The 72,089-nt window shown below is 37.7% G+C and overlaps 4 protein-coding genes and 1 long non-coding RNA gene across 5 annotated transcripts in view; 3 read left to right on the top strand and 2 right to left on the bottom strand.

Moving 5' to 3' along the window:
• The window catches only part of LOC114819602 (uncharacterized), a 7,528-nt gene extending 4,373 nt beyond the window's left edge, over positions 1 to 3,155 (bottom strand). The window contains exons 1-5 of the mRNA XM_029088829.1: positions 2,699 to 3,155; positions 2,317 to 2,381; positions 1,724 to 1,807; positions 1,262 to 1,555; positions 355 to 494 (exon numbers count right to left, since the gene is read on the bottom strand). Of these exons, the coding sequence (XP_028944662.1) occupies positions 355 to 494; positions 1,262 to 1,555; positions 1,724 to 1,807; positions 2,317 to 2,381; positions 2,699 to 3,140 (1,025 nt within the window). The 5' untranslated portion in view covers positions 3,141 to 3,155. The remainder of the gene's footprint in view (positions 1 to 354; positions 495 to 1,261; positions 1,556 to 1,723; positions 1,808 to 2,316; positions 2,382 to 2,698) is intronic.
• A 17,024-nt stretch (positions 3,156 to 20,179) lies between these two features.
• On the top strand, positions 20,180 to 20,983 carry LOC108172669 (uncharacterized mitochondrial protein AtMg00810-like). The gene has a single exon (XM_017330521.2). It carries the CDS (start codon positions 20,180 to 20,182, stop codon positions 20,981 to 20,983), a length of 804 nt encoding a protein of 267 aa, XP_017186010.2.
• An 18,027-nt stretch (positions 20,984 to 39,010) lies between these two features.
• LOC139189508 (uncharacterized) lies at positions 39,011 to 41,925 on the top strand. Its single transcript, XM_070808469.1, has 5 exons — positions 39,011 to 40,761; positions 40,848 to 40,978; positions 41,046 to 41,121; positions 41,205 to 41,744; positions 41,921 to 41,925. The coding sequence occupies exons 1-5, from the start codon at positions 39,129 to 39,131 to the stop codon at positions 41,923 to 41,925; spliced, it is 2,385 nt and encodes a 794-aa protein (XP_070664570.1). The 5' UTR covers positions 39,011 to 39,128.
• Positions 41,926 to 42,863: 938 nt separating this feature from the next.
• LOC103407260 (uncharacterized) lies at positions 42,864 to 43,998 on the top strand. The gene is made up of 3 exons (XR_011573171.1): positions 42,864 to 43,044; positions 43,126 to 43,183; positions 43,655 to 43,998. It is a non-coding gene; the product is annotated as an uncharacterized lncRNA (long non-coding RNA).
• Positions 43,999 to 44,927: 929 nt separating this feature from the next.
• LOC103407743 (uncharacterized) lies at positions 44,928 to 51,191 on the bottom strand. Its single transcript, XM_070807894.1, has 11 exons — positions 50,616 to 51,191; positions 50,290 to 50,364; positions 49,872 to 49,925; positions 49,424 to 49,502; positions 49,198 to 49,325; positions 48,822 to 48,905; positions 48,273 to 48,356; positions 47,945 to 48,096; positions 47,197 to 47,347; positions 46,057 to 46,427; positions 44,928 to 45,632 (listed from the first exon to the last, which is right to left on the bottom strand). The coding sequence occupies exons 1-11, from the start codon at positions 51,177 to 51,179 to the stop codon at positions 45,470 to 45,472; spliced, it is 1,905 nt and encodes a 634-aa protein (XP_070663995.1). The 5' UTR covers positions 51,180 to 51,191; the 3' UTR covers positions 44,928 to 45,469.
• Positions 51,192 to 72,089: the final 20,898 nt, after the last annotated feature.

Here is a 72,089-nt window from a genome sequence, read left to right as displayed (position 1 = left end):
AAACATTTACCAGACTATAATGGTGAAAAGTGTATCAACATAACAAAAAGAGTGTATTTACCCCTAGGATAATGCTATCATGCATCACCTTAGCACTACAATCCTACACCTATAATCCTCACAACAGGTGTAACAAGACTATAAGAGAGAAATAGATATATTTACCATCCAATACTAGGTATATTATGTATCTAAAAAAACCAAGGTACCCTGAATGTATAAATTCATTAGGCTAACAGATACACATTACTATTTATCAGTTTTTACAAGAAAATAAAAACATTTACCAGAACCCTTTTCTCAAAATTTAGTAAGGTAACATACGTGAACAAAATTGACAAGAGTTTAGCTCACCCCAATGACCAAAATTCTGATGCTTGTATGATCCCTTTACGTGGAGATTCACACTTGTTAACTGCAAGAATGATGTACTTATCTGAGAAGTTTTTACGTAGCCAATCTGAAATTTCCTCATCTGCTGCAGTTAGACCTGCCTGTTTAGCATTGTCAATACTATATAAAGTTATAAACCGAGGCTCTATTCAAGTTCACAGTCTTCACCAAACTATGTTTTAGTTTAAAAACCTTCAAAAGTTCAATTCAAATACATAGTTGTATAAACTCAATCATTTGAAAAAAAATGGTTATCAATGGAAAACAGAGTTTTTATAACCTTCGGAATCATATTAATCAACCTCATGGATTTTTTTTAACAAATTCAAGTATTACTGGGAATATTCAATATTTATTTTGTAAGAAACACGAACTTTTTTCTTTTTTTTCCATCAAAAAATTGAATAACAGTATAAGTAGCACGTATGGGAAAATCTATCACAATCAGATCGACATAACTCTAGCAAAAACACATTGCATTCAAATCAAAAGTCCCACCAATCAAAATTGCTTTAAAAGAATATTTTTGAAAGTCTTTGACAAAGATTCCTAAAACCAAGCTGTAAATTTAATGATTTCCAAAAGTAAATTCACTTCCTCCACCTTATTATTGTAAACCTGTATGCAGATATTTTATACTATTTTACAATTTCTATGATCAATTTTGTTTAGTATTTCCAATATTAATCATAGTTGTTGACTTTGAAAGTTTTCTGAATACCAGCATCATATCCCAATGCTTGAATATGACTATCGTTAGAGGATTAAAAGAGTTTAAGCTCATACTCTTCTATAACACAAAGAAGCCGAAAGCTGGAAAACAAAGGCACATTGCAGTGGTCCTGCATGTATTTACCAAAAGCTGTACCTGGCCATCAACGAGGAATATAATGACAGATGATTCTTCAACAGCTGCAGTAGCTTGTTTCTCTATCATTGAGGGCATCCTAGCAACAGCTGCCTCCCGGGAGGCAAGTGGGATTCCATCCATACCAATGGTCGTTGAAATAGCTAATTCTTCCATGACATTTGCCTGGGACTTTGAAACTGTAAGAACACCACCAGTATCCACCACCATAAACTCATGGTCACCCCAAAAGGATCTACCATACAGGCGATCCCTAGTAACCCCAGGCTCATCCACTACAATTGCCTTGTTCCCCTGAAATACATAACATATATAGAAACAGGAAAAGGAAAGCAAAAAGGAAGTTAATTTACGAAGTAAAAACTCATATATGTTTACATCTGGAAGCCTGAAAATGTACTCCACAGTATTAGAAGTATTGATGGTAAATAGAAAACAAAAGGCCACATTCTTGTTACATACCGAGACAAGACGATTAAATAATGCTGATTTACCAACATTCGGCCTTCCAACAATTGCAACCCTTTGTAGAAGATGGTCAGGGATCTGCAATTGAAATATGAATGGTTTAGAGACTGAATTTTCTTCATTCCAACACAAAGAATCCCCAACTTACATCATTGGACATAATAGTCTGATTGTATCATAGAAATCAACCGTGCACTTAGAAAATAAAAAGGAAAGAAAATATAATAAAAGTTTTCCAGAAGCATAAGATACACAAAAATGGGGGCATATGCAAAGTCTACACACTCCAAAAAACTGTTCATGATACCTAGTTGCGGAAACCGATTTAATCAAAACTATGGCTGAAGTAATTTTGAGAAGACCCACCAATCTAGGGTCCTAGTTATAATCTTTCAACTACAGTGTATCCATTTTCAATTCCTAAGATAGCCTAAGGTCCTAAGTGGAAATTATAATGATAACCACCGTAATGAGAAGACGTTGAACTCATTTACAATAGCTTGGATATGCACCGGAGACCTTGGGACCAAACATGAACTCTCAGTAGTTTCATATAAATAGATAATATGCCATGATAAGATACTCACAGTTTTAACTGTACTTGTCAGCCTCCTTTGCTTTCGACTAACTTTTTCTTGGTCATCATTGTCATCTTCGTTGATGCAAGACACAGTAGAAACTTAGCCATCAATAATCCCAAAACAAAATGGGAAAATTCCACCAAACACAAAGTTACTTATTTTAACAAACATTTAAAGGAGTAAAAACCTGAAGGAAAATCTTTTCAAAATTTTTTTTGACACCCATTGAAAAGAAAGAGAAAGTTAATGCAACCTCATTTTTCCCTGCATTTTTTTACCTTTCGGAAAATTCAGCAGCTTTTAGAATAATTTGATCAAATTACGAATTGGGTTTTGCAATTACAATCAAATTATGAACTGGGTTTCCCGTTGACAAGAAGGAACACACCGATTCTGAGTTGGGTGGACAAAGAGGAAGAGAACTCTTCAACTACATAACGAGCGTCTTCTTCGAGGTCATCGACGTCGACCGTCAATAAATCGCCACCGCCGTCGGACTCATCCACGAGCTCCCCCTCTTCTTCTCCGTCGTCTTCTTCTTGTAGTTGGTCATCTGCTATGGAGGATATTTTGAATTCATTGGCGGAGAGGCGGCAAACGAAGCGAGGAAGGGAGTGAAGAGAAGCGTGGAGGGAAAGGGAATGAGTGCGGAGAATCGGAGAGAGAGATTTGGGGATTGCGAAAGGGGAAGAGAGGAGAGAGAGAGTTTTGGAGAGAGAGGGAGAAGAACTGGTAGTTCCTCTGTAGCACATGAGCTCCAGTGGAGCTGCCATTTTTTTTGTGTGAGTTTTCGGGGTTTGGCGGGTGAGGGGTTTATCCAGTTCCTCCATCTTGTTCGGGGGTTAATGCGTCTTTTAGAAAAGGGAATTTAAGGAAAAATTCCGAGGATTGTTCATTTAACGAAAAATCATATTTTTATGTTAAAATATTAATCATAATATTATTTATTTTATCTTTTATTTTATCTTTATCGTTAAAACTCACAGTTTTCAAGTTCTTTTCATTAGTTTTCCTTTTATAAAATGGTTAATCAAAATCATTTGAATTAAGAGTAATATACACTTTACTACCATCAAGTTTCGGATAAATCACACTTTACTATGCTTACTGTTTTTCATTCACTTTCACACCTAAATTTTATTTTTTTGTCACTTTGATGATCCTTTCATTAGTCTAACCGTTATCTTTTCTGTTAAATGATGACGTGATAAAATCTTAACTCACTAATTCATGCCACATAAGCTCACAAATTGAATAAAAAGAAACTAATAAAAAAGATTTCAAAACTTTGAATTTAAAAAAAAAATCATCTAATAACGTTGTATAATAATAAGAACAAAAGAAAAACAAAACACAAAAAAAACCTAACTAAGGGCGCGTGGAAGGAACTTCGGGCCAGGAAGACTTCTTCCACACTGCTGCTTAGTTTTGTTCTTGCTGGCATCTTCATATGGGAAATTGGATATTTGCCTTCTCTGATTTGTTGGCAGGTTGAGAGGACTTTGGAGTTCTCTTCATTAATAACAATACCACAAGCCAACTGGGAGGACTTCTGGACTTTTGATGGATATTTTTGTATTCAATTTGCATTATTTTTTTTATTTTGCAGATGGAGAAGGTGAGATTGTAGGTGGAGGAGAAGAGGAAGCCGTAGATGGGCGGATAATGGAAGAAAATTAAGTAATTGGTGTAGAAAATTAAGAGATTGAAGAGATTCAGAAAGATAAAAAGAAGAAAAAGGTGATCAGAATTGAAGAAAATTAAACGAAGAAAAGGTGCTTGGAAGGTGAGAAGGTGTCAAGAAAATTCAAAAAGAGAAGAGAGAAGAATGGTCGTTAGACTTCTTGAAAATAAATAATTGATTTGTAATATTTATTTATTTTGTCAATATACATGGTATATTGGGTAAAGTGAAAACTATGACACGTCATCAGTTAACGAAGGAGTTAACTAAAAGACTAACAAAAGTATGCAAGTGGCAAGAAAATCAAATTATAGGTGTGAAAGTAAGACAAAAAAATATAACGTAATAAAAGTGAGATTTTGACGAAACTTAAGGGTAATAATGTAAGAATCACCCTAAAATTAAATACCAAGGCAGAAAATGTATATGAACAGAGGCCCAATTACAAGTGAACCACATAACAAAACTATGGACCTCCAAAGCAGTACAAACAAAGAGCCCAACACGAGGTTTGGAGCCCAAAACAATAAAACACAAAGCGAAAAACCCTAGCATCTAACTGTTTCTGCGGCCATCGGAGAACACTTCGCTAGCATTCCTATGGCCCATCATATATGGTGATCTCACACAAAAACCTCTTCTTGAATGGGGACGACCTTGCTGACTTGTGATCAATTTACACGCAGTACAAAGAATCTGATACTCCTTGTACAGCGATTTGATATGAAAAAAGACCTGTTAATGGATCAAATTTTGACTCATATCTGATCCAAAAAATTAATAGGATATGGATTGTGACTTCCAACCCGATTATCCGAAAAAGATCTGAATTCGATAGTCCAATTGTAAATGGATCTGGATATGGATTGAGGATAATTTGATCCGATAATTATTTGACCTGACTTCGTATAACATATTATTTGTACTTTTGTTTAATGATAATTCAAGGCAGAAAAATCTGATTAAAAATGAGACTACTAATGATATTTCGACATATCAGATTTGATAATTGGGAACAGCTACCGAATTTGTTAATCCAATTATAAATGGATCTGGATAGATCAAGGATGATCTAGTCTGAATCCAAACTCGTTTAGAGGTCTAGTTCCAAAGCTGATAAAGTACCAATAAAACGTCTTCAATAATTGACGTGACAAATTGCCTTCTCATTTTGTCGTGTAAAAATCACTCTTGTGGAATAGACCAATTAAGTAGGTAAAATTCTATTTTATTATTGGGTAAATTACATTTTCATACCTCAGGTTTGTGGTCTATTTCAATTTCTTACAACATCTTCAAAACATTTCACTTTCATACCTTAAGTACTATTTTATTTCAAAATAATACATCCGTTACATTTTTCATTAATGGATCCGTTAAGTGTTGACGTGGTTGCCACATATATGCGACGTGCCTGCCAAATATGTGTCACATGGCAAAAAAAAAGTAATTTTTTAATTTTTTTTTTTAAAAACCTGAATTTTCTCAAAAAAAAAATAAATAAATAAAACCCCCAATGACCCACATCCCTGAAGAACCTAAGAACCTACAACAACAACAACAACAAGGAGAAGAAGAGGAAGAGGAAGAGGGAGGGAAAAAAAACCCAAATCTAGTTCCCCACCTGCAAGAAGAAGAGGAGAGAAAAAAAAAACTGCAACCCATTGTTCCCCACCTGCAAGAAGAAAAAGAAGACGAAGAGGGAGCAAAAAAAACCCAAACCCATTTCCCCACCTGCAAGAAGAAGAAGAGAAAAAAAAACAAACAAACTGCAACCCCCCCCCCCCCAGTTCCCCACCTGCAACAACAACAACAACAAGAGGAAGAGGAAGAAAAAAAAAACTGCAACCCAGTTCGTCCTCCACACCCCCCCCCCACGGGACCTCGCGACCCACCTCCCTTGCACAGAGACCACGAATCACACCTAATCTAGGGTGGTTTGTGGTAGATTCATCTTGGGGATTTTGAGTTTGAGATGATTTTTGGACTGGTTTTGTGGTAGATCCACCTAATCTTAGGTGGGATTTTTTAGGGTGGGTGATGGGGGATTTTTGGGAAGGGTGATAGGGGATGGGAGAGAGGCGTGGCTCGGGTGGGATTTTGGGGTGGGTGATGATGGATAGGAGAAGGGGGTGGGTCGGGGATGGGTTTATTTTTTTATTTTTTATTTTTTAATTTTTTTTTAAATTCAGGTTTTAAAAAAAAATTATAAATTATTTTTTTTGCCACGTGGCATATATGTGGCAGTCACGTCAGCACTTAACAGATTCATGGATGGAAAATGTAACGGATGTATTATTTTGAAATAAAATAGTACTTAATGTATAAAAGTGAAATATTTTGAAGATGTTGTAAGGAATTAAAATAGGCCCCAAACTTGAAGTATGAAAATGTAATTTACCCTTTACGATTTTCTTTCACCTTTGATATTTTCTTTTATCTTATTATGTTTCTCCAAGCTATTCACGTATTTGATAACTCATGTAATTCCTTTCTCCAAATTTTGCCAAATTGTTCTCCTCAGGAATGCTCACCTTGTGAGGTCCTATCATTTAAACCCTTAAATTAATCTGACAGTGAAATAATCAATAATCTGATATTATCCTTGTTACATCATAACAAAATAATAATTTTGAAAAAAAAAGGGTGTGAATGTCTCTATCCCCTTCATCCCCTCTATTCTCCTAGACTCCTACCCCATGGGCAGCGAGTGTCTCCTTCAGCCAAGCCCAGCACCTGGGCGACGCCTCTCTTCATTGAGTTCCCAACTCTCTGCAACTACCGTCATCATGCCCAAGAAGAAGACATAAACCACCTCCGTCGATTTGAACACTGTCGACGTGCTCAAGCCCAACCTCGCGGAGCAGCCCATGTGCCTTATGAGAGTGATCGGCAAGGAACAAACAGAGATGGGTCTTCAACGGTAGACGAGATAGTTAATTGCAGCATCGCAAAGAAATCAATGAAGGGTAATGGGTTTGAAAGTTGGGTTTTTTTATATGTACTGTATAAGGACGAAGATTTGGCGGCGACGGTGTTAGGACTTTTGATTGGGATTCGATATGGGAATGCTGATGATAGAATTGAAAGAGGAAGCCAGATGCGGCTGATTCACATCCCCAATGTTTGTTACAGTGTAACAGTTAGACCAAATCATAGTCTCTCCGAGTCTTCAGCAGTTTGTGATAGACTACAAGAGTTATCCATGCAGAGTTAAATTAGTTTCAAACTCTTTCAAATATTTGTTTACTGTATATTCAAAGTTGGGTTAAACTATGTTTACTACCCTCATGTTTCGTGGTTTTCAACATTTGGTACATCAAGTTTTTTTTCGTCCCAGAGTCATACCTAAAGTGTAAATTTTGGGACAATGTCATACATCCGTTAGTCAAACAATTAAGTTTTCCGTTAACTGATGACGTGATGCTCACGTGGACAATGACTGAGTACCACGTGTCATTAAAAATATTAAAAAAAAAAACCTTCTTCTTCCCTGCAACCCACACCCTCCCTAGCTTTTTTTTCCCTTTCTCTTCTTCTTCTTCCCAGATTCGATTTTTTTTCTTTTCTTTCGGGTTTCCTTTTTCCCATATTCGGTTTTTTCTTCTTCTTCTTCTTCTTCTTCTTCTTCCCAGATTCAGGTTTTTTTTCCTTCTTCTTCTTCCTCATTTTTCTTCTTCTTCTTCTTCATCTTCTTCCCAGATTCGTTTTTTTTTCTTTTCTTCTTCTTCTTCCAGGTTTCCTTCTTCCCAGATTCGATTTTTTTCTTCTTCTTCTTCTTCTTCTTCTTCTTCTTTCGGGTTTCCTTCTTCCCATATTCATTTTTTTTCTTCTTCTTCTTCTTCTTCTTCTTCCCAGATTCGGGTTTTTTTTCCTTCTTCTTCTTCCTCATTTTTCTTCTTCTTCATCTTCTTCCCAGATTTGTTTTATTTTATTTTCTTCTTCTTCTTCCAGGTTTCCTTCTTCCCGGATTCGGTTTTTTTTCTTTTTCCTCCTCCTTCTTATTCTTCTTCCCAAATTCGGGCTTTTTCTTCTTCGTCTTCTTCTTCTCAAATTCAGGTTTGTTTTTTTTTTCTTCTTCTTCTTCTTCCCAGATTCAGGTTTGTTTCTTCTTCTTCTTCTTCTTCTTCTTCTTCTTCTTCCTAGATTCGGTTTTTTTTTTCTCTCTCTTCTTCTTCATCTTCTTCCCATATTTGGTTTTTTTTTTCTTCTTCTTCTTCTTCTTCTTGTCGGGGAGGGGGAGTGGGTTTTTTTTATATTAATATTTTTAATGACACTTGGTGCCCAGTCATTGTCCACGTGGGCACCACGTCATCAGTTAACGGAAAACTTAATAGTTTGACTAACGGATATATGAGACTGTCCCAAAATTTACACTTTAGGTAAGACTCTGGGATGAAACAAACTTGATGTACTAAATGTTGAAAACCACGAAACATGAGGGTAGTAAATAGTCTTTTACCCTTCAAAGTTTAAATCTTTTATGTTGTAGTTTTGAATTTTGAATACCGTTGTAAATAGGGATTTCAATTCCCTGATGTAATATGGAATGTAATATAAATACATGCAGCCCATCATTGAAGGGGAAATGCAATTGAAGAAAACCTTAAGTATACTTCAATTTTACATGGTATAAGAGCCCTAGCAGTCTAACGACACAGATCCTGAATTTTTTTTTTCTATGGCTGATTCTAGCAACGGCGCTGCAACCACAAGAAAACCAACTCTATTCCCACCATGAACCCTTTCTCCTCCATGACTACAGTCGTCAACATTAAGCTAGATTGACCCAACTACCCTCTGTGGTTGGCTCAGATTCTACCAATCCTCAAGAGTCGTGACCTGATGGGTTATGTCGATGGGTCCATTGCTTGCCCTCCCAAACAGCTCACTGGAAGTACAAACACCAATCCTGCATACACAATATGGATGCAGCATGATCAAATGATACTAAGCTGGATTAATGGCTTTCTCACACCATCTGTCCTCTCGGTCGTGGCCAACAAGAGGACTTTGCACGCTACCTGGGAGGGTCTCGAGCAACGCTATGCCTCTACGTCCCAAAATCTCATCCTGTTTCTTCGTAATGAACTTTTGCAAACCAAGAAAGGTGATTTGTCGATTGCTGATTATTTAGATCATATGAATGCTATTTCTGATAACCTTGCCCTAGCTGGCAAACCTGTGGATGATGATGAACTTGTCCAGATTATCCTGAACAATCTGGGTCCTGCTTATGAGATGACAGTGAACGCTGCTCAGGCATGTGATACTCCAATCACATACCCCACACTTGAGACGCTCTTACTGACAACAAAAAGGAGAATGACTGAGCAAGCTGCTCCACTCATGGAGGCTGCGCTTGTGACTGCTTGTGTCACTACAAGAGGTTGTGGTGGACGACTTCGTGGAAATGGATGAGGAATGAATCCGTCCGCTCGTGGAGGTGCTTCTGGAAACCAGAAAGCTTTCAATCCCTGCAACAACAACTACAACAACAATGTCAATAACAATGTTAGACCCAACTTTGCTTGTAATGGTGAGAGGTTTAATGACTTTGGTGAAAGGCTTACGTGCCAAATTTGTGAAAAACAAGGCCATCCTGCCCTAGATTGCTACCAAAGGATGAATTCTGCGTATGAATGAAGGATTCCAGCCAAGAGGCTCACTAACATGGCCACGTCTTCAATCATACTAAACCGTCAGTCCAGATATTCAAAATTTGCTTAATCCAAAGGAGTATAACGGTAATGAGAATGTTGGTGGTGTAGGTAATGATTCTGGAATTCCTATATCTCATCATGGTTCAAATAAAATATGAACTAACTCTTGTTCATTTGATTTAAAAGATATCCTAAGATGCCCCACTACCTCTAATAACATTATCTCAGCCATGGTCTGAAATGCCGGTATTACCGGCGATATTTCGCCAATAATATCAATTTTGTGAGAGAGTGATATTTTCACACTTATCCACTGAATTTTTGTCAAAATATCGTGATATTTTAGGCTGGTGCGAATCGGAGAAGAACGCCGGAGCTTCTACAGCTCCGGCTGATTGTAAAAGAGCACCCTAGACTCTGATCCAAGTATCAAAATGAAATACAAGACAAGATGAATGTTTTTATAACTTTCGTTTACCGTGAAACGGTCGGAGGTGTTTGGAAAGTTCCTCGACACTCACGGCCTCGCCGGAGCTGGGTGTGCCTTCCCCCGGGTCAATCTCGTTCTAAAACCTTGTTAAAAAAATGACATAAAACTTAGTATATCTCAACCACACAGCATCCAAGATGAATTGAGATAACCCGGGGCTTACCTAACCGGAGAAGGATCAAGAGAACTCGCTGGAGAGTTCCTGGGTTCCACTGTCCTAGTTGCACCAAGAGAAAGGGAGAGAAAGACGAGGTTTAGATGGTGATGATGATGCCATTGACAGAGTACTACGAAGGGCGTAGAGGGCGCCAATGGGGATGACCGACTTGAGTTAGAGGTCACGGGAGATGGAGACAGCGCCGACGAGGCGAAAGACGCAGATGAGGAGGAAGGCGAAGGAGGAGCAGAATGCCATTTGGAGAAGGATTGAGAGACTGAGGTCTCTGTGCGTGTGTGTGGGAGAAGGGATAAGAGAGAAAGATCGAGAGATCTCTGTGTGTGTGGGGGGGAGAAGGGAGAAGGGAGAAAAGATAAGGATCCAGAGACTGAGGTCTGTGTGTGTGTGTGATCTCTGTGTGCGTGTGTTGTGCGTGTGTGATCTCTGTGTGCGTGTGCGGTGGCGTGTGAGAGTCTCTGACTCTGTGTGTGTGTGTGGTGGCGTGTGAAAAAAAAAGCATCCAAATAATTCAACTTTTACAACTTTTACAACTTTTACAACTTGTACAATTTTTGACAAGACAAAAAATAATGGCGTGTGTGTTTGTATCTGACAACTTTTACAACTTGAACAATTTTTGACATGACAAAAATAATGGTGGTTTCATCAAGATTCAAAACTGTGTGCCACGCGTGATATTCTTTCACATTCTCAGAGGTGGAGTATCAGATCATCACACATTTTTTTACCTTTCGAAAATTGAAAAACCTCTATTACACCTTTTCGTTTCTTTTTCTTCTCTTATCCCTTTCAAAGCCATTCCAGATCCATTCCAGAGCCATTTCAGAGCTTTAAATTGAATAAATGGATCTGCAGCTCGCGCAACTCCAAATTAAATGTTAAATACCTTCTTTCTCTCTCATTTATTCACATACGGCAAGCTGCAGAGGATCGTCGAGGTTTTGTTGCTACATATGACATCAAAAGTTCTGGATTTGTTACATTGATGTAATTATTATTTGGGTAAAAGACTATTTACTACCCTCATGTTTCGTGGTTTTCAACATTTAGTATATCAAGTTTTTTTCGTCGCAGATTCATACTTAAAGTGTAAATTTTGGGACAGTCTCATACATATATTAGTCAAACTATTAAATCTATCGTTAATTGTGATGTGGCGCCCATGTGGACAATGACTGGACGCCACGTGTCATCCACGTTTGTTTTTCTTTCTTCTTCCTTCTTCTTCCTCCGACTACAACTTTTTTTTTCTTCTTCTTCCTCCTTCTTCATTCTCCTTCCTCCTTCTTCCTTCCTCTTCTTCTTCTTCTTCTTCTTTCTCCGAATCTACCCAGATTCAGTTTTTTTTTTTTTTTCTTCTTCTTTCTTCTTCTTTCTCCTTCCTCCTTCTTTCTTCTTCTTCCTCCGACTGCAACTTTTTTTTTTCTTCCTTCTTCTTCTTCTTCTTCCTCCGAATCTGGGGAAGATGAAGGATTTTTTTTTTTTTGAGGAAGATGAAGAAGAGAAGGAAGAAGAAGGAAGAAGGAGAAGGATAAGAAGGGGAAGGAGGAAGAAGGAAAAAAAAAAGTTGCAGTTTGAGGAAGAACAAGAAGAAGGAAGGAAGAAGGAGGAAGAAGAAAAAAGAAAAAAAAAACAGAATCTGGGCAGATTCGAAGGAAGAAGAAAAGACGAAGAGGAAGGAAGAATGAGGAAGGAGAAGGAAGAAGGAGGAAGAAGAAGAAAAAAAAAAAAAAAAAAACTTCCCCAGATTCGGAGGAAGAAGAAGAAGAAGGAAGAAGGAGAAGAAGGGGAAGAAGGAGGAAGAAGAAAAAAAAAAGTTGCAATTGGAGGAAGAAAAAGAAGAAAAAAGAAGAAAAAAAAACAGAATCTGGGCAGATTCGGAGGAAGAAGAAGAAGAAGAAGAGGAAGGAAGAAGGAGGAATGAGAAGGAAGAATGAGGAAGAAGGAGGAAGAAGAAGAAAAAAAATGAAAAACTTCTCCAGATTCGGAGGAAGAAGAAGAAAAAGGAGAAGGAGAAGGAAGAAGAGGAAGAAGGGGAAGGAAGAAGGAGGAAGGAAGAAGAAGGAGGAAGGAAAAAAAAGTTGCAGTTAGAGGAAGAAGAAGAAGAAGAAGAAGGAAAAAAAACGTGGATGACACGTGGCGCCCAGTCATTGTTCACATGGGCGCCACATCACAATTAACGGCAGATTTAACAGTTTGACTAACGGATGTATGAGACTGTCCCAAAATTTACACTTTAGGTATGAATCTGAGACGAAGAAAACTTGATGTACTAAATGTTGAAAACCACGAAACATGAAGGTAGTAAACAGTCTTTTACCCTTATTATTTTATTGTTGCTCCACAAAGATTCTATTTGGCCTTTACACAAAGGGTTCCATATTTAAGGTAAGTTTACGAACTTATATTTATATTATTGTAATTTATACAACAACAACAAAATTTGTGTGGACCCGTGCATGTGATCTAAGAACCAAATAATAATTGCATGTTAATTTTTTGAAGTAATTAAGTAATGTTGTATAATTATTCCCTAAAATAATTTTAATACGTTTAATGTTATTTATTATTTTATTATCAAATTGGATTATTATTCATTAATATTAGGTTTTATTATTCCATATTATTTTTATAATTACTTAAATTCTTACAATCATTTTCTTTACTTCCTATTTAATACTTCCTATTTAATTCTTTTGTAGAATAACTTTACTTCCTATTTTCTTTACTTCCTGTTTAATATGTTTCTGTCACTACTATATTTTTTGGCCAAAAAATAATTGCCTAATTTCATGAAAAATAAATATAGGTATGTTTAAGATGTCCAGTGGAGTTCCTAAACGTGATCCAGCTTGGGAACATGGAGACCCAATAGACGGAAACAAACATGGCACAATTTGCAAATATTGTGGTCGGGTAATGAAGAGAGGCGGAGTGACACGGCTTAAGTACCATCTTAGTGGATTAGATCCAGGAAATAATGTCCAACGATGCGATAATGTCCCCCCAGAAGTGAAGGCATTCATCACCACATTATTAAAAAATAAAAAGCAGCATAAGGAAAAGATAACACATGGAATGGAAAATATTCAAGCTGGGCTACGAGGAGAAGTCAATGGCCAAGCGGTTGACAGTGATGATGATGACGATGAGGACGAATGTGATGATGACATGGGACCTGATGAACGATGTAGTTTCAAAGAAGCATTACGTGCCTCCAAACAGTCAACATGGGAAAGAGAACACCTTCATAAAATTCCTAATAAAGCACAAGGTTCTGGGACAAGTGATGGTGCATAAATGAGACGGGGAGCAAGTGTTAGAGAATCACAACTAACACCACTAATAGCCCCAAGTTTATATAAGTCATCCAAAGCACGTCAAAAGAGTGTTTGGAGTTATTTCACTTGACGTAATGTGAAAGAGGGTCTAATTAGCAAGTTCTTTATCTATGAAAATGTTCCTACTGAGAAGGCATCATCACATCATTTCAAAAATATGGTATTGGGATGTCAACAGGCCGATGTTGGAGTACAACCTCCCACTCCCTATGAGGTAAGAAACAAATATTTGAAAATGAAGTATAAAGACATTGGCGAGTATGTTAACAAGTTGAGGTCAAAGTGGGAAACTAATGGTTGCACAATCATGTGTGACGGATGGACTGGCCCGACCAGATGGTCTATCATAAACTTCATGGTATACTTCAAAGGAAAGACAATTTTTTTGAAGTCTGTTGATGCTTCAGACCATATAAAGAACTACAAGTATATTTACAAATTATTGAGGGATGTAATCATGGAGGTGGGAGAGCATAATGTTGTCCAAGTCGTGACCGACAAAGGTTCTGCATTTGTCAAAGCTGGAAAAAAGTTAATGAAGCATCATAATGTGTTTTGGACATCATGTGCAGCACATTGTATTGATCTCATGTTTAAGGCAATGGGGAAGAGAGAGAATATTGCTACTATCGTAAAAAGAGCTAGAACGATCACAAATTATATTTACAATTACGGTTGGTTGTTGGCAAAGATGCTTGAATTTTGCAAAGGAGAAATTATTCGTCCAGCTACCACTCGATTCGCCACCAACTATATTGCATTAGACAGCCTACTTAAGAAGAAAGCAGGGTTGAAGCAACTATTCACTAGTGACGATTAGGGGTGGATTTTTTTGCCAAATTGCCATACCAACCGAATTGCCAACCGTGCCATACCGATTTTGTGCCAAATTTTTTGTGCCAACGGTAATGGTACGGTATTGTACCGTACCGAAAGTTCGTGGTACGGTATTGGTAATGGATACTATTACCACGGTATTACCATACCGTACCGAAAATATAATATAATATATAATTTATATAAATTATATAATATATAATTATAATATAACACATATTTATAAATTATAATATATTTTCTTTGTTTGTTAAATGGTTTTCAACTTTAATTTTTCTTGCTACTAATATGTTTTCTTCGTTTGTAATATAGGCTTGACACAAACTCAATCTTCTACAAGTTCAATGCCTCCTCCAAAAGCTTCGACATCTTAAACTTGAAGAATTGATCAATGAATTTTACCTTTTGAAGTTTAGTTTCAATTTTCCTTTGGTTTGAAACTTTAACTTCTATTTGGATTGTTAACTTCTATTTGTTTTGGTTTGTAACTTCTATTTGGATTGTAAACTTAATTTTCATTTTGATGCATAATTTGAATTATTGTGTGTGTGAATTATGAATGATGAATAATAGATGAATTTAGGCTACAATTTAAATTACTGCTTTATGTTTCCATTCTTTGTTTTAGGCTTATAATTTTCAAGTAATTCATCAACATTTCATGCGGCTATAAATCCATTTGAAGGTGGAAATCTAAAATCCATTTGGGCACTTGTTATGAGAATTTTCTTCCGTCTATACATTTGGTTTATATATCTTTGTCTTATTACAGAGGCACAAAATATGAAATGTTGAACAAAGCAAAAACATATTTTGTCTCAAAATAAAGTGGCAATTACCATTGCCATACTATGCCTACCGAACATTTGGCAATACCGAACTTCGGTATACCGAAAGTTTCGTATGGTAATGGTAATAGATTTTACCAAACCGAAAATTTGGTACGGTAATTGGTACGAGGGTTTCGGTACGGTAACCGTACCGAACTCACCCCTAGTGACGATTGGGCCAACCACAATTTAAGCCGCTCAAATGCAGGTCGTATGGTGGAAAGTATAGTGCTTGATCATGCTTTTTGGACTCAATCAGAACATGTATGCCAAGTGTTTGAACCTCTTTACAAAGTTTTACGGATCATTGACATAGAAGTGTATCCTACTATGGGGGCAATATATAAGTTGAGGCATGTAGTGAAGGATGACTTGGAAAGAAAACATGGTGCAAGGTGAGTCATAAAGATAATTAATGACCGATGGTATAAAACATTATACCACGATTTGCATGCAGCAAGTATAAATTATGTCATAATTTGCAATTCATTTTTTTAGTTGCATAAGTATTATTTCTCTTATTAGAGTATGTGTTTCTTTGAACAACATATTATTTGAATCCTTGATACCAATACAGACCCAGTGTTGGAGATGATGGTACCCTTATACGTGTTGTACATAATGTATACTCTAAATTAAACCCTGCATCACCAGAAGTTGGCCAATTTGGAAATGAGGTACACAATTACTTAAATTATAATAATTACATTGTTGGATTAAACTAACACGATTTATTGAATTCAGCTAACATGGTTTAAAAATGCAAGAAGAACCCTTGGAGAACCACATCAGCTGCTGCTCGAACAAAAATGTCTCCTAGTGAGTGTACGCATATTTTACTATCAGTTTATAATAGAATTTGTTGGAGTTATTAGGCTTATCGACATTGTTTTTCATTGTAGCTGAATGGTGGATCATGTATGAGACTGATGCACCAACTGTGAGAAAGTTAGCAATCAAAGTATTCTCACAAACAGTTTCCTCATCTACTTGTGAAAGAAATTGGAGTACATTTGCAGTCATACACACAAAGCAAAGAAATAGGTTGGCTCATATTAGGTTGGAAATATTAGTTTATTGCTACCACAACATGAAGCTTCAAATTCAAGATAAGGAAGCAGAAATAGATCATGTCGACCATGGTGACCCATTAGATGTGTTTGATATTGTTGCTGAAGATGATGATACAGAGGGTAACCAATTTTATCAATGGATTAGACCTCTTTATTTAGATGATGATAAAGGCAACCCAGCTCCCAGAGTTGCTGAATAAGCACGTGATGAAGGGATAAATGTAGAAAAAGTATTAGAGGAGGTGGGATCTAGCAGCACTGACTCTTTGGAAGAACTTTTGAACCCAAGACCAAAAAAAACACTGGAATTCCACCTTCTTCCAATCCTACACAACCACAAGATCATGCTGATACTAATGATAGATCTAGTACAAGATTAGGAGACTCACCTACCACCGGAGGTGGGAACGATGAAGGATATAGTGTAGTTGGAGGTAGTGGTGGATATGGAAACTATGTTGGACCACCTCCCGGATTTATGAGCCCCTTCACTGGTGAGGCAAACTTCACGCATGCAACACAGGATGAGGACCATGGCAGTAGGCGGGTAGGACCAGGAATTGGTGCCATAGGGAAGGACTATACTAGTAGAGAAAAAGGTAAGGGGACTTTGTCAAGTCAAGAAGATGACTCGTTATGTATAACTTCGGACTCTGTTGAAGTGGGAAGTAGTAACTATGGTTATACTCATAACCAACCATTTCCCTACCCTTCATATCCCATTCTTATTGGGATGGAATCGAGCGACTTATGGAAAGAATCTGAGACTCAATCTTCAAATGATTTTGCTTATGGACAACGTCAACCAATCTCGGATCCATATGGGTGGAATGTTAACAATTACATGCAAAACTATTTTGGTGATTTATCATTTGATGACTACTCTTCACAATACACTTACTCTACACATAGAGATGATGAAGATAGTGAAAAATTTGAACCTCATAGGAACTCTATGTGGTACTAAGTCACTGATGTATCTTACCATGCAATGTATAAAGTGTAAAATATTGTACTAATTCATTATATATAAATGATTATGGTGTGTTTAAACTTCTTTCATTAATTACTACATATTTTATATACTCACAATGTTTGCCAGCTCGCTATATAATCAACTTAAATCAGTTAAATCCATCATGCAATGCATTTCCTACCAATTTTTTTGTGATAAACCAATAGATAATTGACTAAATAAACATCCTGCAAAGTTTCAATAAAAATTTCCAAGTTTTTCTTACAATTTCTATGGTTTTTATTCAATTTTTATCGATATCGATAATATCCCGATATTTCCATCGAAATTTCCTTGTTTTTGGACTACCGATATTTTCGATATCATCGATATTTTATACCTTGATCTCAGTGCATAGGTTCACCTTAGACAACCATTGTTATATACTTATCTTTCCTTATTTTCTTGTCAAGGACCTCAAAACCCGGAAGACACTTTTCCACAGGAGATATGAGAATGGCTTATACCCATTTTCAGGTGGTGGTGGACAGTTCAATTACCCTATTTCAATGTGTGTAGGCATTCGAGTCTCGGCCCAGAAATGGCATTCACGCCTTGGTCATCCATCGTCTTCTATTGTCAAGTTTTTAATTTCAAATAAGAGAGTACCAACTCTTGGTGCTTCAAATGTAACGTTATGTCAGTCATGTCCACTAGGAAAGAGTACTAAATTACCATTTAGTATCTCAGAGTTAGTCTCTCAATTTCCTTTGCAAATTTTGCATTTAGATGTTTGGTGGTCTCCAGTTAATTCAATTGAAGGTTTTTGTTATTACGTGTTGTTTGTGGATGATTATTCTAGATATTCTTGGATTTTTCCAATGAAAAACAAATTTGAAGTATTTGAAATATTTGTGAAATTCAAGGCACAAGTTGAAAATATGTTTAACAGTTCAATCAAAACTCTTCAATGTGATGAAGGAGGTGAGTATAAGAGTCATGTTTTTCAAAACTACCTTAAAACTCACAATATTTCCCAAAGATTTTCATGCCTAAAACACCCTGAATAAAATGGTATTGAGGAAAGAAAACATCGTCACATTGTTGAGACTAGTATTGTCATGCTTTCTCATGCAGATATTCTAAATAAATACTGGGTTGATGCGTGCTTAACAACAACCTACTTAATCAATAGGTTGCCAAGTCATATTTTGTCTCATAAGTCACCATATGAAAAGTTGTTTCATAAAATTCCAAAATATGAGACTCTAAAAGTGTTTGGTTGCAAATGTTATCCTTGGTTAATGCCTTATGCACAACATAAACTCCAACAAAAGTCCAAACCCATGTGTGTTTTTAGGTTACTCACTGAATCATCAAGGGTATAAATGCTTGGACTTGTCCATGAGATGAATCTACTTGTCTCGCCATGTCCTATTCGATGAAGGCACTTTTCCATTTAAGGCACTCACAACTTCACTGGACAACGTTGAACACATAGGTAGTACTACTTCACCTGCATTATTATTTACTTTTCCAATATTATCTCTATCTCATCATGCTAATACGCTACCTATTAGCCAGCCACTAGAGTCCCTAACCCAACCAAATTCTATCTCACCTAATATTCCTAATCTCACTTCAAATCATCAAACCACAGACACCACCTTACATGTTTCTTCAAACACGCCAACCATCGTGCCTTTAGGTATTGTTTGGTACGTGGGATGGGATGGAACAAAGTGGGATGATGTGTTTTGTCCCACGTTTGGTGCGCCTAAAATGAGTGGAACGCGCTGTTCCACGGGACGAATTTTCGTTTCGCCTCACCCCCTAGAATGACTAGTTCCACATTCGTGGAATACAAAATTATATCCTCTCCGTCTCCTTCTTCTTCCTCATTGTTTCCATATGAGGGCATCTTTGCTCCCTCTCCGTTCCGTCTCGTCCTGTCCCGTCGCGTTTTATCCCATTCCGTTCTGTCCCGTCCCGTCTGCATATCATACAATACCTCTTAGGTCAACCCCTCCTTCAAATGAGCAAGAGGCAGTACCATATGTTGATAATACCGATGTTCCTTCCTCACACCAACAGTCAGTGCAACCACAAAGAATGACCACTCACTCTCAGTTCGGCATTCAAAAACGTAACCCTAAATATGTTGTGCATGTTAACGTTGATCATTTTCCAGTTGAACCAATATGTTTTAGTCAAGCAATCAAGCAACAGGAGTGGAGACATGCCATGGTTTAAGAGTTCAACGCATTGCAGCGCTGTGGTACGTGGAAACTTGTTCTGTATCATCCACGTATGAATTTGTTACCAAACAAATGGGTGTTCAAGATTAAAAAAATAAGCAGATGGCTTGGTTGAAAGGCATAAGGCGAGGCTCGTTGCAAATGGGTTCCATTAGAAGCCTAGAATTGATTATACTGAAACATTCAGCCATGTGGTGAAGCACAGCACCATCAGACTTGTTCTTAGCCTCGCTGTTTCGAAAAAATGGCACATCAGACAACTAGATGTACAAAATGCAGTTTTGCATGGTTTCTTGAATGAAGAAGTGTATATGTGACAACCTGCTGGTTTTGTTGATATGCAGTATCCTGATTATGTTTGCAAATTGCAACGGAGCATATACGGCTTAAAACAAGCACCCTGAGCTTGGTTTCATCGTTTCTCAGAATTTTTTATTCAATTAGGGTTTCAAGCATCTACTTGTGATTACAACTCATTTGTTTATAATCACAGAGGTATATACTTGATTCTTTTGATATATGTGGATGATATATTGTTGACAGAAAATAGTCCAACACAAATGGCTCGCCTAGTCAAGAAGTTGGGGACTTTATTTTCAATGAAAGATTTGGGCCCTCTTAATTATTTCCTGGGAATTAAAGTCAAATATGTTGGTGCTCAAATGCATTTGAATCAAGCAAAGTATGCACATGACTTATTGAAACACACCAAATTCTTGGATGATAAACCTATTTCAACCCCAGTTCCTTGTGGCCAGAAGTTAAGTGCTTATGATGGTGAGCCGCATGACAATCCAGTTTTGTATAGAAGTGTTGTTGGTGCATTGCAATACCTTACGATCACGAGACATGATCTTTGTCACGCAGTAAACCAGGTATGTCAATTCATGCATTCTTCGAAATATACACATTGGATGGTGATCAAGAGGATTCTTTGTTATGTAAAGGCTACTTACAACCATGGTCTTTTGTATAAACCTGGCATTGCACATCTCACGAGATTTTCTGATGCTGATTATGCTGGGGATTGTGACACACGGCATTCAATTGGTGGTTTTTGCATTTATTTAGGCTCTAATCTTGTTTCCTGGAGCTCTAAGAAACAAAAAACAATGTCTACATCGAGTTCAGAAGCTGAATATAGGCAGCTAGCATACACAACTGCTGAACTATCTTGGCTCAGGTCTCTTTTCTGTGATCTACATTTATATCTTGAAAGTCCCACAATCTGGTGTGACAATATCTCGTCCATTGCACTCGCTTCAAACTCTGTGTTTCATTCAAGAACAAAGCATTTGAAGATAGATTATCATTATGTTCGTGATAAGGTGGTTCGTGGGGAGTTACTGGTGAACTACATTTGATCTCAAGATCAAATTGCTGATTTATTTACAAAATGACTGTCTTCTTCACAGTTCAAACTTCTTGTCTCCAAGCTTCCAGTCGTTCCTTTGCCTATTAGCTTGCGGGGGGATGTTAGACCAAGTCATAGTCTCTCTGAGTCTTCAATAGTTTGTGATAGACTACAAGAGTTATCCATGCAAAGTTAGATTAGTTTCAAACTCTTTCAAATATTTGTTTACTGTATATTCAAAGTTTAAATCTTTTCTGTTGTAGTTATGAATTTTGAATACCCTTGTAAATAGGGATTTCAATTCCCTGATGTAATCTGGAATGCAATATAAATACATGCAGCCCATCATTGAAAGGGCAATGCAATTGAAGAAAACCTTGAGTATACTTCAGTTTTACAGTAACAGGGTTGGATAGCCCGACGAAGACGACAGCCCACTGCGAATCTCCTCAGTAACACCCATCGATTCCGTTTCGCCGTTGCTATCTTCTTCACCATTATTGCAAGCAATGGAAATTTCTCCTGTCAAGGCACATTTCAACGATACATTGGCATTGACAATTCCAACCAACGTGCAAGGTTTTGTTTTTCCTCTAAGAAACGCTGGAACCACCAAAAGTGTAGTCCCCTTTCCACTTGCAGGCCAACACATAAGTGATTCCATCAACCTTAAGGAGTATGGAGATTACAGGAGCTTCATCTCAAAGATTATACGCCTCTATATGCTTCCCTCAACGCATACGAACACCACAAAGCATAGACATAAGGTATTGACATCCTTGGTTATCAATTTTTCAAAATGGAAGGACAAATGGTGCTAGATTTTGAAATTTATTCTACCATATTATACTAATGTTATTCTGATCATATCTGAAGACTTCTTGACTGGTAAATGTGGATGGGTTAATTAGTATCTTGTGGGAAAATTTGTGGAAAAAGATTGTTATGCATTTGTGTGGTTATCAATTTTTCAATAGGTACAAATACAAGAAAAGTTCAACAAAAAAACAAAGATTTGTCAAATTTTTTTTCTTCCCTTTTCTTATCTGATTCAGTACCAAACACAGTATAAATATTATAGTCATTAGTCTGATACTGCACCAAACGCCAAACTAATTTAGTCAGTACTATTTGGTGGCTATTTATCCTATCCAACATAAATAGTCAGTACAGTTTGAGCTACCAAATGGGGCCTAAAACACAAAATGAATAGTTTGCAGGGTTTATTTACATGTTTTATCCGTTTGTAACCCATCGAAATCTCTCTTCGTCGTGTCAAACGGACCTCGAAAAATTTGTATCGTGTGGTTCGGGTTCCAATTCCTCAGGTCTTGTGGAAGATGTTTGGTCTTCTTTGTCATTCAACATACTCAAGTAACTTTGCTACATTATAATTTACAAACGGATACCTGTGAGTAATCTAATTATATACAAATGGCTCATTGCCTTGTTTTCGTCCTCTTATTCTCTTCCATTGTACCTACAAATCACACCCCCTTCTCCTAGACTCGGTGGTCTAAAAAAATGTAGTCACCAACCGATCTTAATCCAACAATGAAGGAGAAAGTACAACAACAAAAGTTAAATAACCAATCACCGTTGGATTAAGATCAAACGTGGGTGACCACCATTTCGGGCCAAAACATGGCCTATGTGACACACCTCGACCTGGAACGTCCACTAGGACTCCGAATCGAGCTGTGCTGGCTGACACCTGGAAGGTGACGAAGCCATAAGGTGTGGTGGTGTGGAAAAAAGTGAATAAATTTAAACATAAGAGTGCCTAAATACCAGAGTGCGCTGGTAAACAGGAATGAACCCACTTCACACGTGACATTAGAGCATAAGTAAGTACAGTAGAGTGGATAAGGATTATACCCTCATAAGTAGCCACCTATCCTGAGATTTGCCAAGAATCCTCGTCGATATGAACTTTCAACAATTAAAACCTGGAGGGGAACAAAACAGAAAGTGTGAGTGGGCAAAATCAAAGCTTTTCAAAAACCATTTCAATTATCAAAGGTAATAACCCCTTACCGTAAAATCTGTATACTTCCTAGAAAATAGCATGCATGTTTGTATCTCAAAACCATATTTGAAATAACAATTCCACAAATATACCATGTCAAATCTCAGTAAGAAATAAGTAAGTCGGGTGGAATAAACCAATATGAAATAGTATGCCTGCCGGAGTCACCTAAAGTGACCTGTACGGCTGAGACCATAGCTCATCAATCAAATCCTGCACACGAGTCGGAACCACTTCATATGGTCAGTACGACAGACTAGGTGTAAATAAATACGCACAAGTGCTACGATCACGTGAAGGCTGTGCAAAGTAGCGCAAGTCACTTATGAGTCGGATCCACCTAATGTGGTATGTACGACAGGCTGACACCTGCCTTGGATCCAAGGTGAGCATGTGGTGTGGGAGGTGAATGATCACGTGAAGGCTAGACCCTGTCCTTGGGCGGAGCACTAACACCAGGGTGTAGGATAATAAGCTATGAATACATCTTAACACAATTATACTCACTACCATCACTACCATCAATATACTCACCTGAAGCTTACATGAGCGTTCACAGCGTCAAGCAACAATATATATAACCATACTAATGCATAATCGAACATAGAGAGCATTTGACATGGCATTTCAAAATATAAAACCATTTAATTAAGTTTTATGGGGAAAATACCAAGTGTGTGTGTGTGTGTGTATATATATATATATATACTGAAAACCAAAAGCCCACTCACTGGTATATAGCTAGGTCGTAGTCCCCGAGTCTTGCCTGGCTATGCTCGTCCTGTCTCACCTATATGTGAAACAACTAATTTAACGTTAATTCGATAACACATATACAAAACCTAGGATCAATTTCTCATACGTCGCTCAATTGGGGTATTTGAATATACCATTGTGGCCTACTCAACCCCACGAGCATCCTTATATTTTAGAATAATTTTTGGACTTAATCTAGTTTAAGTGTAAAACCCAACTTAAAACTAAATGGATTTCCAGGTGTCGGCCAGCACAGCTTGATTTGGAGTCCTAGTGGACGTTCCGGGTCGGGGTGTGTCATTATGGCCTTTGCCTAGCCTAATGGCCAAAAGGCTGAGAAATGGCCTAGTGGGTCCCTTTTTTTTGGCCCATCCCTCCATTGGAGTTGGATTTTGTCTCATTTCGGGCCAAAACATGGTCTGATCCATTAGAGATGACCTAACAGAAGTATGAAAGTGGCAAGAAAATTAAACTCTAGGTATGAAAGTGAGACGAAAAAAAGAAAATGTAAATAAAGTGCAATTTTGACAAAACTTAAGGATAGTTAAATTGGGGATTACTCTGAAATTTATTGCTAGCACAAAAAGTGTACATAAACAGAGCCCTAATTACAGGTGAAAATTGAAACACAGAACAAAACTATGGATCTCCAAAGTAGCACAAACAAACAACCTAACACAAGGTTTGGAGCTCAAAACAAAAAAGCACAAAGCAAAAACCCTAACAAGCAACACCATTTACCCCGCACGAACCCGCACGTCGCTAACATCCCTCTTATTGAGGTTGTTGAGGAATTTGATATGAATGGGATAAATTCTTCGGTATTCTGACTGGATCATGTATCCCTACGTGTCCAGAGACAAAAACCACCCTCTACCCTACCCTCACTGATTTTGCTAGGTTCACTTGATCCTATTTTGTGTCCCACTCCCTCTCATACCATACTCATGACCCACCACATTTGGTGCCTCACACAAAAACCTCTCCTTGAATGAGCATGACCTTGCTGACTTGTGATCAATTTGCATGTAGTACGACTGCACGAGGAATCTGATACTCCTTGTACTAATCATCTACGATACAATGTATAATGATTTTACATGGAAAAAGACTTGTTAATGGATCATATTTTGACCTGGATCTAATCCAAATTAATAGGATATGGATCGTAACTTCTAATCCAATTTTCCAAAAAGGATCCGAATTCGATAATCAATTGTAAATAGATCCGAATATGGATTGAGGCTAATTCGTTCAGATAATAATCTAATCCGATTTAATAAAAAAATATTATTTATACTTTTGTTTAATGGTAATTTAAGTTTATTTTCTTATTACTTAACATGTGAAACTTTTAATTTAAAATTGAAAAATATAATAAAAAATGAGATTTCTAATGGTATTTCGACAAGCTGGATTCAATGATCTGAATAGGTACTGAATCTGTTAAACTGATTATAAATGAATTCAGATTTAGATCAAGGATGACCCGATCGAATCCGACCCTTTCACAAATATAGTTCCAGAGCTAGTAAAGTACCAATAAAACTGTAGACATCGAAATTTCGGTAAATAAATGTTGATCGATAAATCAAAATTTCAATGCTCATGTATTACATAAATTTTACACGTAGCGTGTGACTCGACGAAAAATTGAAATGAGTTGGAAAAGTCATCAAACAGGATACGTGTCAACACCTGGCAGAAACGACTTATTTCATCTGGGATATTATATTCAAAATTAGGCCTTGGAAAATTATATAAATACAAGCCAATTTCATTCATTTTGGGGAGGAACCAAAATCATTAGGCAAAATTCTTGAAGCTCTGAAGCTCTAAAACTCCGAAGCTCTCAAGCATCCAGGTTCCTGAAGAATCAAGAAAACTCTCTTCGTTCTTCGTTCATTGTTCATCCTAAGATCAGGCCCAAACGGCCCTTTGGATCAACAATCATCCACCAATTCAAGATCAAGCCCCGACGGCCCTTGAAGAAAGTGTTATTCGTTATTCGTTCATCGTTCTTCCAAGATCAAGCCCCGACGGCCCTTGGATCAACAACATCAACAAATCCACACATCCAACTGTTCTTCAAGATCAAGCCCAAAAGCCCTTGAAGATCCGTTCATCACTGTTCTTCAAGATCAAGCCCAAAAGCCCTTGAAAATTCGTTCATCACCATTATTCAAGATCAAGCCTCAACGGCCCTTGAAGAAACACTCATCCTCAAGATCAAGCCCCAACGGCTACTTGAAGATTCGCTCAAATCCACCTTCAAAGATCAAGCCCACGGCCCTTGAAGAAACTTCCAACAGTTCATCCAAAATCAAGCCTCGACGGCCCTTAGATCAACGAAACATCCACAAATCAACACCTTAAGGAGATCGAATCATAGGATCAAATTTGAGAGAGATTGTAACCCAAAATCATCAAATACAAATATTTGTTTGTGCACGTTGTTCTTGTCTCTTTCGTTTCAGGAATTTTCCGTGTTCACAAAAACATCTTCAATAGTGTAAGCAAACGATATCGACAAACTTGTACAGTAATAGTTGATGTGACAAATTACCTACTCAATTATCTTGTGAAAAAAATTTCTCTAATGGAATAAACAAACCAAACAGGTAAAATTTTATTTTTATTGTTTTCCTTCACCTATGATATTTGCTTTTATCATCTTAAGGAAAACTAATGAAAATAGCTTCAAAACTTTGAATTTTAACCAAAAGTCATGTACTAACTTTATTTAACGGTTAGGACCACATATTTAAATATCGATATTATCGGCGAAATATCGCCGATAATATCGATTTTTCCGGTCGGCGATATTTTAACTGGTTTCCGTGGGGTTTTCGGCCAAATATCGCGATATTTGGAAATTATCGGCGAAATATCCATGGACGGTGGAATCGGAATCCGAGGCGACGTCGGAGAAGAACGCCGGAGACGGTGGGGCGATTCCCGGGCCGGTTTCGTCCCAAAAACCTTGCAAAAACACGAATCTTAACATTAATTTCACAAATATACATCAGATTTCACAAATATACAAACGATTCAAGGCAGGGTGAAGTCGGAGAGATTAGGGTTTAGGGTTTCATGGAATCTCACCTGACGAAGCGGAATACGAACGATCCTTGCTCCGCGGCGCACCTCTGACTTCGCCTGAGCCACGATCAACGGCGATCTCTGTGTGTGTGTGTGTTTGGGAGAAGAGAGATCGGAGATCTCTCTTTGTATGTGGGTGTTTGGGAGAAGAGAGATCGGAGAAGGGAGAAGAGAGATCGGAGAATGGAGATGAGAGATCGAGAGATCTCTGTGTGCATGTGTGTGTTTGGCAGAAGAGAGATCGGAGATCTCTGTGAGTCCGATCTCTGTGTGTGCGTGTGTTGGACTTGGATCCGATGTCAACCTGTGGAGCTCTCTGTGTGAGTGTGTGTGTGGGAGAAGAGAAGGGAGAAGAGAGATGGAGAAGGATGATCGAGAGAGAGAGAGACTGAGGAGCTCTCTGTGTGTGTGTGTGTTTGGAAGAAGAGAAGGGAGAAGAGAGAACGAGAAGGATCGAGAGAGAGAGACTGAGGTGTGGTCTGCGTGCGTGCGTTGTGTGTGCGTGCGATGTGTTTTTGACAGTGATGATGTGTGTGGGTTCCTCCTGTCAGGAGGATAAACTCACTCAATATTTTTACAATTATTTAGACAATTTCATGCAGCTTTTACAATTATCAATTGTATTCTTTTCAGACCATGAATGGTGGTCATTTGTGTGTGTGTGTGTGGGTTCCTCCTGTCAGGAGGACACATGACTCACTCCATATTCTCGACAACACGAACAATTATTTGGACAATTTCATGCATCTTTTACCATTATCATCAGTAGTCTTTTGAAAAGACTCTTTTCAAACCGGTGGTTTCATTCAAAACCGTGTGCCAATATTGTTTTAAAAGGTGGAGTTTCAGAGTTATTGTGTGAACTCGTTCAAAGTTGTCATTGTGAAAAAATTTCAAGAGGTGGAGTATCAGTATCAGAGGAGCATTTTCGATTATTTTATTTCCCTTACCCCTTTCAAAGTCATTCCAGATCCAGAGCTTAAACACAAAGGGTTCCATATTTAAAGTAAGTTTACAAACTTATATTTATATTCTTATAATTTATACAACAACAAAAAAATTTGTGTGAACTCGTATGTAAATTTTTTAAGTAATTAATACTTGCATGTTAGTTTTTGTAAGTAATTAAGTAATGTTAACAATTGCATGTTAATTTTTTTTAAGTAATTATTACTTGCATGTTAGTTTTTGTAAGTAATTAAGTATTGTTAACAATTACATGTTAATTTTTTTTAAGTAATTAATACTTGCATGTTAGTTTTTGTAAGTAATTAAGTAATGTTAATACTTGCATGTTAGTTTTTGTAAGTAATTAAGTAATGTTAACAATTGCATGTTAATTTTTTTTAAGTAATTATTACTTGCATGTTATGTCACAGCCCGTCCTGGAATTTTAATTCCGAGGACGTGAAAAGACGAAAATGCCCTTAAACGGGATTAAGGTGCGTAATTTTGGTATTGGTTTTACCTAAAATTCCTAAGTTATTGTTAATTAAACTTAAACTTGGACTAATAATTTTGTGTTTGGACTTTAGGTAGGGTCCTACACCCTAAATCCCTCCCCATTTCCCGTTTGTTGTCTCTCTCTCATCTCCTCAGTCACTCTCTCTCTCTTCCTCAGCTCTTCCTCAGAAACTCTCACTCTCTCTCTTCTTCTCGAACGCACGGGCAACCACCAAAACCACCTAAAACCTATACCAACGTCCAAGTTAAGACTACCATTGCAACCCTGAGGACTCCACGATCACGTAGACACCATTTTCAGGTAAGTTTTGCTTCGGAAAACCCTAGTTTTTAAGGTCCCGTGTTTATATACTGTTCATGATCTTTTAAATGGTTACGATTTAGGCTAAAACAAGATCACAGCGAGCTTAGTGAGGTCCCAAGGAAGCTCGGAGTGCTTCGTTGGAAGTTTTTGGACGTAAGAACACGGAGATCGACAAGTTCAAAGTTTGGCCGGAGCTTTCGATGCGTTTTCCGGCGAATCCCCGGCGAGTTAGGAGTCGAGATAGGTATCAATCTCTTCGTCTCGTCAAGTACTACAACTTTCCTTTTTGTTTCACTCAATTTCGTTGAGTATTGAAGAAGTTATACTCATTTGAAAAATACCCAGTTTCCGGCGACCTCCGAGGCTTTCGAGGAAGTTTCCGGCCAAACCACGGCGAACTAGGTGTTGTGCAAGGTACCATTCTCTTTGTATCTTCAAGGGCTACAACTTTAGTTTTTGAATCACTTGATTTCGTTGAGAAATGACAAAGTTATGGCAATTTGAAAAACTGCCCAGAAAACGGCCGCCGGAAAAACCAGTCCGGCGACCCAAGGAAGAAGAAGGTGCTACAGTAAAAATAAAAAATAAAAATAAAATTATTTTAAAAATATGTCGACGTCCGTGACGTCGAGTAGATCACTGTGGTATATTCATATACCTAAATTGAACACCGTATGAGAAAGTTATTGAAGATTGTTGGTTAGGTGTTCAAATAACGTTTTATAGTTTTCACATTTAGGTGAAAATGTGAATTGATGATCCGACCGTTGGATCGTCACCAAACTTTGATACGTTGTAATACGTAATATTTGAGGATTTTGGAACTTACGGATTGGGAATCCGAGTTACGGATCTTCCGGAATTGGAATTGTAAGTCCATAATATAAAATGTTAACCGTCACTTAGTTTTGGAAATTGACGGAGATCCGACCGTTGGATGGTAATGAAATTTTAGGATGTTATCCTAGAGATATATTGTGGACCTCTGGAAGTTATGGATTTAAAATCTGAGTGGCAGATCTTCCGGATCGAACTACGTAGTGACGTATTTTATATAAGTTATATATTCTATCGATATGAATTCTGAGGTTGGATTTGATTACTATTCTAGGCGGCGATCGTCGTGACGCCTTGATGTGTGGTGCTAGGGAGTTGTTGGACGAACTCCAGGTGAGTGGGCAGTTTTGTTTTCCGTATATATATATATATACTTAACGTTTTCCCAGAAATTGAAAATGCATGAAATTATGTTTAAAATGAAATGCATATGAGTTATGTGGAAAAACGGGAAGTGAAATACCATGCATAGAATTGATATGAAAAGTATATAGAAATGTGAGTTGAAATGCCATGCATGAATTAATATATGATGCATATGTATGAATTGGTGCGGTGGACGCACAGGTAAGAATTGATTTATGATGCATATGTATGAAATGGTGCGGTGGACGCACAGATGAGTATTTAATTACTGTTATGATGATGATGATATATATTGAGCTCAAATCCTGCACCATGGTTTAGTGCTTATAGTATTCACCGCATCGCACGCTCGCCTTGGATCCAAGTAGATGCTAGTCGTACAGTCCACACGGAGTGGGTACGACAGACCAGTCGCGAGAGTGTTAGTGAGATTCCGACTGGTGGGTGACCTTAGATTATGTGCACAGATGATTTATGAGAAGCACTAGAGCGTAACTTGTGTGCAGAAGGCCGGACGGGTCACAGAGGTGACTCTGGTAGAGTGATAATGATAGATTTTGAGCTCTAGGTTCAACCGTATAGGGCTATTAGAGGGCCTACGGTTGATTACTTTCTTGCACCTGATATGATTATGTTGATGCATTCATACCTTATTACTGTTGAGATGATGTGGCATGGCATAATTAATATGAGAAATGTTGAGATGACATGGCATGGCATGATTGATAAAGAGATAATGTTGAGATAGTAAAAATGAAGTTTTGAGAATATATATGTATATTTATATTTTACATTTCTGGGAAAGTATACAGGTTTTACGGAGAGGGGTTACAACGTTTTGAGAAATGTTTGGATTTGGAAAAGAATTGTTTTACTGACCCACTCAATTTTGGTTTTGCGCCCCTCCAGGTTCAGGAATCACAAAGGTGTGGTGACTACGAGGAATTCGACGGTGTTCTGACAGATTGGACAAAATTAGGACTCACCTTCGGGTGTATCAATTTAAATTGTATCTTAAAGCTTCCGTACTGTGCAAATGGTTACGTCACTCTCACGTGACGGCCAGCATGCCCTCCTTCGGGATGGGGTTTGTCAGTTGGTATCAGAGCATGGTTGCAATCTTGGACATCTTGAGAAGTTTCTAGTGAATTCTGTCAGAACTACACCGCCTCGTAGCAAACCACGTAGTTAGAGGAACTTAGTCTCCCTGATTTAGCGGGTTAGGGGAAACTATTCTTATGGTGATTCAGTATATTAGAAAAATGGACATTTTAAGACGGGTTATGAGTTGAATTTGAATCACTTAAGAGAAATGATGAACCTGAGGGAACAAAGTGACGGATTAACCAATTGGAAAAGATGTTTCGGAATATGCAAGTCAAAGGAATCTTCCTTCTGACAAGGGGTCGAGACGACTACCTGGTTTTGGTTATGAATTTGTATCCTGGTGGAAACAGGAGTATGAATTGTTGTCACCAGAGGAATCAGTCGATTGAGAATTGTTTAAGGACTTGTTTAAAGGAAAAGTTTATCCCTCCGGCATTTATCGATGGTAGTAAACAAGAGTTTACAAATATGAGACAAGGAAGGTGATGATCGAGGGATATTATAGAAAGTTTTCAGACTAGCCTCGTTCCATCCAGATATTGTTGTTAATTTGGTGGAGGTGTTATGTTGTTTTAAGCTGGGTGACAAAAGGGAAGTGGTATTTTGGGTGACCACTATCCATTGTAGTTCTTATCAGGAGTATGCTAGATGTTGTTGAATCTTGAGGACTCTGAGAACATGAGCAACGAGAATAAAGAAGAATAAGAAATGAATGGGAATTAAAAGAAGACGATAAAGTTAATGATTCGTCATATCAAGGATATAGAAAGATTTAGAGCTTCGAAAGAAGTGAAGCTAGAGTTAATTCTTCTAGCTGAGGTTTTAATGTCGCTGGTCAGAATAAAAGTGATGGATATACTGGTAATCCTAGATATTTGAGACAAGGTGTCTCGAGTAAAGGAAATGTACCTTGTGCTGCAGGTACAAAAATTAACACTTTGGGAAGTGTGAAATTAATGAATGTGTTTATGTGAACAGAGGGGACACAGAATTGTGAATCGTCCCTAGAATCAGTTGTACTCAATAATTTTCCATGATATCATAGTGTCAATTCAGAAGAGTTATAAACTTAGTAGTTTGGTCGGATTGACTGTGAGTACAGAGAGATTTGATGAGTTATATGTTCAGCCGTACAGGCCACGAGAAGTGGATTCGATTGACACATGCGAAATTTGTGAGTTATAGGCTCGGCCGTACCGACCACGCGGAGTGGATCCGGCCGACGTATTATTGAGATAAGAGTTGAATCAACCGTATTGGTCATTCTAGTTGACTTCGGCTGATATATTTCTTATTATGTATGTTATTACCTAGAGAGTAGTAAATAAATGTAGTTGAGACGAGTGTATGTATTTTGCATTGAGTGACAAAATAGTAATGTTATATCTTTGTGAGTGGTTGCCTACTTATCGAGACAACGATGATTTATCAGTATTGCGGGCTGCAGACCGTAATATTAATAACTCATTCGTGGATTCGTTAAGTAAGTAAACCGGTAGATTATTTTGTACTTATTCAGAATGCTTAGTAGTAATAGAGTATGTATTGTGTCGGTTAAATTATTTCCATTAGATTGGTTGGTTATAATTGTGACAAGACGGAATGTTAAGGGAAACCAGTACTTTCCATCGATCTGGATGACCAGAGATTACTTTTGTAAGTATGCAAAGTGGATTGAGTTCAGCCATTATTTATGCTGTGAGAGCAAAGAGATTGTTTTCGAAAGGCTGTCAAAAATACTTAGCTCATGTGGTGCTAAATGATGTTGTTTGGAGTAGTGTGAATAATGTCGAAAGAGTTAGACTTTTCTTGATGTCTTCCCTGAAAGTATACTTGGATTGCCTTCAGGCAGAGATATGAGGTTCACTATTGATTTGTTGCCAGGTATAAATTTATATTGGAGATTGGTTCATGATGAGTTAAGGGAATTGGAAATTCAGTTGAGGGAATTGGTTGATAAAAGTTTTATTCAACCTAGTACAACACTTTTGAGGAGCCCAGTTTGTTGGTGAGGAAGAAAATGGATCTTGAGACTGTTCATTGATTATAGACAATGGAGTCGGGTAACGATTGAGAACCGTTATCCATGGTGATGTACTGATGTTTATTTAACCAGCTCAGAAGTAATTGCGAAGATTCAAAGATTGAATTGAGATCTGGTTACTACCAATTGAATATTATAAGTGACGTTGATCATAAGATGGTTTCTGGACTTGTTATGGTCCTTATAAAGTTTGGTGATGCTATGTGGATACTCATGCGGTTTTATGAGTTGATGGATGAAGTATTCCAATAATGCCTTGATAATTGATATCATTTTCATTGAAGATATTCTGGCATATTCTGAGCCAGAGCAGAGCATGTAAACGTATTAAGTCGGTAGAACAAAGATTGGAAGAATGTCGATTGTATGCTAAGTTTAGCAAATGCGAATGTTGGATGAATCAAGCAGCATTTCTGGGATATGTTATATATTCTTAAGGTATTCAAGTGAATCCTTAAAAGGTAACAGAAATTAAAATTTGGAACAACCACGAGTCGTAATTGAGATTTGGAATTTCTTAGCTTACCAGGCTATCTTGGATGGTTGTGAAAGATTTTTCAGTCGTTGCTTTGTCATTGACGAGACTGTTGAGAAAAGAGGTTAGGTATGAGTGGGAAGGAATTGTAAGCAAAGGATTTAACAACTGAAGTATTTCCTCACTCATGCACGTATTTTGGTATTCCCAGAGAATAGTGGTAATCATAAATTTTTAGTGATGTTTCTTGAATGGTATTGGAGGCATGTTGATGCAAATGTTAGGGTGATCGTAAAGTTTGTTCTAGCTGAAGCACTTGGTGAGAAGACTACAGTAAGATTAATGTCTGGCACGTTTGCCAAGAGTATCATCTTGTGGATTGAAAACCAACGGAAGAAAAATTAAGAATGGAAGATCGAGAAGAAGTTATACTTGTTAAATTTCAAGTTAGGCCTGTTTGGTAAGGTCGTACTCAAAACTTAAATGTTTGACGAGGAAATTTAAGAATTAACCCAGGGTAGAGAAAGAAGGGAAAAATAATGAGTACATGATTCGTGAATCAAATGATATGTGAATACAAGCAAACGAAAAGTATGTGCCTAATGCTTCTGGGTAGAGGAAGATTCGATCACGAAAGAGTTTTAGTAGACCCTGAGACTATGGATGAGTCTCCTCAAAATATTCAGGTGAGTAAGTTAACCTGAAAGTAGCCAGGAATGGCAAAAGAGATTAACAGATGGATATGCCACTAATCAAGTGTATAAGACAGATGATTTTATATTTTCGAAGTTTTCACCTTAGGAAAGTATGATTCGGTCTGGAAAGGAAGGCAAGTTAAATCCTAAGTACATCGGACTTTAAGTGATCATCGAGAGGTTGGTGAAGTTGCTTACAAATTTGAATGGCTTCCAGAGTTGTCGTAAGTGCATGATGTGTTTCATGATTCGATATTTTGGAAAATTCACCACGAACAGAAATGGCGAGAATTGGAAAGGAGACAAGATAAGTCTTAAACACATCAGACCGTTTTGATCATTAAAAGAATCAATGAAGTTGCATATAAGTTTGTGATGCCTTCAAAATTGGCTAAGGTGCATAATGCATTATATTTCGATGCGTTGTCACTAGGTGGCAGATTCGTCACATGGGATTCTGGTGCAACTATTTAGAATTCAATTGGATTCGACTTGATAAGGAACCAAGGACTACTTTGGATTGGGAAAAGAAGGTCCTGAGAATTAAGACAGAGTAAGTGGTAAAAGCTTTGTGAAGGAAATCATTCAGTAGAAAATTATGTGGGAGAAAGAGAAACGGATGAGAGAGATTTACCCGAAGCTATTGTTGGAGTATGGTTGATTTAGTTGATTGCTGGAATTTCGGGGACGAAATTCTATAAGGAGGGAAGATTGTCACAGCCCGTCCTGGAATTTTAATTCCGAGGACGTGAAAAGACGAAAATGCCCTTAAACGGGATTAAGGTGCGTAATTTTGGTATTGGTTTTACCTAAAATTCCTAAGTTATTGTTAATTAAACTTAAACTTGGACTAATAATTTTGTGTTTGGACTTTAGGTAGGGTCCTACACCCTAAATCCCTCCCCATTTCCCGTTTGTTGTCTCTCTCTCATCTCCTCAGTCACTCTCTCTCTCTTCCTCAGCTCTTCCTCAGAAACTCTCACTCTCTCTCTTCTTCTCGAACGCACGGGCAACCACCAAAACCACCTAAAACCTATACCAACGTCCAAGTTAAGACTACCATTGCAACCCTGAGGACTCCACGATCACGTAGACACCATTTTCAGGTAAGTTTTGCTTCGGAAAACCCTAGTTTTTAAGGTCCCGTGTTTATATACTGTTCATGATCTTTTAAATGGTTACGATTTAGGCTAAAACAAGATCACAGCGAGCTTAGTGAGGTCCCAAGGAAGCTCGGAGTGCTTCGTTGGAAGTTTTTGGACGTAAGAACACGGAGATCGACAAGTTCAAAGTTTGGCCGGAGCTTTCGATGCGTTTTCCGGCGAATCCCCGGCGAGTTAGGAGTCGAGATAGGTATCAATCTCTTCGTCTCGTCAAGTACTACAACTTTCCTTTTTGTTTCACTCAATTTCGTTGAGTATTGAAGAAGTTATACTCATTTGAAAAATACCCAGTTTCCGGCGACCTCCGAGGCTTTCGAGGAAGTTTCCGGCCAAACCACGGCGAACTAGGTGTTGTGCAAGGTACCATTCTCTTTGTATCTTCAAGGGCTACAACTTTAGTTTTTGAATCACTTGATTTCGTTGAGAAATGACAAAGTTATGGCAATTTGAAAAACTGCCCAGAAAACGGCCGCCGGAAAAACCAGTCCGGCGACCCAAGGAAGAAGAAGGTGCTACAGTAAAAATAAAAAATAAAAATAAAATTATTTTAAAAATATGTCGACGTCCGTGACGTCGAGTAGATCACTGTGGTATATTCATATACCTAAATTGAACACCGTATGAGAAAGTTATTGAAGATTGTTGGTTAGGTGTTCAAATAACGTTTTATAGTTTTCACATTTAGGTGAAAATGTGAATTGATGATCCGACCGTTGGATCGTCACCAAACTTTGATACGTTGTAATACGTAATATTTGAGGATTTTGGAACTTACGGATTGGGAATCCGAGTTACGGATCTTCCGGAATTGGAATTGTAAGTCCATAATATAAAATGTTAACCGTCACTTAGTTTTGGAAATTGACGGAGATCCGACCGTTGGATGGTAATGAAATTTTAGGATGTTATCCTAGAGATATATTGTGGACCTCTGGAAGTTATGGATTTAAAATCTGAGTGGCAGATCTTCCGGATCGAACTACGTAGTGACGTATTTTATATAAGTTATATATTCTATCGATATGAATTCTGAGGTTGGATTTGATTACTATTCTAGGCGGCGATCGTCGTGACGCCTTGATGTGTGGTGCTAGGGAGTTGTTGGACGAACTCCAGGTGAGTGGGCAGTTTTGTTTTCCGTATATATATATATATACTTAACGTTTTCCCAGAAATTGAAAATGCATGAAATTATGTTTAAAATGAAATGCATATGAGTTATGTGGAAAAACGGGAAGTGAAATACCATGCATAGAATTGATATGAAAAGTATATAGAAATGTGAGTTGAAATGCCATGCATGAATTAATATATGATGCATATGTATGAATTGGTGCGGTGGACGCACAGGTAAGAATTGATTTATGATGCATATGTATGAAATGGTGCGGTGGACGCACAGATGAGTATTTAATTACTGTTATGATGATGATGATATATATTGAGCTCAAATCCTGCACCATGGTTTAGTGCTTATAGTATTCACCGCATCGCACGCTCGCCTTGGATCCAAGTAGATGCTAGTCGTACAGTCCACGCGGAGTGGGTACGACAGACCAGTCGCGAGAGTGTTAGTGAGATTCCGACTGGTGGGTGACCTTAGATTATGTGCACAGATGATTTATGAGAAGCACTAGAGCGTAACTTGTGTGCAGAAGGCCGGACGGGTCACAGAGGTGACTTCGGTAGAGTGATAATGATAGATTTTGAGCTCTAGGTTCAACCGTATAGGGCTATTAGAGGGCCTACGGTTGATTACTTTCTTGCACCTGATATGATTATGTTGATGCATTCATACCTTATTACTGTTGAGATGATGTGGCATGGCATAATTAATATGAGAAATGTTGAGATGACATGGCATGGCATGATTGATAAAGAGATAATGTTGAGATAGTAAAAATGAAGTTTTGAGAATATATATGTATATTTATATTTTACATTTCTGGGAAAGTATACAGGTTTTACGGAGAGGGGTTACAACGTTTTGAGAAATGTTTGGATTTGGAAAAGAATTGTTTTACTGACCCACTCAATTTTGGTTTTGCGCCCCTCCAGGTTCAGGAATCACAAAGGTGTGGTGACTACGAGGAATTCGACGGTGTTCTGACAGATTGGACAAAATTAGGACTCACCTTCGGGTGTATCAATTTAAATTGTATCTTAAAGCTTCCGTACTGTGCAAATGGTTACGTCACTCTCACGTGACGGCCAGCATGCCCTCCTTCGGGATGGGGTTTGTCATGTTAGTTTTTGTAAGTAATTAAGTATTGTTAACAATTACATGTTAATTTTTTTTAAGTAATTAATACTTGCATGTTAGTTTTTGTAAGTAATTAAGTAATGTTAATACTTGCATGTTAGTTTTTGTAAGTAATTAAGTAATGTTAACAATTGCATGTTAATTTTTTTTAAGTAATTATTACTTGCATGTTAGTTTTTGTAAGTAATTAAGTATTGTTAACAATTACATGTTAATTTTTTTTAAGTAATTAAGTAATGTTGTATAATTATTCCCTAGGATAATTTTAATATGTTTAATGTTATTTATTATTTTATTTCCCTTACCATTTTCAAAGCCATTCCATATCCATTCCAAAGCTTGAACACAAAGGGTTCCATATTTAAGGTAAGTTATTTATATTATTGTAATTTATACAACAACAAATAAATTTGTGTGGACTCGTATGTTAATTTTTTTAAGTAATTAATACTTGCATGTTAATTTTTGTAAGTAGTTAAGTAATGTTAACAATTACTTGTTAATTTTTTGTAAGTAATTAAGTAACGTTGTATAATTATTCCCTACGATAATTTTAAAATGTTTAATGTTATTTATTATTTTATTAATATTAGGTTTTATTATCAAATAGGATTATTAATATTGGATTATTCATTAAATTGAATTATTATTAAAGTGGATTATTATTAAATTGGATTATTATCAAAAAGGAATATTATTCTTCACTATGTTTTATATTAGGATTATTTTCATGAAACATAATTATCATCATTTATAGTAGGATTATTTATATTAGGATTATTATCAAAAAGGAATATTATTCATCATTTATATTAGGATTATTTTTTTATCAAATTGGATTATTCTTCATTAATATTAGGTTTTTTTATTATCAAATTGGATTATTATTCATTAAATTAGATTATTATAAAATTGAATTATTATTCATTAAATTGGATTATTCATTAAATTGGCTTATTATCAAATTGGACTATTCATTAAAGCCCACTTAATGTAGTCTCCAAACTTGACCTTAGGCCCAAATCTCAAACATAACCACACTTGGGTTGGGTTAGGTTGAACCAAAAGGTCCAAAACTTAGGGAAAAAAAACGAATTATTCATTTTTATTCATTAATATTAGGTTTTTTTTATTATCAAATTGGATTATTGATTAAATTGGATTATTATTAAAGTGGATTATTATTAAATTGGATTATTATCAAAAAGGAATATTATTCTTCACTATGTTTTATATTAGGATTATTTTCATGAAACATAATTATCATCATTTATAGTAGGATTATTTATATTAGGATTATTATCAAAAAGGAATATTATTCATCATTTATATTAGGATTATTTTTTTATCAAATTGGATTATTATTCATTAATATTAGGTTTTTTTATTCCATATTAATTTTTTAATTACTTAAATTTTTACAATCATTTTCTTTACTTCATATTGTATTCTTCTGTAGAATAACTTTATTATTTAGGTTCTGTAGAATAACTTTATTATTTAATTCTTTTGTCTAATTTTCATGAAAAATAAATGTAGGTACGTTTAAGATGTCTAGTGGAGCTAGTAAACGTGATCCAGCTTGGGAACATGGCGACCCAATAGACGGAAACAAACATGGCACAATTTGCAAATATTGTGGTCGGGTAATGAAGAGTGGTGGAGTGACACGACTTAAGTACCATCTTAGTGGATTAGATCCAGCAAAAAATGTCCAACGATGCGATAATGTCCCCCCAGAAGTGAAGGCATTCATCAGCACATTATTAAAAAATAAAAAACAGCAGAAGGAAAAGATGACACAAGGAATGGAAAATATTCGAGCTGGGCTACGGGGAGAAGTCTATGGCCAAGCGGTTGACAGTGATGATGATGACAATGAGGACGAATGTGATGATGACATGGGACCTGAAGAACGACGCAGTTTGAAACAAGCATTACGTGCCTCCAAACAGTCAGCATGGGAAAGAGAACACCTTCATAAAATTCCTAATAGGGGACAAGGTTCCGGGACAAGTGGTGGTGCACAAATGAGACGGGGAGGCAGTCTTAGAGAATCACAACCAACACCACCAATAGCCCCAAGTTTATATAAGTCATCCAACGCACGTCAAAAGAGTGTTTGGAGTTATTTCAAGGGAGGTAATGTGAAGGAGGGAATGGGGCGTCTAATTAGCAAGTTCTTTATCTATGAAAATGTCCCTGCTGCGAAGGCTTCATCACATCATTTCAAAAATATGGTAGTGGGATGTCAACAGGCCGGTGTTGGAGTACAACCTCCCACTCCCTATGAGATAAGAAACAAATATTTGGATATGGAGTATAAAGACATTGACGAGTATGTTAACAAGTTGAGGTCAAAGTGGGAAACTAATGGTTGCACAATCATGTGTGACGGATGGACCGGCCCGACCAGATTATCTATCATCAACTTCATGGTATACTCCAAGGGCAAGACAATTTTTTTGAAGTCTGTTGATGCTTCAGACCATATAAAGAATTACAAGTATATTTACAAATTATTGAGGGATGTAATCATGGAGGTGGGAGAGCATAATGTTGTCCAAGTCGTGACCGACAACGGTTCTGCATTTGTCAAAGCTGGAAAAAAGTTAATGAAGCATCATAATGTGTTTTGGACATCATGTGCAGCACATTGTATTGATCTTATGTTTGAGGCAATGGGGAAGAGAGAGAATGTTGCTGCTGTGGTCAAAAGAGCCAGAACGATCATTAATTATATTTACAATCACGGTTGGTTGTTGGCAAAGATGCGTGAATTTTGCAGAGGAGAAATTATTCGTCCAGCTACCACTCGATTCGCCACCAACTATATTGCATTAAACAACCTACTCAAGAAGAAAGCAGGGTTGAAGCAACTATTCACTAGTGACGATTGGGCCAACCACAATTTCAGCCGCTCAAATACAGGTCGTATGGTGGAAAGTATAGTGCTTGATCATGCTTTTTGGAGTCAAACAGAACATGTGTGTCAAGTGTTTGAACCTCTTTACAAAGTTTTACACATCGTTGACACAGAAGTGTATCCTACTATGGGGGCTGTATATGAGTTGATGCGTGTAGTGAAGGATGAATTGGAAAGAAAACATGGTGCAAGGTGGGTCGTAAAAATAATTGAAGACCGATGGTATAAAACATTATACCACGATTTGCATGCAGCAGGTATAAATTATGTCATAATTTGCAATTCATTTCTTTAGTTGCATAAGTATTATTTATCTTATTAGAGTATGTGTTTCTTTGAACAGCATATTATTTGAATCCCCGATACCAATACAGACCCGGTGTTGGAGATGATGGTAACCTTATACGTGCTGTACATAATGTATACAATAAATTAGACCCTGCATCACCAGCAGTTGGCCAATTTGGAAATGAGGTACACAATTACTTAAATTATAATAATTACTTTGTTGGATTAAACTAACACAATTTATTGTATTCAGCTAACATGGTTTAAAGATGCAAGAAGAACATTTGGAGAACCAACATCAGTTGCTGCTCGAACAAATATGTCTCCTAGTGAGTATAAACATATTTCACTATAAGTTTATAATAGAATTTGTTGGAGTTATTAGGCTTATCAACATTATTTTTCATTGTAGCTGAATGGTGGATCATGTATGGGACCGATGCACCAACTGTGAGAAAGTTAGCAATAAAAGTATTATCACAAACGGCTTCCTCATCTGCTTGTGAAAGAAATTGGAGCACATTTGCACTCATCCACACAAAGCAAAGAAATAAGTTGGCTCATAGTAGCTTGGAAAAATTAGTTTATTGCTACTACAACATGAAGCTTCAAATTCGAGATAAGGAAGCAGAAATCGATCATGTCGACCGTGGTGACCCACTAGATGTGTTTGATATTGTTGGTGAAGATGATGATACGGAGGGTAACCAACTTTTTCAATGGATTAGACCTCTTCATTTAGATGATGATGAAGGCAACCCAGCTCCCAGAGTTGCTGAAGAAGCACGTAATGAAGGGATAAATGTAGAAAGAGTATTAGAGGATGAGGTGGGATCTAGCAGCGCTGACTCTTTCGAAGAACTTTTGCAGCCAAGACCAAGCAACACTGGAATTCCACCTTTTTCCAATCCTACACAACCACAACATCGTGCTGATACTAATGATAGCTCTAGTACAAGATCAGGAGACTCACCTACCACCGGAGGTGGGAATGATGAAGGACATAGTGGAGCTAGAGGTAGTGGAGCTGGAGGTAGTGGTGGTGGATATGGAAACTATTATGGACCACCACCTCCCGGATATATGAGCCCCTTCACTGGTGAGGCAAACTTCACACATGCAACCCAGGATGATGACCATGGCAGTAGGCGGGCAGGACCAGGAATTGGTGCCATAGGGAAGGACTATACTCGCAGAGAAAGAGGCAAAAAGATTTTGTCAAGTCAAGAAGATGACTCGTTATCTAGAACTTCAGACTCTGTTGGATTGGGAAGTAGTAACTATGGTTATCCTCATAACCAACCATTTCCCTACCCTTCATATCCCATTCCTGTTGGGATGGAATCGAGCGACTCATGGAATCAATCCCAGCCTCAATCTTCAAATGATTTTTCTTATGGACAACCTCAACCAATCTCGGATCCATATGGGTGGCATATTAACAATTACATGCAAAACTATTTTGGGGATTTATCATTTGATAACTACTCTTCACAATACACTCATTCTACACATAGAGATGATGAAGATAGTGACAAATTTGAACCTCATAGGAACTCTATGTGGTTCTAAAGTGTAAAATATTGTACTAATTCATTATATATAAATGATTATGGTGTGTTTAGACTTCTTTCATTAATTACTACATATTTTCTACACTCATAATGTTTGTCAGATCGCTATATAATCAACTTGATAATGTTAAATCCATCATGCAATGCATTTCCTTCCAATTTTTTGTGATAAACTAATAGATAATTGACTAAATAAACATCCTACAAAGTTTCAATAAAAATTTCCAAGTTTTTCTTACAATTTCCGTGGTTTCCATGTAATTTTTATCGATATCGATATTTTACCGATATTTCCATCGATATTTCCGTGTTTTCGGACTACCGATATTTCCGATATCACCGATATTTTCTTCCTTGGTTAGGACAACACCCAATACCAAACCAGCCTAATAAAATTGGCCCAAGCAAAATAAAATTATCGATCTTCCGAATTTACCCCTAACGTCAAGTCTTGGCCCGTTTATTTGGTCTATTTCCTTTATATCTTCTTCTCTGCCAAACTCTGAAATTGGCGGAACAATATCTTCTTCTCCGTCCAAATACCAAATCCTACCTCAATCATCCTTCAACCAACCAGAGCCACCTCAAGATGCTCAAACCGCAAACAAACCTTCACCAAATTTGCAACCCCAAAACTTAAGCTGGAGCATCTCCATCCCTTTCTCCGATATCGCAAAGGTAAGCATCTTCCATCCTTCATCTTTGTTCTAAGAATTGGAAGTTGCTGTGTAGGACCTTGATTTTAGGCCATGGCTTCAGATTGGATGAACAAACAAACGACGGTGATCTCGAGGTTTGCAAATTCATGAATGATAAGGTAAACAGAAAAACTTCATCCCTTCCTTCCTTTGTCTGTGCTGTAGCTTCGGATTCACTTTTGACTCTGTCATGTAATCTCTGTGATGTTTGTGGCTGAGAGAATAAATGCAAAATTATCCATGCTTCTAATGAATTGTTTGTGGTCTCTGTGTATTTGTGCATCCATGTATTTTTATTTTATTTTTGGATAAATGGGGGATTGTATTTTATTTATTTATTTGTTTTTTATGAATTGGGAGTGCATGATTTCTCTTTTCTTCTTACGATGATTTTTTTTATGGTGTGAAGGCTTGATGGGTCTACCAAATCCAATCAAAACTTGAGGGATGATTTTCAAAAACAATAAATAAAAAATACAATACTCTCTATGATTTCTTTTTACAAATTTCGGTGAGATGTGGGTTTTTATCTCAAGTTTCAATCCATTGAAGTTGAAATTGATTGCGAAGTTGTCAAATGCATATTTCAGGCCGTTAGACTCCAACATGCTCATCAACAACATCACGACGGTGATATGCTTGGATGATTACCATTCCCTAGACAGGGCAGGGAGGAAGAAGAAAGGAGTGACAAAGTCAGATCCAAGAGCTAACGACTTCGATCTAACACTAGACCCAATAGCCTACCTGTTTTCAGTTTCATAAATAGTCAATTTTTGCGTACCCGTTTTTTCAGTTTCGTAAATGGTTAGTTTCAGAAATAGCGTATCTGTTTTTAGGTTCATAAATAGTGTACTCATGTTGAGTTTTATAAATAGTTAGTTTCATAAATAGTGTACCCGTGTTGAGTTTTATAAATAGTCAGTTTCATAAATAGTATACCCGTGTTGTCAGTTTCGTAAATAGTATACCCGTGTTGTCAGTTTCGTAAATAGTGTACCCGTATTGTCAGTTTCATAAATAGTGTACCTGTGTTGAGTTTCATAAATAGTTAGTTCCAGAAATAGTTTAGTACTTGTGTTTAGCTAACTAGATTAAAGCATTTGTGATTTTTGCATGCCTTTTTTCTTCTTCGGCATTCGTTATTTTCTTTCTCTTTTACTTTAGGGAGTTTTAATGAAAAGCACCTGGTACTGTTCACTTTAACGAAAAACCCCATTTGTACACTACAAAGTCAATCATAGTACTATTTACTTTACTCTTTATTTTGTTCTTATCATTAAAACTCAAAATTTTCAAGTCATTTTCATTAGTTTTCCTTTTACTTTTGTTTATACCATATTTAAGGCCTCGTATTTAGATCTCGTATAAATACTCGGGGGACTCAAATGTAATTATGTAATAAAAGAAGAGGCAAATATGTAATAAGTGAGGAGCCCTTATTCTATAAAATGACTCATCACCCTCACAATTAGGGGAGGCCAACTCTTAGGCCTAAAACCCTCTCACATCCCCTCTCATATTACAGAGGCTCTCCCTCACTTCTCAGAGAAATACAATATATCAGTGTGGACGTAACCCAAACATTGGGATGAACCACGATACATCTTGTGTTTATTACTTTCTTGCAGATTCACGGTCGGATTTACGTTGTTCCAAGACCTCCGGTTTTGTACATCAACATTTGGCGCCGTTTGTGGAAAACGACATGAAAAGCTATGTCGGTTCTCTTTTATTTTTTCATCTCACCACACTCCACCGTGAATCTGCAAATTAAATTTTTTCAATCTAAAAATTAAATTTTTTTCTCTAGCATTCTATACTTTCATTCTTTTTAAATTTATTCAATCTAAAAGTTAGAAATAAAACCGCAAAAGTCGTTTTCTAATTAAAATAGAGAAAACCAAACCATTTTCTGCTCCATATAAACGTGACTGTTACAAGTGTGCATTTGTCATGTCGCACTAATTCACAAAAAAAGATATCGAGCTAGAATGCCACACCAACAATCAACTAGCATTGCTTACCATTCCCTGTCAAAGCACCTAACCTTTCTCTCTCCTCTCTTTCTAGGTGAGTATGAGGACAGACAGGAATAGTGGGGCAGCAGATCTTTGGAAGCTCCACCCTTACTTTTTTAATTATAATTTCAAATGTTGTTAAACAATTGCACCACACCCACTGCACAGTTGCATCGCGGACACACTCGGCAAAGCGGCCTGCCTTTCTTTCAAGTGGAAGCGGGAATGTGAGAACGGAGAGCCTGATTGCGGGAGATCCATAACATACTGCAAACTCAAATCCTTCACTCTTGCCATCCATCCCTCCAGAGGGTCCCAATTTCCATTCCGTGTAGTTTACTTTCATCCTCATCTGAAATCTTCCAGTCCCAATTTTCATACCCTTTATTTTACATTCCTCCGAATAGGATGAGCATGAAATCGAAACAGATTCGAAATTTCCTTTATTTCCATTCCATACGCTTCATCTGAAACTGCCCAGCTCCTGCATGACACCTCTTGGTCTTGGGTTTGAAAGTTGGTGTGCTTCTGCTGCTCTGTTGTTGCCCTTGAATGTCATTAACAAAACCATTACAAACTTATAACGGAATTGGCTGACGGAATGGGATTACAATTTAAAGATTACAAGTTTCAATTCAGAAAATTCAAGCAGCTTTGATCAAGTAATCAGGATTCAATATATAAACACGAAAGAAAACGAAGATGCCACCCTTGGCAAAGGACTCACATTAGAGACTGCTTGAAAATAATTGCTGCACCAGGGGCCAAAACTCCTTATGACCGATGCAAACTCTGCTAAACAAATTTTACCACTAATACTCCTAATATATGAACAGAGGATCATCGCAAGACCGAAGCACTACATTGAACAGTCATTTATAAAAATGCTAGAATATGTGCAACTACTTCTCTATAAGTTCCGCAGCCAATTTACAAGGAATCAGGTTTTTGCTTCTCATTGAGATACCTACATTGGTTGTTTAGTAGCAGCAATTCCAGGATTTTTCAGTCCTCCACAAAGTTCCACGCCATCTACCTCACCAGACTCTGTTAAAAGACTCTCTGGCTTTACTTTTATCTTAACTGGTTTACCGAGAAGTGATTTATCTTCCATTCTTGCATTTTCATGGGCTCTTGCACACACTGGAAAACCTTGATCATCCCAAGACTCCAAAATTACACCGGAGCCCAAGCAGGTTCTTCCTTGGTAAAAGGCCGCAAACTGCCCAGCTGCCAGGCCTTGATCATCTTGAGATAAGTGGACAACTGCGACATCTTCATGACCATCTTCACCAGGTTCCATTATAAAGCTGCACTTACAAAAGGCAGGCCCATGCCTAACCTGAAAGGTTTAAAACATTTCAGCTTCTTCTGACTTGGATTCTAAACAGTAAACATTAACCACAAACCATACAACACGATTCAAAGCTTTCCTTGTACGACCCTTCCTTGCGAAACTTGTCGACATCCAAAAACACACATAACAATTGGTCTACATCTAACTAACACAACTTGATTTAAGACTTTATGTGATGGATGGTGGTACAATAAGTTGTAAGCGCTTCCAGGTGCAAGTTCTGACTTTGATACGGAGTACAAGACAGAGAAGACAACTAAAACTAGTGGTAAGTTTTCTATGCCACAGTCAAGAGTCATTACTTATGAGACTGCCACTAACATAAAACTGTCTTGTTTTCAAAACTCAAAAGAAAAGACAAGATCAACTAAAAAGCAAAGAACAAAAACAAAATGAAACAAAACAAAATCGTGTAAAAATTTTAGGCTAGAAACATCTACTTGATACATTCATTTGTATAGATAATTTTTTCCCCTTTTGTTTTGAATCATGCTGTATGGTTTGTAGTTAGTGTTTACATTCATTTGTACAGATAATTTCTTGTTGTAGTAGCAGTGGACCCACAACGTGGCCACTATGCATGTTGTGCATTAATTGATAATATTGAGAGTATGAGTTCAAGATTTATAAGGAAATTATGGATAAAAGTCATTTTAGAGTTAGACCAATATTTACTCAACAAACAGTCGTCGGGAAAACAATAGCATTGCATTCTGAAAACTAATATAAGGAAAAACCTATAACATCCTTGTACCTTGCACTCTAGCTGACTGATCTGGTTTGGGGACAAACCATTTAGCCATTTCAAGGAGCCTGCACGAAACAGGCGCCTTCTTTTGTCAACTGAAAAGTAATTTCTTGACACAAAAACGACATTGTTTTTTATATCCTTCTCGACAACATACCTACAAAAGAAGATACAGCAGACAGTAAAGCTGAAACCCCGTTTGAAGTGGTACAAGGAGACCCAAACATAAGCTCATACACTGATTCTCAATAAACAGGGATACAGATAATGTGCACATATGTCTCAACCTTTCCTTACATGGTTGAGTTTCTACAGTTGAAAAATGCAAGGAAAAATATTTGGTATCATACAAACATGCTTCAATATCATAATGTAGTCTCATGTTTTCAACCAAAAATTGCACGCCTTTGCTTGCAATGAATTTTACCTTTCAAAAGTATTCATGCTACAAAGGCACAATCACATTTTGTAGGAATATCCGACATGATTTTAGTAGCTACTAGCTACGTCAAGGGAAATAATGATATAGAAGTCATTATCATCCTATATATCATACACAGTGGAATACTGATGTTCAATTTAGAACCATATAGCAATTTAAAACTACTGGGTAATATAACAAAGTTAAGTCTGTTAAACACTGTAATATTGCAATTATAGATTCCCAAATGACCAGTTTTAGGATTAAAACGATAACACAGGTACCACCAGAAAACCTTAGAAGTGGTCCAACAATTACAACAAGACAGCATACCAGGGTCCTCCAGGGAGGTGTAGACCTTGTCGTTGACCAATTGTGTAGAACCAAAACCCCCGATGATTTCCTAGGAAATCTCCTGACTCAGCTTCCAATATGACACCTTCCTTCTCCCCTATGTGTCTCGCTATAAATTCACTGAACTTGATCTATTATTAAAAAAAAAAAAAAAAAAAAAAAAAAAAAGGGCTGAGTGAACGATGTTAGGAATTTTAAAATGTCCACTCTACCATACAAATTTTGGCGTCTATATAGTTGTGCCATTCAAAGGGTGAAATTATTTTCTGCAAACGGGTAGGAATGTTGGGAGCTCCACAAAACATACCTTCCCTAGAAAGCATATTCCTTGTGAATCCTTTCTGTCTTTGTTAGGCAGATCAAACTTTGTTGCAAGTTTGCGAACTTCATCCTATAGAAATATTCATAGAAAAGGAATCGACATAAAGAATTACATGCAAGAGTGAAGACTGAAGAGTCTACAGAGTGGAAAGAAGTAACAAAAAATGAATTAAAAGGATTACAAACATAAAGAAAGAATACAATGAAGGAAAGACTACAAATTACAAAATAAAAGATAACATATTTTCACAAATTCACAACAATAATGCTATTTTTGTAGCAATGAGAAACTGTGGAAAAGTTTGTTATGGACAAGTTAACAATTCACTTCATTTCAACATGTATTATATAAGATTATTAGAGAATTTAATACAGTAACGGTGAGCCTTTTCAAATTTTTGTAGACAATACATGATTTACTCCCCAGCTGAAATTTGTGATTCAAGAAATATTATGTGCACATTTTAGAATTAGCTAAGAGAAGTATCCAATGAAGTATTGCATAGCATTCAAACTATAGCACCCACCCACTAACCTTTGACAGACAACCAAGTGGGAATATTAATCTCCTAAGCTGGGCCTGAGAAAGATTTGAAAGGAAGTATGTTTGATCCTTCACCTACAAATTCAGAAGTTTGATATTATTTAGAAGGAAAAATCAGCATAAAAAAAATATAGCAGGAAATGAGATGCAATCCCGTGATGTTTCAAGGCTTATCATAACAGAGAGACATATAAATGATGATGTATGATGACAGCAAAACTTACATATAGGTCTACATAGCAAAAAACCCTATTTGAATCAAATGAAATAATCTCAAACTTAACAAGTTTAACAAGCCAATATTGATAATCCAAAATGACAAAAAGATGAAAATATAAGTTGTCAATGGTGTATCATATATAGGTACCATATCTTGTGAGAGTTCTAGAACAGAATCTTTGTCCGTTTGACTTGCAGGTGGGTGGACAACATTCGCGTAATGCCCAGATGCCACATAGTCAAACTTCATACTGCTGATGGCGTCCATGAATGCACCTGAAAAGTAACATAAACTTGAACAAACAAAAAACCTAAAAGTCGGATTCTGCATCACAAGAGTCAGAACTAAATCTTAAATTCAACTCATTGCATACCAAACTTTATTCTTGTATTGCAAAGAATATCGGGGTTAGGAGTTCTGCCACATTGATACTCTTCAATAATGTAGGAAACCTGAAACATGATGGGAAGAAAAACTTCAAAAGTTTCTTCCGGTTACCCAATGAGAAGGCAGCTGATAATGAAGACTGGCCAGAAAAATAATTATCCATTTAAAGCTTTTTTGTTGTTTTTGTGACATGGCAATAATCTAAACTACAGGAGGGTAAATCAAACTTGGGTGCAAGGGTTGAGAACACTCTGTTGACCAACTGGCCTAACCCACATATGCTATTATAAAGTTTTAAAACTGACATTGATAATAGAATATTAAACAGTTGTGAGATATAATCATCAAGGATATAACTACTAAAAGGCTACATACAGATGTGACTACAATTGGAACATAACCTACAATTGAAGCACAGGGAAAGTAATGAATACCACATTCTTCCAATATTCATCCGTCAAATGCACAACTTCTAGTGGGACATCAACCTGTAAACAGATGTCATTAGTTTCAGTTGTTAAGAGCCACCGCTTGCATAGCCTATACCAAGAAAACCATGATAAACTTCTTCTATCACAAACAATAGCAAGAGGTTTCTGCCAAAAACGTGTACATATGGGATTTTTTATTGATAAATGTAAGGCAGATGGATGAAAAATGAGGATAGAGAAATGTAAAGATCAAATGTGAACACTCATGTCTGTGTTTATAACTCATAGCACCCCACAAAATGTGAACACTCAGCGTGAAGCCTCATTTGGAAACATAAGATTAAAGATCAAACCACTTTCGCCCCACTATATGTTGATAGTTTAGAAAAAAAAAAGAAGATTGCAAGTGAAATAAAGTGACCTGATTGCAGATAGCTTTTGCATACTTCAAGTCTTCTTCCCATGGGCACTCTGACCAATAGTTCTCAAAGTCTTCCTACACAAAACCACACATCAGAAGCAGCTCAGCTTTTTTTTTTTTTTTTTATAATTTTTTTTATTTATATTCTCAAAATAATCAAAATTTTAACAAAGTAGCAGATTCAGCTGAATCAGAACACCCGAAATACGAAATGAATCCAATCAATAACCCAACAAGTTCACATTTTTATCTGTTGCTACACTACCCAATAGAAAATATTTCCCAATTCTTCTAAAACTGTCAAAATGGGATTCATTCAAACATACTTGGAACCAAATTTTGAGGTAGAAGGCGGTGCAGGAGTGACCGGCGGCATGGAGGAGGCGGAGGGCGACACTGCTATCGACGCCACCGCTAAGCAAGACGGCGACTTTAAGGCTCTGATGGGGCATAGAACAGGACAAGTAAGGGCCTACATCTCCATTGAAGCTGTTTGGAGCGCGCGGAGTTTGGGGGACCGAGAAGCAGTTGACGGAGCGGGCGGAGAGAGAGAAGGGTCTGAGGAAGAGGAGAGTTGTCGGGGTTGGAGAGCGAGGAAAAGGCCAGATATAGGGTTTGAGAGCGAGAGTGTGGGAGGTGATGTGGGGGAATAGAGAGGCTGCCATGGCCATTGGTATTAATCTCGCCATTGGTTTCGTAGCATACACATTATACAGTAAACGACAGCGTTTCGGAAGGTGGAGGTTGGGGGAAAAGTGCTGATTTGAAATTGGGGTTTTTGGTTTTGGAGGGGAGGAGGAAATGGCGGTAACAGTGGATGACGAGGAGGAGCTTCCAGATAAGACGGTGCGAAGCAATTGCCGTACAGCCATAGCAGCTGCGTTTCTCATTTCTTCTGTTATTGATGGGCTTAAAGACGATTTCTGAGTTTATTGGGCCAAGGTTAGGAACATTTGGGCTGTATAGGTGCGTTTGTTGTACTAGACTATTTCGGATTGGATTAGCTTTAAAGACTAACATGGACTGGTTTAGATTAGACTAAATTAGACTGGCTTATTGAAGCACTTGGTATAGGGTCAGACTAAGAAACAAGATAATGAAAATATTATTGTCACCAGTTTGATGTTTGCTTGGACTGAGATTAAATTATTGTTCTATTTTAAATTCTTTTTTATTAAAGATATTATCAAAATTAATAATATTGGATGAAAGTGAGACTCAATAAAAAATACAAAAACCAAATTTCTTGCCAACGAAAGAAACATACATGTTTCAAGAGTAGCTTTTGTGGATCCAAATTTCCGCCGTTTTCTACTTTGACGAAAATGCACCTGTAAAATAATAACACCTAAGATTTAGACCAAATGCCTCACGCACCCATAATGAATGGGTGGGGCTTTGGCTGAAGAATCTTTGATGCCAAAGTTAGAATTCTGAAAAGAATGTGTTTAGGAGTTTGTGGATAGCCAGTGACTTAGCTTTTTAGTGGGATAATGGGATATTTATAGGGGAGTGGCCGACCCTATTTGGGGAATAGTGGCTGGCCATATATGGAGAAATTGTGTGAGTAATTGTAAGATATTATGTGAAATAATATCTTGCAATTAACATGGTAATTAATCCTAAATTAAATAGGAAATTTGAGAGTTACCTTTTGAATAGGATTTGATGAGGAGTGATGAGAGGGATTTGAATAAATACAATTTTGATCACCTTTGAATCTTCTTTGATTGAGCCGTTATTGTCCGTTGCATGTGTGTGGGAATCCCGGTGTGCCTTGAGGGCAATTTTGTCATTTCAATCCAAAAGTCTACGTGTCACCTCCGTAATTTTCTTAATTATTTTTTGCTCCGCAAATGCCCCACACCTATTGGGCTACTTGTAGGAAAGGGCACCAGGTGTAGATATCTTCCCTTGCTTTAGAACATAAGATTGTTTCCTATTTTGGTGTAGATTCTCACATTAATTGGAAATTAAATCCTTCTAGGAAAGGGAAATAAATCACTTCCAAAGTCTATTTAAGTCTACCTTAAGTAGATGATTAAATCAACTTCAAAGAGCAATTTATTCTACCCCACAAGAGAGAAAAAGCTAGAGGATATTTGTTCCCCCTTCCCTAGCAATCTTCTACACTTGCCCGTGCAAAGGACCGTTTTTCATTGCTTTCTTCGTCTTCACGCCGCACCAAGGTAAGAAAAAAATTAATTTTCCTTGTCTTCTTAATTTTTGGGAGCCTTAGGGCTTGAAATTTGGCTCGACGAGGGTCGAGGATGTGTGAAAAAATGGTAGGGGAGGCCACGACATGGCTGCTGCCATAGGTGGCTGCTGTCGGCTTGGTGCAGCGGTGACTCAACGCTGGCCGAGGTCTGGGTGCAGCGGTGTGGGTTGCGGAGACAAATTGGGGCTCAGCTTGGATTCAGCTGGCATGCGCCATGGTTATTGCCTTTAGGTTGTGAGGCCTGCTGCACTTTTTATATATTTTTTTATTTTTTTGTGTTTGCAGCCATTTAACAATTCTTCATTGTGTCTTTGTAGAATTTCTTCGAGCATGTCTTCTTCAAGCCACAAGAGTGATGATGGTGTGCTGCTGTTGTATCGTTAAGGCGGGTTTTTTAGTAAACTAGGCTACTTCAAGGCTGCTCACTTCAAAATTTATTCCGATGACTCATTTAGAGATTTCCTTGAAGCATATAGGCATGTCGTTCCATCTGGGATGCATGTGTAGTGTGTCAAGGAGGGTAACAGCCGTGAGCCATGTAATGGGGCTCAAAGAGCTATCAAGTTTCACCCCTACTACTTTGTGTTGGGATTTATTTTTCTTATGCTATGTTTCTTCCAAGAAGTGCTTTGCTTTATGAAGTGTGCCCCCGCTCAATGTTCTCCAAATGCGATTCGTGTGTTGGTGGGATTCCTCAATCTAAACCAATTCTTTGACTTGGATCTAACCGTCAACGAATTATGGTACTTATTTGACATAGGTCATATTGATGGAGTTGGGCAGTTGCAATCCCGCCATAAGCTCTTCGATCATTCGAGCAAGAGACAAGTGAGGCAATAAGTCTTTGGAGACAAGTGGAAATCTGATTCTTCCCCTAAGTTGTGTGTTTCAACGATTTTTGTCACTAGTAAGTAGACTGTTTGGTCTTTAGGCTGCTTTGTGCTTTTGCTGAGCTGCCTATTAATTTGTTGATTATCCTCCTTTATCTATATAAATTCAGAATTTGGCTTCACTCCCCAGACTTCTCCAAATATAAAGAAGGTGCACGCTGCTTTAGGTATCTTCACTGAGTATCGTGAATGGTGTTGGCTGCTTAATCCTCTTCACCGGGAGAAAGGTGGGCTGCATTCGAGAGAGAAGATCTTCCCTGCTTGCTCAAGAGATGCCAGTTGAGAAAAGACCAAAGGCTTCTTCCGCTGCTCGTGAGGGTCCACCCACTGCCAAGAAGCTTGTGATCGACTTGACTTTTTCCAAGAGGAAGAAAGATGAGGCTGCTAGTGAAGGAAATTTTTTATCCTAGCTAAGAACATGTGAGAACATTTGAACACATATGCAAACTAATAACACTTTAAAGTAGGCATGCATTAAAAAACAATTCTAAAAACCCATGACTTTCAAAGCCTAATGAATGGTGAACCACTAACAACATTAAAGAGAAGAAAGGATTTTGAAATTCATTACCCTTGAAGCTCATCTTTGTTTACACAAGGGAGTCACCCAACTGGAGGGCCTTCAAGTCACCTCCTAGCTCCTTAGATCTTCCTTGTGATTTTCTTCCTTTTGATATTCCTTTGCTCCTTGAGGATGTGAGGAAAGGATCTCCAAGAACACCAAAGGTTTGGTGTCTCTAAGTCTCCACACCAAGGATGAGATGTGAAGATGAATGGATGACTTAAAGGAAGAAAAATTGCTAGCTATCCCTCCCCTAAGTGGCCGGCCTCTATCGAGAAAAAGAGAGAAAAAGTTTCTCTTCTTTTCCTCAAGAAAACCCTTAGTGAGATAATGGCTATAAAGTTGCCTTTATATCACCTCACATGTGAGTGGCAAACTTGCAATTAAGCGAAGTTTGCATCCACTTACCCTACGCCGGTTTTGACTTTATTTTTGGGTTAATTTCCATTTAGTTTTAGTTGTCACACAACCTAAACTCAATGGGCCTTGTGGACCAAAAACCCTTTTGGGCCCTGAAACCCAAAACCAACTAAAAGCTCAATACGAATCTTTCGTAAGATTAATTAACTAATTAATTAATCTTGACCATTCTCAATTAAACTATTTAATTGCTTACCCATCTCATATATATTTTTTCACTTACATCCTTAATTGGTGAACGATCCATTAGGTTTCAATTAGAGAGGCAGTGGGTGATTGTTACTCTTAACAATCGATTGTGAATTGAAACTACATTTCAATTCTCCCTTTGATGAAGATTAGTGTTTACTAATCCGCAGGGCTTCCACAAACCATAAGTGACACCTAACAGTATGTCATGGCTACCCAAGCTAAGTAAAAGTGCTTGGAGAACCTATCCAGTTACAATTACAATGCAATACGGTCATTCTCTAACTTTTAATCACATTGTTTGAGTGATAGTTTGTTTCATGTCTACTATCCAATGTGATACTTCTCTATATGATTCAATTAAATATGATTTGGACCAAACTTCCTAAGTCATATTCGTATGCTTTAGCCAAAGACTCCTGAATCATATCTCAGAGTATTATCCTTCCACCATGAAAGGTTAGAGATCCCCTGTTGTGCATTCATATGCCTATATGACTAGATAGCTTGACCCCAACAATGTCGTGGGCACTCTCAATGGAATACCTTTAACATGATCAAAGATCAAGGATCCAACCATTAGATATCTACGATGCCTCAGGTCAATGTACTACTTTGCATATTGTAACTTAAGAGTTCTTACATGACATGTATGTTCGAACTCCCTTTTGATCGTTGTTCAGTGTACTCAATTACCTTTTGAGCACCTATGTGTTTGTCCCAATGTCCAACACTGAATGACTTAAAACTTGTCATACTTACGCTTGAGTTAACATAACACATACTAACCTTAACAGATTGTCAATGCCCAATTGGCAATCCTATGGCTAGGAACGTTTTAGGAATGAACATAAGAGAAGGGTCTCATTAATCTAACTTACTTATATCATTTCTCTCTTAGATTAAATACATTCTTTGGATTCCTTTATTGCTTAAATGCATAATACATTAAATAGTGATTAACAATAAGATTTTCCCTTCATTAAACATATAATAGTTTAACACAATAAGTATTCCAAAAGCTATTACATCAAATGAGTGGCTTTGTGGGCATTCTTCTAACAGTTAGATCTGAGTTGGTAACGCCTGTTATGCCGAAAATAGCTAGTACGATTACTGATAGGGTTGCTCAACATAGAGGTTCCATCATGCCCCCAAAGCCGAAGTCTGTGCCAAGGCGTCCGTTTGAAAAGTGAGAAGGTAGACCCTACTAATAAAGTGGCGCCAAGGCCTACTCCTTTTGTTATTGAGACTAGTTCGCATGCTGAGAAATAAGAGACTACTCGTGTGGGCAGTTGTTGATGCGAAAATTACTTGACACACAAATTAAACCCTCTTTTTGACAATTGTAGTATAGATGTAAGTAGGGTATCGTTCTAGGCCGGGGATTAGGAGGGATTGCTAATCTATTCTAAATTAATTTAAAAATATTAAATAAGACTCAAGGACACAAAATTAGGCTAAAAACTCTAATAACTCGAAACACACTTAAAATGACTCAAAATAATGAAAACAATTAAATTAAACACTAGGAACTGAAATGGACGGAAATTAAATTAAAAGACTAACAATAAAGAAAACTAACTAAATAATATAATTTAATAATGGATGGGTGTTTGGTTTTGGTGAAAAGTAAATTAAACTTAATTAAATTACAGAATTGACAAAAACATAAAATTAAGGTAAAATGATAAATGACGGACTAGCTAGAGGGTTATTCTCCACACATGACACATATGCAACTTAAATTGATCTTCAGTTGTTCTTTCAATAAATTGTGAATCTCAAAACTCCAGATTAACCGTGAACAGTACTTTTTTAATCTTCAAGTTTTCCTTAAGTTATTGAATTGGACGGGAAAACGCATACAACAATTCAAAACATTCTTCAAAAGTCCCCTACGTGAAAAGCACAATAGAGATACAATCAAAGATCATTAAACTTTGTGAAAACTATAAGCATTGACGAGGCATTCGTAACTATGAAAAGCATGATACTCTTGCCAAGAATTTACTTAACGTGATTGTGACTAGCAACCTTTACTACTTGTGAAAATAAGTTCATAACGATTAGGTGAAATTCACTTATATTCTAGCATCAAATTCATGCATGTAAATTAAGCGTGCACTCTCAACCAACATACACAAATCAGTTTTTATACGAACGGATAAGTAAATTGAAATCACAACTTATGAAATCACAACCGAAGGTAATCAATTCATATTACAAATATATACATGGTTTCGAATTAACCTCTAGCCAAAATAAAATTAATTACACATTATTAAAACAAAAATAAAATAGGAGTTTGGAAAGATTAAACCGAAAGAAAGGATCTGCTGCTTGGACTCTGAACTGCATTTTCATGCTGACCTCCTGTCCTCTCGGTCCTCTTCCTGCATCTCTGCGAGCTGCCCAAAGGGCAGCTCCCTTCTCTCGCTCCAAGACCCCCCTACTGACTTCTCCCGCTCCCCCTTATCTCCCCCCTACTGACTTCTCCCGCTCCCCCTTATCTCCCCCCGTTCTCACCCTGCTCTAAAGACAGCCCCCTACTGACTCCGCACTACTTCATTTATTTTTTATATTTTTTTTCTTTCTTTTTTTCTGGCCAGCTGCAAAGGCAGCCCTTTCCATCCCCTTTCACGTGCACTCCTCTCCCTCTTTTCACGCCTGCTTTCTTTCTTTTCTTTGGATCCGTCTTTCCCATTTTTCCTTTTAATTTTTTATTCCTTCTTTGACCAGCTGCAAAGCAGCTTTCACCCTAGCTTTTGACTGTCATCACACAGCTGCCCACGCAGCTATTTCTTTTTCGTCACAGACAGCCCACCTGTCTCTCTTGGATCCCCCCTCATTATCCTTCTTTATTTTTTTTTTCATTTCTTTTCTTCTTTCTTTCTACAAAACATATCAAATCTTATAAACACAAAAATAACGTAAATAGCTCAAAAATATAAGGAACTAACTAAGAAAAGACGAGTGAATTCGAAGTAAAAATATATATAAATATGATCCGATCAAATACCCCCACACTTAACTTTTGCTAGTCCTCGAGCAAAACAAAGAAAACATGAAAAAGTACTAACATGAAAAACATTAGTTTCCCCCTATGTGACCCTCATAGAATTTCATTCGAGAAAACAAATCGTCAAGAACCATAGCTAGCACCAAACAAGTTAATCCAAGTTCATCTTCCTTATTCAAATATTAGCAGTAATCTTTGAATCATCCTTGAAGTGTAGTGTGTGAGATAGCCATGCTAATGCAATTTCAAGTTTTTTATTTTTAAAATCATCATATGCAAACTAGCGACCTTCTCACTGAATATTCACTCAATCACACATTTGTTTAGTTTTAATGTGTTTCGCTCAAAGAATCAAATGTGAAATTTCTACCATAAGCTTGCATAAAGATCTCATCTCCACAATCATAATTGCAAAACTTAAATCAAGAGGACTTTTATTGGATGTAATGAGGCTTAGGGATAAAGTTATTGAAACGAAAGAATAGGAAAACACAAGTTCCAAGCTACATTGCAAGCAATTCTTTTGTTTAGATTTATAAGAACTCAAGCTCTCCAACGATTCTTCTGAAACCTCCAACCACACCCTTAAACTGAAACTTTAAAAACTTTTTATTTTCTTTGTATACAATCCTTCTTTTTCTTTTCTTTTCTTTTTTTTTTTTTTTTTTTTTTTTTTTTTAAATACAAACATGAAATACCCCCACACTTATTCTTTTGCCAAACACCTTCAAAGTACTTCACAAACATTTCTCATAAGACAATCTCGCATTGCTCGCTTGGAAAGGGTAAGGAAAAATGTTTCAGGTATAAGGGTAGACATATCAGGTGATAAGAAATAAAAGGCTCAACAAACACGGCTCAAATTGGCAATCTAATGATATCATTTTTCTTTGGGAAACATGGTTATTTGGGCCATAGTGGTAAACCTAATGCCTCTATCATTTCCAAATTCATGCAATCAATGACAAACATTTCGAAAGATCGTTACGCAAGTTCTAGAGATGTATCTCACATAAGTTCATCACACATAAAAAAAATAGGAGTGTATGAAAAATGCACACACTTTCAATAGGCTCAAAAACTCACATAGGATGTATATGGTCACTAAATTCACATATGAAGCTTTAAGTCATACTTTAGTTTCACATTAACAAGGCTATGTGCATTTGGTTTTTCAAAGATGATCAAACATGTACAAAACTAACAAAAGAATTAGGAATTTCACAAAACACATGTTAACTAAGTTCTTGATAATCATGATTCAAATTTGATCTAATTATATCATTGGGTCGGGAAACTAACAAAAAATCTAATTCAAAACAATAAGGGAAACAAGACAATATTTTTGGATTTTTAAATTTTCCGATTTTTTTTTTTTTAAAGAAAACAAAAAGCAACAACACAGAAACAAATGAAATTCTGGAGATTTCTACCCCCACACTTAAACTTGACATTGTCCCCAATGTCAGAAAACACTATAACGCAAAATAAAAATAAAATAAAATAAATAAATAATAAGAAACAAAATAAAGCAATTGGACTGAAAACTTCCCTAGTTTGCAGTAAAATCAAGCGATGACCCCCAAGCTAAAATTTTGCAATCAACTTCAAGGGTGGAAATAACCAAAAGTTCCTGCAAAGAAAAGAAATAATTCAGTTAAGTAACGCAAGAAAATAAAATAATAATAAAAAAATAAATAAAAAATTGCAAACGAAAAATTGAAAATCACGATAAAAGACAATGAATAGAACTAATAAGTAATCATTGGTCGTGCTTGTTGACTTTCCACAGCGTTCCTCTTGAACAGGGTGACACTTAGCTTTTTACTTGCAAGTGATGATTTTATGCTATTGTACGGCGAAGCTTTGCTCTTTGGTTATGTTGCAGTTCCTTATTTGTTCTCCAAGCAGATGTGGCAGCTTCTCTAGTTCTTCAGTTCGGACTCCTTGTGCTGGGTTGATTGTACGAGCTGCATTCTTCTCTGCTTGTTTCTTCAGCACGGCGGGCAGGCACGAGGCAAAGGTGTTGGTCCTTATTTCTTTCTTCAATCTTTCCAAGTGCCCACCTCTTGCTTTCTTTCTCCTTGTCCCTAGCTGAATTGTCTCCACATGCTTCGAGGTATCATTTTCACTTCCCTTACTGTCCCCCAGGCAGATGTGGTAGACGAAGAGAAAGCATAAAATGATGAAGATGAGTACTCGAGAGCAAGGCTAGGTAAGCAATCAGGAAGGGGTTCCAGGCAGTTGGCTCCAGATTGGAAGATTGATACCAAATGCTGGCTGATTGCTCTCTTTCTCCTTGTCGGAAAACAAAGACAAGGAGAAGGACATGGAGAAAGCATGATATGAGATACTCTTGCTTTCAACCTTTATGATATGAAATACTTTTGCTTTGAATGGGTTGTTCGCAGGAGTATCCCAAGGAATGAGGAACACAGAGTGACTCGAGAGGATTCTTTGGGAATGCATTTTCGGAGATGAAGAGGTGTTGAGAGTGTGTGCTGAGAGAATGTGATTTTGCTGTGGAAGGCGAAGGTAGAAACTTATAGGACTTCTCTTCACAACCGGAACTGTTCTCTCACTCATTGTCGGCAGCTGGTGGATGGATGAATAGTACAAATTACGCGCTTTCTGACAAAGCTGCCCGTAATTTCCGCAAAGCTGCCAGTTGCATGTGACAAATGCTGACTAGGCTGAGAGAGACAGATGGTTGGAATCGGCACTTCGACAGACTGCCCGTGATTTTCGCAGAGCTGAGTTTGCGTGTGATGGGTGACAACACGTCTGGACGAATTGATCTTGCGAAATCCGGGGTTCGGCTCGTGGTTTCTGAGCAAGCCCAACTTTTAAGAAATGAACGCCTCTTTTGAGAAAAGAATCCGGCTTTTGAGAACGGAAACTCCTCTTTTGAGAAAAGAATCCGGCTTTTGAGAAAGGTGCCCCGACTCTTCGATTTGCGAAAGGACGCCTCTTCAATTTCTGAGGAGCGCCTCTTTGATTTCTTCTTTTTATAGAGGCGTTAATTTTGTTCCACAACACACTTGAGCTCCCTCTAGTAAACACTCCCATCTTGCACTTGTTTAATCTTGATCAGTCCAACTCTCTTCTTTCTTCACCACCTCTGAAAAATGTCTGGCCCTTCCGATCGTCGTTTTGACTTGAACCGTGGTGAAGAGGCAGCTCCGCCTTCACCAGACAACATATGGCGCCCATCTTTCATATCCCCAACTGGTCCTCTTACTGTTGGGGATTCGGTGATGAAAAATGACATGACCGCTGCGGTGGTGGCCCGAAACCTTGTCACTCCCAGAGATAACAGACTGCTTGCAAGGCGGTCTGATGAATTGGCGGTCAAGGAGTCTCTGGCTCTCAGTGTGCAGTGTGCGGGTTCCGTATCCAACATGGCCCAACGCCTATATGCCCGAACCCGTCACGTTGAATCCTTGGTGGCTGAAATACAGAGTCTCAAGCAAGAGATTAAAGGGCTCAAGCATGAGAATAAGGAATTGCATAAGCTCGCACACAGCTATGCCACCAGCATGAAGAGGAAGATTGACCAGATGCAGGACACCGACGGTCAAATTTTACTTGATCATCGGAGGTTTGTGGGTTTGTTCCAACAACATCTGCCTTCGTCTTCTGGAGCGGCACCGCGTAGTGAAGCTCCAACTGATCAACCTCTGCCGCCTCCTCCTTCTGTGGCCCCGCCGACTGCTGAAGCCCCGCCTACTACTGAAGCACCACCCGACCAATGAATACTATTAGTTTACATCATTGTAAAATATTTGTACTTTTTTTTTTTTTTTTAAATTTTTTTTTTTTTTTATGTAATTTTTTTTTTTATCATTAATTTTAAAATTTATCTTTTTTTTTTTTTTTATATATGTAAATTAATGTAAAGAGACTTTGGTTAACCTTCCCCCACACTTAAACTAAATAACACAAACTCAAAGAAATCAAACAAATAACACAACTAACTAAACAAGACAAAATGAAAGCATTAAAGATAAGGGTGTAAAAATGCAAATCTGATTGGGTTAGCGATTCCAAAGTCTCCCTTCGTTGAATGCTTGGGTTGCCTCCCAAGAAGCGCTTGATTTAACGTCTTTAGCCGGACGCATCTTTCCTTTAAATTTCCCTCGGCTCCATTTGAACCTAAAATCAAAGAAAGAAAAATAAATCAAATATCCAAAGTAAAATACACAAACACCAATATAAACATAAACAAAAACAAAAATAAAAGGATTAGCAAAGTTACTAATCCCCAGCAACGGCGCCAAAATTTGATGCGTAAAATAAGTTAACACACAAAATTAAACCCTCTTTTTGACAATTGTAGTATAGATGTAAGTAGGGTATCGTTCTAGGCCGGGGATTAGGAGGGATTGCTAATCTATTCTAAATTAATTTAAAAATATTAAATAAGACTCAAGGACACAAAATTAGGCTAAAAACTCTAATAACTCGAAACACACTTAAAATGACTCAAAATAATGAAAACAATTAAATTAAACACTAGGAACTGAAATGGACGGAAATTAAATTAAAAGACTAACAATAAAGAAAACTAACTAAATAATATAATTTAATAATGGATGGGTGTTTGGTTTTGGTGAAAAGTAAATTAAACTTAATTAAATTACAGAATTGACAAAAACATAAAATTAAGGTAAAATGATAAATGACGGACTAGCTAGAGGGTTATTCTCCACACATGACACATATGCAACTTAAATTGATCTTCAGTTGTTCTTTCAATAAATTGTGAATCTCAAAACTCCAGATTAACCGTGAACAGTACTTTTTTAATCTTCAAGTTTTCCTTAAGTTATTGAATTGGACGGGAAAACGCATACAACAATTCAAAACATTCTTCAAAAGTCCCCTACGTGAAAAGCACAATAGAGATACAATCAAAGATCATTAAACTTTGTGAAAACTATAAGCATTGACGAGGCATTCGTAACTATGAAAAGCATGATACTCTTGCCAAGAATTTACTTAACGTGATTGTGACTAGCAACCTTTACTACTTGTGAAAATAAGTTCATAACGATTAGGTGAAATTCACTTATATTCTAGCATCAAATTCATGCATGTAAATTAAGCGTGCACTCTCAACCAACATACACAAATCAGTTTTTATACGAACGGATAAGTAAATTGAAATCACAACTTATGAAATCACAACCGAAGGTAATCAATTCATATTACAAATATATACATGGTTTCGAATTAACCTCTAGCCAAAATAAAATTAATTACACATTATTAAAACAAAAATAAAATAGGAGTTTGGAAAGATTAAACCGAAAGAAAGGATCTGCTGCTTGGACTCTGAACTGCATTTTCATGCTGACCTCCTGTCCTCTCGGTCCTCTTCCTGCATCTCTGCGAGCTGCCCAAAGGGCAGCTCCCTTCTCTCGCTCCAAGACCCCCCTACTGACTTCTCCCGCTCCCCCTTATCTCCCCCCTACTGACTTCTCCCGCTCCCCCTTATCTCCCCCCGTTCTCACCCTGCTCTAAAGACAGCCCCCTACTGACTCCGCACTACTTCATTTATTTTTTATATTTTTTTTCTTTCTTTTTTTCTGGCCAGCTGCAAAGGCAACCCTTTCCATCCCCTTTCACGTGCACTCCTCTCCCTCTTTTCACGCCTGCTTTCTTTCTTTTCTTTGGATCCGTCTTTCCCATTTTTCCTTTTAATTTTTTATTCCTTCTTTGACCAGCTGCAAAGCAGCTTTCACCCTAGCTTTTGACTGTCATCACACAGCTGCCCACGCAGCTATTTCTTTTTCGTCACAGACAGCCCACCTGTCTCTCTTGGATCCCCCCTCATTATCCTTCTTTATTTTTTTTTTCATTTCTTTTCTTCTTTCTTTCTACAAAACATATCAAATCTTATAAACACAAAAATAACGTAAATAGCTCAAAAATATAAGGAACTAACTAAGAAAAGACGAGTGAATTCGAAGTAAAAATATATATAAATATGATCCGATCAGTTGTGAGAAATCCACCAAGCCTGTTTTTGGAAAGGCTGCTGAGGTTTGTATGTTTTTCAAGCCAGATCTGCTTGAAGATATGGACGTGTGTGCCAATCTTGTTGATGGCGTTAGAGGGGTTGTTTGCCCAGGTTCCTTTGCGAAGCATACAACTCAATATAGAAGGAGTGCTCTGCTTGCCATGATGTAGAAAATGACGATTTTGGTAGTCGAGTCTATGCTCATTGACCAAGAGGATACCAAGGTTAGTAAGGAGATAGCAACGACTATGGCAGCTGAGGCTTATTCTTATGCCAAGAAGATCAAGAATTTAGAGTCTGAGCTCGTTGCTTTGAAGGGGTCCAATATCTCTGCAGCTTGAGACTGCTCGCCAGGAGATCGTTAACTTGAAGACTGGGCTTAATGCGATCCAAGTTAAGTATGAAAGTGCAGAGAAGAAGATTGGTTGTTACATAACTCAGATTCAAGATCTTGAGTGTGCTATTTCTGAGCTTTGTTCTGCTGTTTACGCAAAGGATGAAAAGTTTATTGCTACTTATAATCAAGTGATCCACTTTAAGAAGATCGTCGATAGGCTGAACCCTAAATGTTGGAACTCCAATTGCACTGAAGATCAACAAAATATGAAAAAGGAAGTGGATGAACTCCAGCGCGTCCGTGTTGGTCTGCTTGAGGAGAACGAGCAGCTAAAAGGTGAGAAGGCGGGGCTCGAGGCTTCGCTTGTTTAGAGTTAGGCCGATGTCTACAAGCTAGGTTATGTAAATCATCTCTTTGGTAGGCCATCTGACTTTGGGTTTGTTGGGAAAGACTTCGAGACGTTTTCTATTTCTCTGGAAGACTTGTTTGTCTTTACTTTTGAGGCTTCCATTGGTGAAGTAGTTGGAGAAGTTGGTGCCCAGGCTGGGGTAGCCGGGGGTGAAGTGTTGGATGATGCTGCTGCTGAGAGTGTCACGATTGTTGAAAGTGTGGTGACCAAGTAGTTGTAGAATGTCTAAGCTACTAAAGAGTAGTCTTTTAAGTAGCCTTTAGGATTTTCTTTCTTTTCCTTGTTCCTTTTTTGCTTTGCTTGAACTCCATCGCCTTTGACTTGTTTATCAATTTTGTTAGAAAATTTAATAAACTTGTTGCCTTCACTTTTCTTCATTTTTGCTTTTTTTGTTTACACCCAACCTTTGACTTTTAGACCAGTGCAGACGTGTTGCTTTTCTATTAGCAGATAGGCCTACGTAGCTATGCAGCTGTATGTGTCAGTGTAGAACTTTTGCAAAGTTGTTAGTCATAAGGTCTGCAGCCGGACGCCTTACTTACAGAAGCAGACGAGTCCATGTGACCACTTGGCTATTAACTTTGGCTTTCTTCAATCCTTTGAGCTATGTGGCTTGCATCACAACATACTAAAAATGTATGGGTCATGAAATTCGCTAACCTTTCGTATCAAAAGTACGTGGTTGTATGGAATTTCGTAAGCAAGGGTCTGAGAGAACTCTTTGCTCTTTATGTAACCAACTCCATCGGTTGTGTAGCAAGTATCACAACACTTTAGGAATTAGTGTAGAACTAAACGATCATCCCGCGCTTGGCAGAGGTGAAGCTTATCGACTGCATAACATATAGACAGTGGATAGAGCTTCGTATATACATGCTAATTGTTTAACTCTCACAAAAATGTGCGGTTGTATAAGTTTAGCACAACTTACTACTCGAAGGGCAAGTAGCTTTAGGGTTCTAAGACAGCTGTCCATAGGGCGTACTGCGTAATGTGCCTCCTCCGTCTTTGAGGCCCAGTCCCCCGCGTATTAGGCCAAGAGACCAAAAATCCTTTAGTTAGTTAAGCCTTGAAAGAGACCATTATGGCTACTTCTAGGAATCCCGACGCAAGCCATTATGCATCTAGTTACATTAGGGCAGCCCGACTCATCCACATCTGGATATTCAGAGTGTATACTTTATCCTCTCGCATCGAAGAGCAAACCCATATGGGTGTCGGGGAATTAGTTTACCCTGGAGAGCATGGTTTGTCCCCAAGGAGGTGCAATTTCTGCGATAAGTCCCTAAAAAGGGCACAATTTTCTTTTGAATTGCATGAGTTATCAGTTGTTGTAAGCATGCAGCTGAGCCAAGTTGTAAATTACTTATGAGTTCCTCATTGAAAAACAAGTGAAACGAATGAAAACTTAGCTGTAAGGTAGGAACTAAATAACAACTAGATAGTCTTCGGCTTGCGAGGTTGTTCCCGTCGAGCTGTTTGAGTCTTTGGGCTTTGATGTAGCGAGATGTCACACATGGTACTTCCTCAGATTGTAGGCGTTCCACTGTTTTTTGATCTCTTTGTTGGTCATAGTGGCGAGGGTGTTGCTATCCTTGCCGTATACTCTGCTGATCTTGTACGGACCTTCCCAGATAAGATCCATCTTTTGGAGCCTTATCTGGAAGCCCTGATGAAGGATTTTCTTAGGACTAAATCTCCAAGCTGGAATTGCTAGATCTTAGCCCTTTTGTTTTAGCTAGAGAGAAGCTACTACTGGTAGGTTGTGATACGGGTGATAACCTTCTCGCATTCCTCCTCTGCCAGATCTAGGTTTATGGCCATCCCTTTTCTGTTATGCTCAATGCTTGGCAATAAAGTACTGATACTTGGCACGATGACATTGGGAGGAATGATTGCTTCTGAACCAAATGCCAAGGTGAAAAGAGTCTCACCGGCTGTTTGTCGGTTGGTTGTGCGATACACCCATAGACATCCAAGAAGTTCGTTTGGCCATTTTCCCTTCTTGTCGGAGAGGGATTTCTTGAGGTAGTTAAGAATCGTCTTGTTGGATGCTTCAACTTGCCCATTGCTTTAAGGATACGTTGGTGTGGACATTTGATGCTTGATGCCATATTTTTGGAAGAAATTTGCCAAATCTTTGCCTACGAATTATGGGCCGTTGTCGGTGAAGATGGATTGAGGGATGCCAAATCGGCAGCTGATGTTTCTTCATATGAAACGCTCTATGTCTGTCTGAGTTGTGGTCATTTTGGACTCTGCTTCCACCCATTTGGTGAAGTAGTCAGTTGCCATGATCACCTTGCCTATGCCCCTAGTAACGCGCAACATTAGCCCTACCAGGTCGATTGCCCACTACATTAATGGCTAAGAACTCGTATGTGGGTGTAGTTTGCTGGCAGGTAGTGCTGGTATCGGCTTGTAGCGTTGGCAGCGATCGTACTTTTGTACTAACTCCTTAGCGTCTTGATGCATAGTAGGTCAATAGTAACCTACGTTAAAAGCCTTTTATGCTGAGGATCGGCCTTCAAAATGTTTTTCATAAACGCCTTCATGGATTGAATTAGAACCTTTAGGTCGTCAAGATGCGTTAGACAGCAGAGATGTGGTCTAATGTAGGATCTTCGGATGAGAATGTCATTCCACATGTAGTAACGTGTTGCCTTTGTTTATAGCTTTTTAAACTCCAATATTTCAGTGGGAAGTGTGCCACTGACTAGGTAGTCTATAATGGAATCTTGCTAGTTTGGAATTGTACTAACCTGTGACATCTTGGCTGCTGGCTCAGCCTCTATGCTTAGTTTTTCCAGATACTTTACCAAAATATAGCATTTGAGTTGATGGTTAAGGGGGAAGCCTAGGCCGACTAGCGTGTTAGCGTAGATGTTGTCTGCTCGTGAAACTTGAGTGAGGGTGTAAGTCTGAAATGCCTCAAGCTGTTTTCATACGTTCTTTAGGTATTGCGTCATCTTCGGATGCTTTGCCGTGTACTCCTCTGTAGTCTGGTTGGTGATCAGTGGTGTGGTGAGAGGCTACAGAGCTTAAGTCGATGTGGCGATGAGTCACGAAGTATGACTCTTCACGGTCGGGAGTCGTGATGCAAGATAAGCGTAGTAAGGAGCCGTAGAGCTAGGGCCATGTTACATTGTAAACATGGGAATTCCTGCGATGAATGAGACAAGAACACGTGTACAAAATAATATTTGTATTAATGATTTAAGGGTTACAATCTCTTCTACAAATTTAGCCTCTGATTCTATCTTTGTAATTGGTAGATTTGATATTGTTGATCCAAAGAGCCATCGGGGCTTGATCTTTAGGATGAACGGATGATGAATGATGAACACTTTTTTCAAGGGCCGTCGGGGCTTGATCTTGAATGAGTGAAAATTTCTTCAAGGGCCGTTGAGGCTTGATCTTGAAGGAGGATTTTGATGAAGAACGAATAGGGCTTTCTTGATTCTTCGGGATTTGCTTGAGAGCTTTAGAGTTTCAAGGCTTCAAGGCTTTGGTGTGATGTGAATTTTCTTCCAATTTGGGAGTAGAGAGAATGTATGTAAAATCCTCTTTTTCTATTGCTTGATGGAGAAGCCTATTTATAGGCTTTGAGAATGAATCACCACCATCCATTTGTTTGGTGAAGTAAGTGGATGTTGTAAGTAGGATGAGTGTATGATGTATGTGAAGTAAGTGTATGATGTATGTGAAGTGAGTGTACGATGTAGGTGAAATGAATGGGGGTTTTAATACAATTGTCAATACTTATTTCACAGAAATTTCAATGTCTACAAATGCCCCAACTTCAAAGCGCGTTGTTTACATGTGATTGTCACATGTAAAAGATGTGTTTTGAAGTCCCTTAATGTAGATGTCGATCCTAGGGCCGTTGAGGCTTGATCTTGAATTGGGCTGGGATTTTCTTCAAGGGCCATCAGGGCTTGATCTTGAATTTTGATTGAAATTTCTTCAAGTGCCGTTGAGGCTTGATCTTGGATGAAATTGGGACCACAAGGAGCTTCATGTGGTAGATGATCTTTGGCTTTGGTAATGGATGAATCGACATGTATTTTGTTGCGCTTTTTGACTTTCCACAACTTTGATCTTGAACTAGGTTGGAGGGTTTTCTGGTTTCCTCCAAAGGACTTTCCACAGACTTAATCTTGAACTGGATTTGATTCAATGGCGGTGGACACTTGATATTGAATCGGACTTGTGATTTCTTCAAGGGCCGTTGAGGCTTGATCTTGAACTTAAACATGACCATCAGCGGTTTCAGGATTTGGACAAATGGCAAGTAGGCATGAGATGAAGGTGATGGCCTGTTTCTTTGTTCAATCTTTCCCATTCATATTGAAGAAGGTTAGGGGATAAGGTCAGATGCTGCAAAGAATTTTCTTTGAAAGATCAAGGAAGTTCGCAGCATTTTTCATATGAACCCTGAGCAGTTTGGTGAACATTATGATCTTCAAAGGTTGTCGAGACTTTGCTCTTCGGCGACAGTGCCATCGGAAGGTTGTTGAAGCTTCTCGAGCTCTTTGATTATAGCAACGATGACGGGCTTGGATTTAACTTAGACTCATTTGTCTGGATTATGCAGTTCTGCCAAGAAGGGTGTCTTGCTATAATGATTTGTTCCAGCTCATCGTGCTGCATTCTTCTCTGCTTGTTTCTTTCGCCTAGCAGAAGTGGTGCGCAACCTTTTGCCTTTCAATGGTCCTTCAAGGCATCACCTTTCAGCGACTTAACCATGCTTGGCAGCTTCAGTGTAAAGAGCCAACATCATATCAACTGTCCTGAAGTATTCGCTGAGGAAATTCGAGACCCGTCGACAGTTAAAGATGAGTACTCGAGAGCAATGCTAGGGAAGCAACCAGACAAAGGTTCCGGGCAATCAGTTCCTGATCAGACATTTAATTTCAGGTTCCAACTGATTGCTTCATTTCTCCTTGTTCTACAGGCAAGAGTAAGGGCAAAGGAAATAATAGGGGAAAAGCATGATATGAGATACTTTTTCTTTTGAAGAAATAGCGGATGATCAACACATGTATTTGTTGCCTTTGTCTCCACATGCTTCGATGCATCATTTTCACTTGCCTCTTCTATTCTCCAAGCATGTGTGGTATCTTCTCTGAAAGCATAAGATGTTGAAACAATGTGTACTTCGAGAGCAGTGCTAGGTGAACAATCAGGGAAAGGGTTCCAGGCAGTCGGTTCCAAATTGGAAGGTTGATTCCAAGTGCCGACTGATTGCTCTTTTTCTCCTTACCCTGCAAAGAAGAACGAGGACAAAGAAAAGGATAGGGAGAAAACATGCTATGAGATACTCTTGCTTTCAACCCTAGTGATATGAGATACCTTTGCTCTGGTGTGACTTGGTTGAAGAGGTGTTTCTAGGGAGGAAGAAAACTGAGTATGTTGAGAGGTTTAGTCCCCCCTTTTCTGGTTTTGCTTCTTGCTTCGATGCTTCCAGGCAACTTCCAGTTCCAGCACAAGGCTGCAACATGTAGTCCCTCTTGCTCATGGGATGCCATCTGGGTAAAGACTTAGATTAAAGCCCAAAATTTTCTTTTTTCAATTTGTGAATATGGCTTGCCATTGTCTATTGGCCCATTGCCAAATGCGCTAGAATGACCAGACAGTCAAACACACATGGGTAGTTTGGACACAGCCCAGAGTGAAGTAGTCTTGCAGACAGCTCAAATTAAAAAAATTTTAAATTTTTTTTCTTTCAGTTTTATCAAAATTTTCAACTTGGTTTTTCTTTTTACAAATTAGTTTTAATCTTATAAATTAGTATTAAAAATTAGTTGTAATTTTGTATCAAGATTGTAAATCTGCAAAAGCAACAACTGCAACAATCTTATGTCGTATCGAGACTGCAAAAACATCAAAGTTTGACACTTTGAGTGCTACTGGTGAATAGGTAATTTTTATAATATATACTAAAATTTTAATTGATATGTTGTCAGTTACTAATTTGTGAATCATACAAATTTGTGATAAAATACGGTAATGATTTATTAAGCGGAGTATGCCTTAAGCTTCCAAGTGGTTCAGAATGGATAATAGAACTCAGAAAGCAGGACAATGTGGTTTTGTTTGACGAGGGTTGGCCAGAGTTCTCAAAGTTTTACTCCCTACACTTTGGTCACTGGCTATCTTTTGGATATGAAGGGGATTCCATATTCCATATTCCATATTCCAGTTTTGCATATTTGATAGAAGCGCCACCGAGATCAACTATCCATTAACTATGCCCCAGATGAAAAAAAAAATTAATTTAGATGATGATTTTGACCATGATTCCAAATCCTCATTGTCATTTCCTCAGCCTCACAAGAAAAACAGAACAATTGCAAAGGGTAAGTTAAGCACAAACCAACAGTCAAATTCATGAAATAATGTTTGAGAAATCAACGAAAAATATAGGTTCACATTGTTCTAGTTTGTTACCTTGTTGTGCCTTCTGTCATTAGGGTTTTACTTGTAATAAGTTATTTATTGCAATCTTTTATAGGAAAAAATGATTTTCCCGCTAAACAAGGTGGTGTATTTGATAGCGATTCTAGTAACGATTCTAGTAATGATGCTCATGGTTCAACTTATAGGTGCCACATAAAAACAAGGGAGAAATCTTCATTACCTTGTCTAATGCCTCACAGGAAAAACAGAGCGAGTTCAAGTGGTAAAGTCAAAATCAACCTCAACTCACACAATGTGGTTCCGCATCTTAATTAAACCACGGAACACTCAACTTTTGTTAAATTATATTTGAGAAGTTATTGAAAAAATAAAGATTCATATTTTCTGAATCAGAAATGGAATGGCAAAATATATGTTATTGTTGTGGCCTATATTTACTGAGGGGTGCGGTATAGAGAGAAAAGAGAGTGGAGAATAGGATTAAGGAATTGTGTGTTAATTCCTCAGTCCTTGTGCCTTTATTTATAATAATGAGGAGAGAAATGTTCTCCAAGTACTTCAAAGTCTATTAGGAAAGATCTTTTAGATCCCAAAGGATTTCTAATTTATCTCTACTTAGGATTTACAAAATCACAATATTGATAAGAGCATGTCACAACGCTCCCCCTTGAGTGTGCAAATACTCAAGTAGATGGCGCATCAAATCTTCAGGCAAATGGAGAAGCAGTTGATGAAGTCGTCTCGTCTAGTCGGCACAAGTAGCGAATGCGAGTCTCAAAACAAACAGAAGAATGCATGTGTAGTAAAACTCGCAAAACCTCACTATGGCAAAACCTAAGGTGGGACAAAAACCAATAGTCAAAGGAGAAAAGTGAGAAGTTGCATTAAGTCAAAACTATACGTCTTCGGGATGTAAGTAGAACGTACACAAGGGTATGACCAGCCCAGGATGTGTGCCTCGTTAAAACCTATTCAGGTAGCAAAAACCCAGTGGGAAAAATGCTTCTAATCGTAGGGAAAATGAGTACATTAAGGTCAAGTGAGTATGCTTTTGGATACTCCCCTTGAGTTTGACAAAACTTTCAAATGAAACTACAAGCATCACAAATGAGAAAGTTACTCATACCAATTCCTTAAACAAGCTTCTAAAAGGTAGATTTCGGCAGTAACGTCATGTAGAGGTCGACAAGGTTGTCTGGGCTCAGACTGCTTGACTTCAATCTTCTGATGCTCATGCTGATGTAGACACAATATGCTTGGTGTTGACTTGTTAGATGTATCATGATCTGGTCTTTACATACAGCG

Source organism: Malus domestica, chromosome 11 (genome assembly GCF_042453785.1).
Source record: "Malus domestica chromosome 11, GDT2T_hap1".
NCBI classification, from domain to species: domain Eukaryota; kingdom Viridiplantae; phylum Streptophyta; class Magnoliopsida; order Rosales; family Rosaceae; genus Malus; species Malus domestica.
This window is presented reverse-complemented; position numbering and strand designations above follow the sequence as displayed.

What these genes read in the sequence shown, in the direction of transcription:
- LOC108172669 (XM_017330521.2), top strand. Translation starts at nt 20,180, where the DNA reads ATGGCTCGCCTAGTCAAGAAGTTGGGGACTTTATTTTCAATGAAAGAT.
- LOC139189508 (XM_070808469.1), top strand. Translation starts at nt 39,129, where the DNA reads ATGTCTAGTGGAGCTAGTAAACGTGATCCAGCTTGGGAACATGGCGAC. An exon ending in CCACGATTTGCATGCAGCAG is followed by an intron (nt 40,762 to 40,847) that starts GTATAAATTATG and finishes TTCTTTGAACAG; the next exon opens with CATATTATTTGAATCCCCGA. An exon ending in TCGAACAAATATGTCTCCTA is followed by an intron (nt 41,122 to 41,204) that starts GTGAGTATAAAC and finishes TTTTCATTGTAG; the next exon opens with CTGAATGGTGGATCATGTAT.
- LOC103407743 (XM_070807894.1), bottom strand. Translation starts at nt 51,179, where the DNA reads ATGAGAAACGCAGCTGCTATGGCTGTACGGCAATTGCTTCGCACCGTC. An exon ending in ATGAATATTGGAAGAATGTG is followed by an intron (nt 49,503 to 49,871) that starts GTATTCATTACT and finishes ATCATGTTTCAG; the next exon opens with GTTTCCTACATTATTGAAGA. An exon ending in TCAGTCAGCTAGAGTGCAAG is followed by an intron (nt 46,428 to 47,196) that starts GTACAAGGATGT and finishes TAAACCTTTCAG; the next exon opens with GTTAGGCATGGGCCTGCCTT.